Raw genomic sequence first — 53,591 nt, forward strand, 5'->3', positions numbered from 1 at the left:
ACTCTTCTGTCGGCTTCTGGCAGTCAGCAGATGATCACGGATCTTGGCGATTTTATCGGTTGTCTCTTGAACAAGTTCGGGTCCTGTGATTTGAGTTTCACCCACTTCGCTCCAACAAATCGGGGAGCGGCACTTACGACCGTAAAGTGCTTCAAATGGGGCCATACCGATACTGGAATGATAGCTGTTATTATAAGAGAACTCGATCAAAGGCAGGTGCGAATCCCAATTACCTCCAAAGTCAAGAACACAAGATCGGAGCATATCCTCAAGAGTTTGAATAGTTCGCTCAGACTGACCGTCAGTCTGAGGATGATATGCCGTACTCATGTCCAAGCGAGTTCCTAGCGCAGATTGGAGAGATTTCCAAAAGCGAGATATAAAACGGCCATCGCGATCGGATATGATGCTCAAAGGAGTACCATGGCGGCAGACAATTTCCTTGACATAAAGCTGCGCGAGTTGCTCAACACGGTAGTTTTCACGAATGGGCAGGAAGTGAGCAGACTTAGTCAATCGATCCACTATTACCCAAATGCTATCATGTTTGCTTGCTGTCAAAGGTAACTTGGTAATAAAGTCCATCGCTACACATTCCCATTTCCACGTAGGAATTTCTGGTTGTTCGAGCAAACCAGATGGGCGTTGGTGTTCAGCTTTTACTTTAGAACAAGTCAGACATCTAGCTACGAACACAGCAATATCCTTTTTCATACCGGGCCACCAATAAGTTATGCGCAAATCCTTGTACATCTTATCAGCGCCAGGATGAACGGAATATCGAGATTTGTGCGCTTCACTCAGGATATCAGCGCGAAGATTCTCATCAAAGGGAATCCAGATGCGATTGAGATAGCAGAGAATTCCACTCAGATTAGGGACAAAGAGTGCTTCCGCGCCACACGCTAACTCGGCGCGAAGGTTACCGTTACTGATGGATGCGCGCTGCGCGTCATGAATACGCGATTCAAGGTTGCTTTGAATCGGCGCGAAGTGAAGCTGGGTGCGCGGCAAGATACAGTTAAGCTGGCAGGGTTTTCGGCTGAGCGCATCGGCTACCACATTAGCCTTACCAGGATGATACCGGATCTCACAATCGTAATCGCTGATGAGTTCGTTCCATCGGCGTTGCCTCATGTTAAGTTCCTTCTGATCAAAGATATGCTGAAGGCTTTTATGGTCAGTGTAAAGGATACACTTAGTACCATAAAGGTAGTGTCTCCAGATCTTCAAGGCAAAAACAACTGCACCAAGCTCGAGGTCGTGAGTTGTATAATTCTTTTCATGAACCTTAAGTTGCCTTGATGCGTAAGCGATAACCTTGCCTCGTTGCATAAGAACACAACCGAGACCTTGGTTGGATGCATCGCAATACACGACAAAATCATCATTACCCTCAGGTAGCGCAAGAACAGGAGCTTCACACAACAAACGCTTGAGTGTTAGAAAGGCTTCTTCTTGCTTCGAGCCCCAAATATACGGTTTACCTTTGTGCGTCAGAGCTGTTAAAGGCAAAGCGATCTTCGAGAAGTTCGAAATGAAGCGCCGGTAATAACCAGCTAAGCCCAGAAAGGAACGGATCTCGGTAGGAGTAGATGGCGTGATCCAGTTCTTGATTGCTTCAATCTTGGATGGGTCGACATGAATACCCATCTTGTTTACAACATGACCAAGAAACTGTACTTCATCAGACCAAAATTCACACTTGGAAAGCTTAGCATAGAGTTGCTCGGTTCGAAGCTTTTGCAACACCAATCGGAGATGTTGCTCATGCTCGGCCTTGGTCTTAGAATACACCAGAACATCATCGATAAACACAATCACGAATTTATCCAAGAAAGGCCTACACACCCGATTCATTAGATCCATGAAAACGGCGGGTGCGTTGGTTAGACCGAAGGACATGACCAAGAATTCAAAATGGCCATAACGAGTTCGAAAAGCAGTCTTCGGAACATCTTCATCGCGGATGCGCAACTGGTGATAACCAGAGCGGAGATCGATCTTCGAGAAACAGGAGGCACCTTGGAGTTGATCAAAGAGGTCGTCAATACGCGGTAAGGGATACCGGTTTTTAATGGTGAGTTTGTTCAACTCGCGGTAATCTATACACATGCGAAACGATCCATCTTTCTTTTTAACGAACAACACCGGAGCACCCCAGGGCGAAGAGCTAGGGCGAATGAATCCTTTAGCAGTCAACTCTTGAAGTTGGCTGGCCAATTCTTGCATCTCAGCGGGCGCAAGACGATAAGGAGATTTAGCAACGGGGGAAGCACCAGGGACAAGATCAATACGAAACTCGACTTCACGAGCGGGAGGGATACCAGGAAGATCATCAGGAAAAACTTCAGGGAAATCACGCACAACAGGGATATCGCGAAGCTTCTCTTCTTCAGCAGGTTAAACCACATGAGCTAAGAATGCAATACACCTTTTCCGCATGAGTCTTTGGGCTTCGGCGCAAGACATAAGTTTAAGACCGCGGGAGGGTTTTTCGCCGTAGATACGAAGATCACCATTTTCTCGAGGTATGCGAATCATCTTCTTGGCGCAAATAACTTCGGCGTTATTATGCGAGAGCCAGTCCATACCAATGATAACATCAAAGCTTCCAAGAGGCATAGGGATGAGGTCGATTAGAAAATCGTTTTCGTTAAGGTTAAGCGTACAATCCTTGATCACAGAGTAAATTAAAATAATTTCACCATTAGCCAATTCAACTGAAAAATCTTCTTTTAAGTTATCGCGCGGTCGCGCAAGCTTCTGCTCAAACGCGCGAGAGATAAAACTTCGATCGGCGCCAGTATCAAAAAGTATAGAAGCATAAAATCCGTTAAGCAAAAATGTACCATTAACTACGTCATTATTCGCTTGCGCTTGGTGCGCGGTTATGTTAAAAGCTCGTCCACGCGTCACTTGGTTTGAAATCTGGTTCACCGGATTCGCTTGCGTAATCTGAACTTGTAGTCTCGGGCACGCGTTCCGGAAATGACTGGGATCACCGCAGTTATAGCACGACCTGGGTCGTGGGTTTTGGTAGGTTAGTTGTGGATTCTGTGGGTAGACTGGTGGTGTTTGCGCAATTGGGTTGGCGGGAAGGACTCTACAGTTCTCAGCAGTGTGACCAGCACGGCCACATCGGTTACAAAGTCGACACGGGGTTTGGGTTAGGTGGTGAAATCTACAGGTTGGGCAAAAGGGATGGTTTCCTGTGTAAGGTTTCTTAGTTGGTGGGGCAGGGAGTGCTGGGTTGGTTAAGGCATAGTTGTGGACTACAGGAGGAGTTGGGTAGGCTGACAGAGGGTTAGGCGCGTAAACTGGGGGTTGGTAAATGGGTTGCTGGACAATGGGCGTGTTGGTAAGCGCATAGGCCTTGCGCCTGCGCTTGAGGTTGTTACGGTTTGAGGGTTCTGGTTTGGTTTTTGTTGGTTCAGGGGCAGTTTTGGTAGGTTTGGTCTTCTCAGTTCCCCGCAGGAACAGGGTTCCTGCTCTGACATGGTTGTCGCTGAGCACAGCGGCCAACTCAATGGCGTCAGAGAGGGTAACTGGGTTTCTGGCCCATACAGAATCTTGAATTTCCATGGGGAGACCCCCAAGGAATTTCTCGATTGCTCGGCGTGAAGGGGTAACAAGGTGAGGGACCAGTAAGCTTAGCTCGTGGAAGCGCGTCGCGTACTCGCGCGCTTCGCCACTGTATTGCTTCAAGTTCCAGAATTCTTCCTCCAGGCGCTTAACTTCATTGGGAGGGCAGAATTCTCGCGTAAGAATTTCCTTGAATTCCTCCCATGTCATGCTAGAAGCAGCCTCTGCGCCACGCGCATGAGCTACTCCATTCCACCATGTAAGCGCTCTGGATTCCAGGACACTGGAAGCATATAGGGTTCGTCTGTCTGAGGGGCATTGGTGTGGAGGAAAGTGTTTTCTATCTTCTCGAGCCATTGGAGCATCACGGTGGCTCCTCCAAGACCTGTGAACTTTGGAGGGTTACCCGCGTTAAAGGACTTAATGTTATAACTCGAGGTGTTGGTATTGTTTTGGCTCAAAGCTTGGGCTATTGCGGCGGCCATTTCCTGGGAACGTTGCTGTCTACGCATGCGCGAGGCTTCTCTTCTCTGAAATCGGCGAGATAGCGGAGGCATTCTATAAAAATTTTAATTTTTAGTTAATATCTTGGTTTTAGCGCAAAGGTTTAATCTTATAAAGCTTGGTTTCACGGAGTTAGATGCTATCAAAAGTTAAAGTAAAATAAATGACCCTAATTGCAGACTTAATAAAGGTAACAAATTCGAATCAGAAATCGACAATTCATGTATCACCATGACTTTCCGAATTCCCAATTTAAAATATACGAGTAAACGAGTATTGGAGATTGACAATTCATGTATCACCATGACTTTCCAATCTTCAATATAAAATATACAAGAAAATGAGTATTGGAGGTTGACAATTCATGTATCACCATGACTTTTCAAGTCTCCAACCTCAGAACATAATCGTAAATGGAAATTGAAAATCAACTATTCATGTATCACCATGACTTTTCGGATTTTCAAATCCCACAAACGAATATGTAAGTAAAATCAATAAAAATCGAAATTCAACAAAAATCGAAATATCGCGAAATAAAACATAAAATCATATATTGCGCAAGCGCGAGCATATTCACAAATAACGAGTAATTAACAATAAGCGCGCAAACATGAGATTTCTCTCATGCGCGAGAAGGGACTCTTAGGTATTCTAGGCCGTTACGTCTAACCACCTATCCTAAAGTCAACGAGCTCTGATACCAACTGTAACATCCGGCCCCTCGCACCACCAATATTGTCCGCTCTGCCCACAAAGAGCTCACGGATTTTTTTTGGTTGCCCAAAACGCGTTGGTGATTGAAGAGGCAGGACATTACTTATGAACCAGTGATCTCTCTTGTCCACGGCCGATGTGGGATAGCCTAAGAGTGGGACGATGTTGTGTTTGCCAAGGGTGTTACAGACAACCCCCCTTTGGACTCATCGTCCTCGACGAGGTGTGTCCCAACATCCCGAACGGCACAAGAGTGGCTCTGATACCAATCTGTAACACCCCGACCAAAGGCGGATTATACATCGGGGCGCCACATATTGCTTCATTACTCGCGACACTATTGGTGTCAATATTTATTAATACACATTTTATCGCGCACGCGCAGCGGGGAAAATAAAGAACATAAATCAAACATAAATCAATATATTATAAATTATAACATTCAAACAACATTAACTTGTCTTGATACATTTTAATTCTAGGTCCAAAAGTGAAAACGTCCTACGTGTCCACAAGCTCCAAAACAGCTACTGCAAACCTGAACATGTGTTAAAATAAACGTCAAACACTTGCGTGTTGGTGAGAAATCAAGTTTAATACAATACATAGATAATCATAAATCTGCGCGCAACATGTGTATGTCTGGTTTTCAACAAGGGTGTAATCTGATTGGGACCAACTCTAAGATTCATAAGACTGCCAGTGCTCACAATTGAGCTCACAAACAAGACTAACTGTGCATGTGTAAACAAAAGAGAAAATCATAAACGAATGTTCTCCCGTGTTCATCTAATGGTACCATGAAAACTGCGGAATAGACCGACAAGACGGTTAATGATCCACACATACAAATAACAGCCAAGTCTACGTCCTCAACACATGGGATACTGCGCGACTAAAGTTCATAAACAAGTTTAAGACTCTAAGTTTGTATGAACACATGAACATCCCAAAACATTAAAAGCAAAAAGGGATTAGGTACGAGATTACTCACTTGATAAACGATGCGGTGTAAGATAAAGCAAGAACCAACTTTAAACAAGCACAAGTTAACCTATAAATAAGATTATTGTTTTAATGATTTGTTTCAAGTCTTGATTATAAGTTAGCATAATTAATAAGTATATATTACCGGAAAAGCAGGGCAGAACAGGGAGGAAGACGGAGGCAAGAGAGGGAGGCGGCAGAGAGCAAGGAAAACAGGAGAGAGTAAGTGTAGTGTGTGAAGTGTTAAGAAAATAGTACTATATATAGGTGTTGGTGCATGTTTTGTAACAGATGATCCTTTGTGTTTGTTAGAATTGAGAGCAACGGCCAAAGGGGAGACTGTTGGTGCATTTTGTGGCCGTCGCTATGCAATTCTGACCAGCGGATCGCCACAGGCGAAGTTAGCACAACTTCGCCTTAGGCGAAGTTAGAACAACTTCGCCAACGGCGAAGTTGTAACAACTTCTGCCTTAGGCGAAGTTATCACAACTTCGCCTAGGCGAAGTTATGCACAACTTCGCCTACTGAAGCCCAGGCCCGTGAATGTTATCTATATATACATGTGTCATGTTTAGTTTTTGGGATCAAGTAATCAAGTAATCCAGTAATTCGTATTGTGTTATAGTTCAGTTAGAGAGAGCAAGAAAGTGAGAGTCGTGTAAGACGACCCGAGGTAGAGCTCACCTCGGGTCAGTCGTGTTTCTGTTTATGTTACGGTATGTAACGTGATTATTTTATATATGAATCTGCAGATTTGATTATCCATTCTTGTATTTGTTTGTGTATTTGATCGTGTACGTGTTTGTGTTCTTCGTCTATACACCATATACGAGTCTAGGAGGATTCCGCACTCCTAGACCTCGTGCGGATCTCGTATCGATCAGCAACGGGACTAACAAGTGGTATCAGAGCCTTAGGCTCTTATGCTATGGTTCGAGATCTTCGTTTTGGTGTTTCTGGCACGTTTCTGTGCGTTTCTGGCCGAACAGCGCCGCAGGCGAAGTTAGTGTTCATCAGGCGAAGTTGCCGTCACTGTTCGTAGGGTTTCAGCGAAGATATAAGATCTGGCGAAGTTATGGACAGGCGAAGTTAGCAGCCAGGCGAAGTTATAGCCAGGCGAAGTTATAGCCAGGCGAAGTTACGAACAGGCGAAGTTGACTTTGGGCGAAGTTGACTTCTCGGCGAAGTTAAAAAAAAAAAAAAAAAAAAAAAAAAAAAAAAAAAAAAAAAAAAAAAAAAAAGAGTCTGGAACGCCCGCTTACACGAAAATTTGCCCAAGCCATTTTTATCAGTCGGGAAGTCTTCTGAAAAAGTTTGGCAAAAATAAATTTTTTCGGCAAAATTTCCGGGAAATTTTCGGTTAATTTTCGGGTCTGTGATGAAGATTTTTCTGGACATCCTATACAAGTTGATTACTTTCCAGAAAAAATTTGGTGACAGTGAAATTTTCACTGACTTTGGAGTTTTCGTCTATATGGCCAGGTGTACACGATTATTGTGAGACCAAAGATGTGGTTCCGTCAACGAGTGATCTTGTTATCTTTTGGTCTTACGTGTGAACAAATACGTGTCAACTCTGGATTTGGAGTTGATGTTCTGAATGGGATATTGTTTGGTACTGGATATTGACACAGATTCGGGTGTTTGTGGGCAATGAAATTGTTGTTGTTCGTGGTGACCAACCGAAGAAAGTCAAATTAAACTGAAGGTTTTCGTCATTACTGGATTGCGGTCAGAGCATATTATTTATGTTATTTTCAAGGCGTTCGAGAATTGGATCCTGAAACGTGATGCTTATTGATTAGAGTGAAGATTCTGGAACAAGTTGGATTTAACCGGGAATTAAAGCGTTTATGTTCCGGATCGTTATCCCTGGTGATTGAAGATGCTTCGGATTAATTAATGGTCGTGTGTTTGATTCTGTCAAGGTGGTTTTGTGATGATATTGATCACTTAATGTTGAGTAGTTGAAGATTAAACCTTATCGTATGCCGACGAGTTGGTGAAGTTGTGGAGGAAGCCCAACTTCATGTGTTGGTGAAGTCAGATGGACTCACGTGATTGATTGAGATGATCTATTGGCACGAGGATGCATGCATTTCAAAGACCTCAATCGTTATAGTCGGAGAAGCTTACACTGAAGGGGAGATCTGATATGGAAGACGCTGGGTGATTGGTAGATTTGTGAAGCTACAGGACGGATTCAGACACGGCTGGTTGACTGCAAACAGGGATCATCAGTTAAGGGGGAGACTGTTGGTGCATGTTTTGTAACAGATGATCCTTTGTGTTTGTTAGAATTGAGAGCAACGGCCAAAGGGGAGACTGTTGGTGCATTTTGTGGCCGTCGCTATGCAATTCTGACCAGCGGATCGCCACAGGCGAAGTTAGCACAACTTCGCCTTAGGCGAAGTTAGAACAACTTCGCCAACGGCGAAGTTGTAACAACTTCTGCCTTAGGCGAAGTTATCACAACTTCGCCTAGGCGAAGTTATGCACAACTTCGCCTACTGAAGCCCAGGCCCGTGAATGTTATCTATATATACATGTGTCATGTTTAGTTTTTGGGATCAAGTAATCAAGTAATCCAGTAATTCGTATTGTGTTATAGTTCAGTTAGAGAGAGCAAGAAAGTGAGAGTCGTGTAAGACGACCCGAGGTAGAGCTCACCTCGGGTCAGTCGTGTTTCTGTTTATGTTACGGTATGTAACGTGATTATTTTATATATGAATCTGCAGATTTGATTATCCATTCTTGTATTTGTTTGTGTATTTGATCGTGTACGTGTTTGTGTTCTTCGTCTATACACCATATACGAGTCTAGGAGGATTCCGCACTCCTAGACCTCGTGCGGATCTCGTATCGATCAGCAACGGGACTAACAATAGGCAAACCCTAGGGGACACAAACCCTAGAAAAAGGGGAAAAGATCTCAAAAGTAAAAAGTTCTGAAAAGCAAAGATATCAAAAGATATGGTAGCAGGGAAAAAGAGAAAAAGGCTGACAGGATTCAGAAAAAGGCATGGGAGAGGACAGATAAAGTACTGGTCAAGCATGGCAAAAGCAGATTCTCAAAAGATTATGTCAGTCACTTTTTCTGTCAACCAATGGGGTTGGTGCGCATGCTGCGCCGAAAGTAACTTTTCAGACATAAAGCAGATTAGGTCAACAGCTCAAAAGATAAGACAACACAAAAGCAAACGGCTAGATTTAAACAGAAAACTCGAAGGATTCAGCGCGAGAAGGCTAAGGCGCGAAGGCAGACACAGAAGGTCAAGAGAGCGCGAGCGCGAAGGCAGACAGAACCAACCTTAACGCGTCGCGGAAAGAACTACATTTCTAAGCGTGCCGCGGGAAGAATCACATTTCTTAGCGCGCCGCGGGAGGAACTAAAATTCCTAGCGCGCCGCGGGAAGAACTATAATTCTTCGCGCGTCGAGGGATGAACTACGATTCTTAGCGCGCTGCGAGAAGAACTACAAATCCTTAGCGCGTCGCGGGAAGAACTTCCGTTCTTAGCGCGCTGCGAGAAGAATTTCAATTCTTAACGCGCTGCGAGAAGAGTTCGTCTCGCGTATCGCTGAAACAGGTGGTCTTCACGCAGGATTCCTTGTAAGGGAGTCTGGCGCGTGGAGCTGCGCAGACAACCTTAGGCGGGAAGGAACAAAGGACAAGCAAAGAGTTAGAAGAGGGAAACAAGGCGTAAGGGCGGGACGGCGACAAGAGGGAAAAGAAGGCGGAAAGAGAGGAGAGGGACGGGACGGCGGAAAGAAAGAGAGAGAAAGAGGCGGGAAGGAAAAAGTATATTATTATTATTAAAAGTAAAATATAAGTATAAATAAATATTAAATCATAAAAGAAAGAGATCGGGTCAGAGAAACGGGTACCTGGGTCGGGTCGGATCGGGTCAGATGTCACACTAAGCGGCAAACGTAACATTTGAAGTCCCACACATCGGACCGGTTAATATTTGGAATAGCGAGTCACTGTTGAGTAGTACTACTGGGTTTGACAAACCCCACCCGACGTTAAGCTCAACTGGAGGTTGAGTGGGTGTAATTTTGGCTAACACTTACCATGGTCTGGATTGACCTGGTGACGGGCACTTGATAAACAGTCAGCTTCGGTCGCGAACCACTTAGCGATACTTGTTGTATAGATTAGCTACCTATCGATATATAATTTGACATAACACTATCTGGTAATGCAAAACACTTAAACGTTGTAACGTGGTTACACAACACTTAAACGTTGTAACGTGGTTACACAACACTTAAACGCCGTAACGGGGTTACGCAACACTGAAACGCCGTAACGAGGTTACGCAAAACGCTAAACGATTTATCTTATTTAACTTGTGAACTCACCAACCTTGTGTTGACACTTTTAGTATGTTATTCTCAGGTAGCCGAGGCGGGCGCGCGGTTTAGGAGCATGCATTAATTGAAACCATCTTTATTCTGCAAACTTAAATTTTAACAGTTACATTTGGTTTTAAGTCGTCCTGCGTGACGCAACTTTTGAATTAAGGTTTTTACGCTTCCGCACTTATTTGCATTTAAACGTTTTATGGTTTGATTATAACTGATGATTCCGATCCTGCCAGTTCACACCCTCTGACGGTAAAACTCCGTTAGTGGATTTTGAGGGTGTGACATTCCATCGCCTCCCTGCCACAACGCGCGGTTAAGCAACTATTTTTTTAATAGATTACTTATCATTTTTATTTAATTTAACTATTTTATATGAACGGGCAGGGATTTCTGCCTAAAACGAAGTTAACTGGAGAATTTAACTAATTAATTTAGCTTTTATATAAAAGCTTCATTTTTAACTATTTGGTTAGGGATGTTCTGTGTGATGTTCTTAAATGGGCAGGGATCTCTGCTAAAAAGGAAGCCCCTGTTAACTTTCTCATGTATCCTCTTGAAGGGAGGTCTACTTTACGACCACCTGATATTCTTGTGTTCGGGTGGGCAGGGGGGAAACACGTCTGTGTGGATCTTACAGGAGTGTCTTCTCTTGTTGGGCTCAGGGACTGTGGGTTTGTTGTGGGTCAGGCTGCGTTGAAGGCTGAATCGGGCAAAATTGTTAAACACGAGAAAGCTTGTTTAGATAATCAACATGTCTTTCTACCATTTGCTTTTGATACATTTGGTTTTCTGGCCCTAGAGGGTGTGAATTTTTGAGTAGGGTTCAGCGCGTCGTACACGGAACCTCTTCAACTTCTAGGTCCCAAAGCTTCGTTTTTAGCAGGATTGACTTTGCTATTTAAAAGGGGGTTGCGGCGCAGCTTGTTGCCCGTTTGATTGCACTTTATTGTAATCGTTTTATTGTAAATTATATATTAATAGAATATTATAAAAAAATATGACATATACTAACTTATAAATACATAACATATTTATTTATCAAAAAAATAAATAAATAAAAGTATTTTTTTTCGGTATACACGTCACTCGCCGGAGAACTAAACAGAAACTAGGACCGGCACCGGACATAATAATCCTTCTTTGGGTTCGCCATATAATTCTAGTTCTAGACCAAGGAAGGTTCAATTCCTTATGGTAAATTCAGCTCCAAAGCAAGTTCCAGTCAGCTCCTAATTAAGGTAAATCTTATATGAAACCATTTTGCATCTTCAACGCATGTAAATGTGTATTTCTTTTATGTATGTAGAATTCAGTTACATGCTTGTTTACTGATTGTGGCTTAATTCAAATAGAAAAGTTTATTTATTTATTTATTTTTGCAATTTTCAACAATGCACTCCACATGTTTGTTAAAATGTCTAAGTGAGATGTTTGTTGAAATAACTGAAACTATTTGATGCTGCTTAAATCACTGTCTAAGTTAGAACCAATATATAAATTGAAACTGTGTTACCAAAACAACTTAATTAATGCTTTCTTATACATATGCTTCTGCTCATTTTAGATATGCTACAGTTGGAAGATTTTCTGAAGCCCTAGACCTTCTTCTGTCTGGTTGCTTGCCTTCAATTAGAACAAGAGCAGGTAACTAACCATATACATAAGAAATCTTTGAAACAAATGAAGATTAATTTTAAGTATTGTATTGTTTTTTTAGTACAAGACATGGATTCATGAATATTAAATTAGCAATTTAGCATACTGTTTATTCATACGAATCATATGCTACTGGTTTTTTGTTGGTTAAAATCAATTCGCAATTGATCCGTTAATATTTTGAATTGGGTCGGTAACTTTTAAGAAAATCACTTGAAATTTCAGGGGCTTTCATGTTCGGTTTTCCTAGGTCCATACCCAAGGAACCAAAAATCCTCCGAAACAGCAACCAAATGCCACAAGACATAAAAGTTTTTGGGTCCATTCTTGGTTTTTTTTGGGCCGGGCTCAGTCCTACACTCCTACCCGAGATCCGCACAACCCTAGGCTTAGGTGCAACCAAATGTAGTTAAAAGAGTGATTGTGTGTATGTCAAAAAGGGTTTTGGTTAGGGGTTGCAATCTTGACCCAAACTAGTTCAAATGGGTCAATTTGGGTTGTTTTAAAAATCATATGGGTTGGTTTGGGTCATAGATTTTAACTAAATGGGTCAAAATGGGTCACTTGAAATTCCACCATCTTATTTTCGGGTTAAAATGGGTCGACAAGTTTAAAGAAATGGGTTGATGTGGGTTAGTGTCTTGAGGAAAAGTGGCATGTTCGGGTTGAAACAGGTTTTGGATTGGAACGAGTTCGGTTTTGGCTCGGATCAGGTTTCGAGCCAACACGAGTTTTCGCATTGGGCGGGTTGGGTTTCGTTTTCTTTTGTTTCGTTTTAATCGATTTTTTTTGTTTCGATCATTTTGGTTCAGTTTTGGTTTCGTTTTTGGTTCATTTCTTGAGTTTTTTATTTATTTTTATTTTTTATTTTAACGAGGATAACGGATGAAGCGTTTTAGTTTTTTTACCTTTTCCGTTTTTTATTTATATTTGAGCTATAATTTTTTTATTAATTTCTTTGAAGGGTTTTTGATCTTAATAAAAACCCCTCAAAATAAAAAATTAATAAAAAATCATAACTCAAAAAAGAAAGAAGTAAAAAAACTAAAACGTTTCATTCGTTGTCCTCGTTAAAAAAAAACGACCCGAAACCCGTTTTGACCCGTTCCGACCTTGACCCATTTCGACCCGGACAGGTTCTGACCCGAACCTGTTGGCCAGTTCTGACCCGAACCAAAACAACCCGCTTTTTAATTGACCCATTCCGACCCTAACCTGTTTCGACCCTAACCCATTCCGACCCATGACCTGTTTCGACCCAACCCAACCCATTTGCCACCCCTAGTTTCCGTTGAATATGTGATGTTTTTTCTATTTAACATCTTAGAAATCACATAACTTATAAGTTATATGCTGCTAGCTTCATACATGTCATCATAATAATTTCTATTCACATTTGTCATAAGACTTTTTTTCACATTTGTTTTAAGACAACTATTTTGTATCAGTTTACATAGTTGTGCAGATACCTACAAATGAAATCAATCTCCAATTGTAAGCCCAAGTGTATTCCTGCTATCACTGCTGTTACATTACAGTCGTTGCTGCATATTCATCATCAGGCACAACATAACCCCCTCCGATCGATCTCACCCAATACCCAACTTGATGATTTCACCGCAGCATGCTACCGCCGAGACCTCCCGGTTGCCATGAAAGCTTTGAGCTTCATGCAAAAACACCAAATTTGGGCCGATTCCGTGACATATTCCGAGCTCATCAAGTGCTGTTTGGCTCGTGGCGCTGTCCAAGAAGGAAAACTAGTCCATAAACACGTTTTTTCTTTTGGATACCAGCCAAAAACTTTTTTGATTAATACCCTTATTAATATGTACGTTAAGTTCAACTTATTGGATGAAGCACGTCAACTGTTCGATCAAATGCCTGAAAGAAATGTAGTCTCTTGGACCACCATGATATCTGCTTTCTCCAATGCGGGAATGAAAGATGAAGCCTTGAAATTCTTGATTTTTATGCTCAGAAATGGTGTTTATCCTAACATGTTCACTTATTCATCTGTTTTGCAAGCCTGCAGTGGCTTACCGACCCTCAAACAGATCCATTGCAGCATAACTAAAGCCGGTTTGGACGCTGACGTATTCGTGAGAAGCGCACTCATCGATAACTACTCCAAGTGGGGCGAACTACCTAATGCGTTAACCGTTTTTAACGAGATGGAGACACGGGATTTAATTGTTTGGAACTCAGTAATCGGTGCCTTTGCTCAAAACAGTGATGGAGATGAAGCTTTAAACCTTTTCAAACGCATGAAACAGTGTGGGTTTTTGGCGGATCAGGCGACATTAACTAGTGTTTTGAGAGCTTGCACGAGTCTAGCCCTGCTAGAGCTAGGAAGACAAGTACACGTGCACGTGTTGAAGTACAATCGTGATTTGATACTTAGCAATGCGCTTCTTGACATGTACTGCAAATGTGGTAGCATGGAAGATGCACGGTTTGAGTTCACTAGGATGGCTAACAAAGATGTGATCTCGTATAGCACCATGATAATTGGTCTAGCCCAAAACGGTTTCAGTCACGAAGCTATACAGATGTTTGAGGTAATGAAAACCTCGGGGACCAAACCTAACTACATAACAATACTCGGGGTGCTGTTTGCTTGTAGTCATGCGGGATTTGTTGATAAAGGGAAATCATACTTTCAATCAATGGAAAAAGTTTATGGCATTAAACCGGGTAGAGAACACTATGGTTGCATGGTTGACTTACTTGGACGAGCTGGGAAGCTTAACGAGGCAGTTGAGTTAATACACAACATGGAGCCTGAACCGGACGCGGTTACATGGAGGACTTTGCTTGGCGCATGTAGGATTCACCACAACATGGATCTAGCTGCATACGCTGCTAAACGGGTGCTAGATCTTGACCCAGATGATGCAGGAACTTATATCCTGTTATCAAATATTTATGTGAATAGTAACAGGTGGGAAGATGCTGAACGCGTGAGGAAGATGATGAAGGGTAATAATGTGAGGAAGGAACCAGGGTGTAGTTGGATTGAAGTGGATAAACAGATTCATGCGTTTGTGTTGAGGGATAATTCACATCCGAAAATAGATGAGATCACACGGAAGCTGGTTCAATATGTTCAGAGGTTAAGGGAAGTGGGTTATGTTCCGGATACGAGTTTTGTGTTGCATGATGTTGAAGGGGAGCAAATGGAAGATCCGTTGTTGTATCATAGTGAAAAGCTGGCAATTGTGTATGGCTTAATGGCTTTAACAAAGGGGAAAACTATAAGAATCAGGAAGAATCTTAGAATATGTGGAGATTGCCATTTGTTTGCTAAACTTTTGGCACAAATAGAGGGTCGGAATATTGTTATTAGAGATCCGATTCGTTATCATCACTTTCAAGGAGGATTTTGCTCATGTGGAGATTATTGGTAGCAGAAACTGAGACTTAATAGGCATTATGCCAAACAGTTTTTCTTTACTCAGTTCTTTGTTTTTCTGTTCAAAGGTTATGGGGTCTCATAATTCTCTCTTTGACAATCATATACATTATTGAATGTTTCTCAACCTTGAAACAGGCATCTAGGTACCAGGTGTTTAGATACGGGCAAATAAAAAACCACGTGAATCTAAAAATACACAAACAAGAATACAGGGGTTTGCTTATTCGGTCAAAGAATGGCCTACTCTACAGGCACTAGTAAGTCTGTAATATTCGTTCAACTTTTTAACTATTCGGGTTTACAAAAACATTGCTGGTGTATTCAAGGGTAGCAAGTCTACATGGCTTCTTGAGGTTTACAGTCACATTGAAGAATAGAACGATGAAGATCTTTGGTTTATCTATATTAATTTGGTTGTTTGCTCTTCTTTTACACTTTGTTAAAAGCTTTAATCATGTTCTTCAGACTCCTTGGCAAGACTGGATGATGGACATCACAAGTCTTTGGGTCTTGGCTTTTATCTGTTGGATAATATCATCATATATTTTAGTATATTATTACTTTGGACCTAAATCTTTGAATGACTAGCGGCACTAGCATTTCATAAGAGCATGAACTTATTGCATATACCGGGAAAGATCCTCCATAATTTTACTGAAAATCAGCCAATAAAAAAGCGGGCAATTTCTTAAAGTTGCATCAACCATTTACAGGCCATGTAAACATCCAACCGAATGCTCTATGGCTGAATTATGCATCTCTTAACAAATATGAATCTCAGTTGTACATATATATATATATATATATCATTGTATGTTGAGTCCTACTTCAGCCGGTAAACACGTTAATTGCAAATTTTGCACCAATGACAATGTATGCCAAAATATGTGGGTCCAATAAGTACCTGATTCAGAAGCTTCAGTTTGTCATCTGATGAAAAGGTAATCAATGGCCTGTATATATTAAATAACAGAACATGAATTCAACATATCTTTGGCTAAACCATAATAGCCGATGTTGGGTCATTTGGTTTAATCAGTTAACGGATATTTTTGACAGGCTTACCTGCTTACGAATGAATCGATTTGGTTTACGTTTTATCTCTAACAAGTCAATTACAACAAATAAAATCGCATACACAGCAGCAAAAAAGTGTACTTTTAATCTCCTATTGGTAAAGGCTTAAGCACTTGTGTGCAATCACATCAAGATTAAGAAAGCTGATCATCTCTGTTTTTTCCTTAAGAAACGCTAGCAGTCTCGATCAGTCAAACTAACTGCACAAAGCAACACCAAAATTGGCAACCAAATTGAATGATTTTTGAATATTTCTGTACAACGTTATTTACAAATGGAATGATAATCTTTAGGTCGTGGTTTTAAACATCTTGTTCCTTCAACATTATATACAGATGGGAAAATGTGACTCTTTAGGCCGTAGTTTCCCATTTCTTGTTGGTCTTCTTGAATTCTTCTAACAGATTCATGAGCTGAATGACTACAGAAACTGATTTTAATAAGCTCAAGCGTTGGTATGTCCCCAATCTCAAGGGGGATCTCTTCAAGATCGTCGCAGCTGTCAATTTCTAATTGTTTGAGACACGGGAAGCTTTGACTATAGACTTCCCACTGTTTGACAAATAAGCACCCAAGTCTCAAGAATTTTAGCTGTGGAAACTCCTGACCATCTGTGTTCCAACAGCTTCCCGAAAAGGCATTGTCATTTAGTTTTAGATACTGGAGATTAGGTAATGACTGGATGATTGACATATCACTCCATGATAGACAACACTCAGCTAGTGTAAGTGTCTTCAATGTTGCTGGGAGGGTAATAATCTGATTCTTTTCATGCACAGTAAAACTCCACAAACGGAGCCTTTCAAGGCAGGTCAAATCTTTGAAGTCATTTTGCTTATCGCTTTTAGTAACGCATGACAGTTTCTTAATGCATGGAAAATACTTTTGAATATTACATGCCTCATCTTTGAACCTTACACATGATAGAGTTTGCAAATTCATTGGTTTTTCAATGGAACCAATATCAAAGTTCGATTTCGAGCTCTTCAAATGCCTCAAGTTTACTAGATCTGATATGTTACTCGGTAACACAACATCGGTGCCACTTGATTCATAGATTAGGGTTTGAAGGTTCCATAATTTGCATATTGAAGATGGGAAATCTTCTGATTCTATCCAAATTGCAAGATACCTCAAGTGAACTAGCAATTCCATGCCACTGGGAAAGTCACCACGTAAACAATTTTCTAGATCTAACACCCTAAGTAGCACAAAGGAACGTAAATACTTTGCAGTGTAATTAGGCCACAAATTTCTGTACCTGAACCACAAAATCGATCGAAGGTTTCGGGTGAACGGACACCTTAGGTCTGGATATTTGATATTAAGGAACTTACGGATTGGCTTATAAGGTGGTGTGATAACATTTGAGGACATTACTGGCCTCTCTATTTGGAGGATGAATCCTTCTTCCTTTGCTTTTTTCAGGCATAGCTCCCTAATAAGATCATGCATTTTACAAGCTTTGACACCTCCATGTGACTTCTTGCTGTCTACAATTACAAGATTTCTGTCAGTTAGGTCCATCAGATAGCCCTCTGCAATATCTTCCAAGCTTATATTTGCATCTTGTTCAATAAACCCTTCAGCCACCCATAACCAAATCAACTTTCGTACTTTAAACTTGTAGTCTTCTGGGAAGCCACCAAGATAAAGAAAGCACTCTCTTAAGTGAAGAGGAAGATGATTGTAACTTAAACCTAATGTTTCCAAACATCCACTCTCCTCTCCAACAATGTACGAGTCAGTCCTCTCAGCGATTTCCTCCCACAGGTTCCTATTCCATGCTTTTTTTGCTAGAATACCTGCAATGACAACCATGACAAGTGGTAATCCTTTACAATTATTTGCAATTTGCATTCCAGGTTTAATTGACCATTCAGGGCATTCATTGTCATGGAACACCTTCTGACGCAACAACTCCCAACCTTCTTCTTTGTTCAAATATCCTATGTGATGAATGAATCCATCTGAATTTGCATGCTTAGCAACTTCAGCGAGGCGAGTGGTGAGCAGAACTCGACTTCCTGCGTTGTCATGGGGGAAAAGAATTTTGAGGTTATCCCACGCCTCTTTGTCCCATACATCATCAATGACAATTAAACATCTCCTACCCATCAGGCTTTTGTGCACCAATTCACGGAGTCGAGAGCCACTAGCCTCTTCAAGGGTTCCTTTAGCACGGATGGATTCTAGAATTTGAAGCAACACGGCCCGCTTATCATAAGTTTGAGACACGGTGACCCATACATGGACATGGAAATGATGCTTAACATAAGCATCATTGAATACCTTGGTGGCGAGGGTGGTCTTGCCGATTCCGCCCATACCCACAATAGAGAGAGCATCCAGATAATCAGCAACAAGTTTGTCTCTTATCTGCTCAACATCATGATCAAGCCCCACCACGATCTCGTCGTCCAATACTTTCTTCTGTGTGTTTGGGGGGACGGGATTGATTGGAGCAGGAGGAGCTGACTGAATTGGTGTCCTAATTTCAGATGAATCCATGTTAATAATGCTCATGAACTCCACCTCGAGAGACTTGAATGATCTCCTAACGCCATCAAGATAAAGTCCCCATGTGTAAGGAAATATTCATTATTAATGTGAACACATGGTAGAAACCGATAGAGGACAGACTTGAACGTTTAAAGTGTCCAAGGAGATGTCTGTTATTCCTGATGTGAACACCGGACAGAAACAAATCGATGACACACTCCGCCTCTTCTGCTACGTCTGCGAATCTTTTCTTCAGATCATTAACCTTTTCGAGGTGTTGGTGGATGACTTGAATCATGGAGGCAAGGTCGTCATAAAGAAGCTGGAACTGAGGCCTTTGAGATATAATTATTTCAGGGTTGTTGCCGTTGCAGTGAATGAGTTGGTTCAACTTCTGCATGAACGTATGGATACCTCCTGCATATGCCAGCTTGTTTGTAGATTAACAGAGCAAACGCCGGACGAAGAGACGCGGTTGACCTGAGTCAACGCTACCGAAGGAAGGAAGGAAGGAAGGAATGAAGGAACGGAGACTGACTATTATGTGTTTACTTTTCAATTCATAAAACTCTGCGATTTAGAAAATACTTATCACTATTTTACTTTAATTCTTTATTTTTCATTAATCTATTTCATTAGCTTATTTATCCTTTTATTAAATGAAAAAAAAGGCTTTTGAATTGATACTCCATTGATATTGACCCTCTCTTAAAGGTTTTGACTTGAAGTCTCGCGATTTTAAAGATGAAAAATCAATGTAAAAAGAAGTTAAACGGACTTACACGTAGATTCCATCTAGACACGTCGTTTCAGTTTTAAACAAACTCAAACTGGATTTAGATTTTTCTATTCAGCCCGTTAGTCAATTATTATTGTTTAATTTTGCCATTAGTTGAAGGACAAGATTAAAAAGATTGTCCTTTATGAATTTATCAAATTTTAGTAATTGTCCTTTATATTTAAATTTAACATAATTTCTACTTTAAGTTTTCTAAATGCTACACCATTTGTCCTTTCACCCTAACCCAGTTAGTTTTCTTCGTTAAATCATGACATGTGCAATGCACATGAGGGTAGATATGTCACTTTACCAATTTATATAAAAAAATAATTATAATTAAAACTAAACTAGTTTATTAAAATCTCTCTCTCTCTCTCTCTCTCTCTCTCTCTCTTGCAAATCATCTACCACCATCACCCTCTATCCCTCACACCACCACCTGCCAAACCACAGACATCTATGTCCCCTCTTTTACCAAATCAACCACCGCCGCTCGCCAATCATCGCCACCATATCCATCCCCCATTTGTAAAACCTGCACACAATCACTACTTGTGTCAAAGAAGCGTTAGGACTAGATCAGAAGCTTTATGGGAGAGATACATAGAGTGTTTGTACCTGCGCAAGGAATTTGGGATGTATCTGGATGTTAGTTGGATCGAGTTTACTAATTCGTTCGTTAAGATGCTGTCACACCCCGAAAATCTTAACTTAAGCAGCGGAAGATTTGACTAAGTCATTTCGGGCGGTGACAAATGCCGTTTCAGTCAATCACAATCAAGTATACATAATAAAGCATAAGTTGGACTTTATTTAACCAACAACGTTTTTACATGTGTTCAAATACACAACTTTTATTTAGATTACAAGTCCAACTAGATAAAAGTAAACATTTTTCCCATTCAAACATACGTCACCGTTTTCCCCGCATGCTCCACGAAGCTCCAAATTATCATTTACTTGAAAAGTATATTAAAATATTTGTTAACACGAATGTTGGTGAGTTCCCATTTAAAACCCATGATGTAATAGCTCTAGACTTTTACATCAATTATTTTTTCATTTTAATCAACAAGAACATCATTATTAACTTTATATCTTGCATTTTATTTCTTAAACAAATCATATTAGTTGTAAACGAGCTAAGAGTACAATACATGTATGACTATCAAATGAACAACACGAAACATACCAAACTCGAAATATTCTCACCTTCGTAACCATTATTATCTGGCTAAATGAGGGGCATCACCCCGATAGATCTATCAATATTTCTACACCCTAGACCAAGGTTAACGGTTTTCCCATTCAAGTGACTCATCCCATTTAATACATTTTGTAAAATAAAATACTTCAATTAATTATACTTTTCCTAAAAAACAGTTATATATAAAGCATTATAAAAAACGAGGGGATTATGAGAAACTCACTGTTTTAGTAGATGATAGGTTTTGTCCAAAAATCAACTCGTGCCCTATTTATACAGTACACAATTAATTAACATTTAGATTTTGAGTTGTTCGCTCAACTTAAAATATTTCACACAATTAATTACTTTTGTTTATGTGAGTATTTTATGTTCAAATGAACCGTTGGCGATTCTGTTAGAGTCCAATTTTATATATTCACTCAAGCACACAAGGTTCAAATCTTAGGGGGTGTTTGGTACAGAGAATTGGAGGGTGAGAAATGGAAATGGAAACAATTCTCTTGTTTGTTTACGAAAGAAAGACGTGAGAAATGGAAATAAACCATTTCCATTTCCCGATTTCTTTTCTCTAAAAAAGGCGGAGAAATGGATTTCTCTAGGGTTTCATTTCTCCATTTTCCTCCTTTTCATTTCTCCCATTTCTCCAGCCTCTTCAACGATCGCTCCACTGGAATCATCTTCTTTCTCCAGCCTCTTCTGACCTCCACTGGAATCCCAATCCAATCCAAGGCACCCCTTCTCTGGTACGCTCTCTTTCTCTACTCCTCTGATCTTGTGTGAGTCTGCATATTGAAGGTATCAATTCGTTTTTTTATGCTCATTACATGTTAACAAATCCAAGGCCCGAACCCGTGTGTTAACAGCCCAAACCGGTATCTAACAACTACCTAATGAAATAAAGCTTAAAAACCGGTTACATCATTGTAACCTAAACAAAATCATGAACTAACCAAGAAATATACAGTCTAAATGCTGATATAATCAAGAATATTAATGTGCTAAGTTCGTATTATAACAGCCCTCAAAACAGTGGCCACTCTCATGGCCAATCGGTTAATATTTTCCATGTGAAATAGTTTGAAAAACAACTCGTCTTGCAACCATTGAACCCTGGAACTTTATCACATATTTTCCAGCAACTAGGTATCCTTTTTTGTTTGTATAAAAGTATTTTGACGAAGCTATAAAAGTATTATAAAAACCACGCCTTAAAATACCCTGAAACGACAGTTAAGTGGCTCGTTTGATCAAGAACTGAACCCTATAGTCTAAGTACCGTTATGATATCATTTTAACAGCCCACATATATTATTTTAAACATATAATCTGACCCGAACTTGTTTGATGTGAAAACATACATTTTAAAACCGAACAAAAGGCCTAACGGGCCCAAACGAACCCAAACCACTATTAAGGTTCCGAGAACCCTATTATCAGTATGAAACTTTTATTAAGTCATTTGCAATATATTATAACTGGTCCAGGACCGTGTTGTGGTGAGGAACCAGTTTTAGTCAATAAATGTGGCAAAGGGCATTCTTGGAATAAAAATATGACAGGTATATAACTAAAACTACGAAACAGAAAATATTGATTTTAAAACAGAAAGCTGTAAGTTAAACGTGTTTATTTTGAACCCTGAACTTGGTATAAATCAGACCTGAAAGATACCTATAAACCGTGTGTTAAAAAGCATCCGAACCGGCACTTTGGTAACCCTTAAAACCGAAGACTGAAAATGCTGTTGCACTTCTTCAGGGGTGCAGGCATAATCCACCTGCAACCCAAAAAAAAAACCTTATTTAGATTAAAAAAACAAATAATATCACCATTTTGGGTTCAAATTTTCATGTTCTTCTCAACTATGACTCTAGTTCTTTTGAATACAATTAATATGACCCTAGTTTCCTCCTAATCTTATTTCAGAGACTTGCTGAGTTACAATTAAGAAAAATATTTTACATGTGCATTTTACATTAAAAGCATATGTGTATTATATGTTTTACCAGTAACTCTGCTTGTTTCTTATTGAAACTTTGAAGTGTAGAAAAGGGACTATACTTTATATTGTTTTGAGCATAGAACTTGATCTTAATTAACTAAAATCAGTAATGACTGACTGTGAGAACATGCAAAATATGTCTCTTTTCAATTATGTAAGCTAACTACACATATATTTCAAATGGACCAGCATGTAACAGGAGGCTAAGTTACAAAATTAGTTAAAAAGCTAAAAATTAGTTTTGAGAATTGAGACAGAAATATATGTAGTGATTGCAAACCCCTCACCACATTAACACAGTTCTAAGGCTATTTGCAGCTTCACCGTCAATCTTGCACAGCAAAACGGAGCACCAAAAGCTGAACCAGTTGGCTTCACGTGCAGCCCTTAAAACCCTAGAGAAACCAACCCGTTTAAGTGAAAACTAACTCAAAACTTACAAACGTGCAGCCCTTATAACAGAAAAATTAGACTATGGACCTCTTAAAACTTACAACGTGCAGCCCTTAAAACCGAAGCCAAACTTGTTGGCGTTGTGGTGACACGTTCGATAAGAAATAAGCCGTGCAACAAAAGTAACAACATGATATCTTTTTGCAGCCATAATATCATATTTTAATGACATATATAAGTTTGGTTCCTCTAACAGGAAGTGTAACAAGCAAGCGCAAAAGAGGTAGAATCACGGATGCAGATGAGATATATCGAGAGTCTTGCAAAGATATCAAGGAAGTTTTGCTTCGATTTGGGGAGATGGTGGGTGAACAACTTAGCAAAGAAGGTATGGAGGCTCGTGAAATCTATGAAAAGGTTAGTGATGAGTTGAAAGCTTTACCAGGTATCACTACGAAAAAACGGTTCAAAGCAGCTCATTTGATTGGTAAAGATGTGGATCTAGGACGTTCTTTTCTTGCGTTGACAATAGAAGAGAAAATTGAGATGGTCGAGTTGTATACCGACGGTTCAATGGGATAGTTGTGTATGGTTGAAGTATGTTTTGTATGTGAATTGGTTTTAACTATGGTTGATGTTTTTTGCTTAAAAACTATGTTTTGTATGTGAATTGGTTTGATCAATGCATATTTTGGTTGGAATTTATGCATCTTTTTATATGTTTTTTATTTTTTAATAAATATTTGTTATGAAAAAAATACTTGTGCTAATGATAAAGTTGATATAATTCTCTGTTTATTTCCTATGTACCAAACAAGAGAAATGATTCTCAGCTATATTTCTCTACTGAAATCTCTGTACTACCAAACAGAACAGTCAATTCTCATTCTCCAGACCAATTCCCTTTCTCTGCAATTCCATTTCTCTATTCCATTTCTCTGCAATTCCATTCTCTGTACCAAACACCCCCTTAATAGCTTATCCTAATTTGCAACTAGCACATTATATATGTATATCTACACAAATATTCATTTTAACAAGTAACACACTTTAAAAAATAATAATATATTATTTACTATTAATTAATAATACTAAGTTTTATAAATTTATACTTTAGTTGCTGGAATAAAATTATAAGTTTTATATTTATTAAAACTTTAGTGATAATTGTCGGTTTTGGTCGGTTTTACTTTTATCGGTTAATTGGTCAACTTTTAACTACGAAAAATATGTTTAAACTTTTAAAAGAACTTTCTCTATGAAATTATGTACATTTTATAAGTTATTTTATAAAAACACTTTATTTTCGTTTTAGTTATTATTTTATCCAAATGACAAATTTTAACGTTTTTATATTGGTTTTCGCGACACGAACCGTTTAGAATAAGTTTTACTATATTGTTATCCTTTTATACATTAACTTATGTTATGTATAAGTATTTTATGACTTTAGGGGCTGTTCTAAATCAGTCTCTAATAGTTGTGTCGGTTTGCGTTCAAAAGTCGTTTTTTCGACCGTTTAGGTTACCGACAAGCAAACCAAGCTATATCAAAAATACGAAACACTTTTATATGTCAAATTCAAGTATTTCAAATATATAATCTTTTCAAAATTTCCAGATTCAAACAAGTATAACCATTCATGCAAAATACCAAACTTCAAATTTAACATATTTCATGTATTCATTCAACACTTAGCAAATAACTTTTCTAGCATGTAATCTAAATCATTTATGAATAATTTCTTTATGATTAAGTGTCAATTTTCATGCATCTTTATCCAAACATGTTCAATATAATTACCGTTTTTTTAATATTGAAGAATTTTCTAAGTGTCTTGACAATAAAGTTTCCATTTTTAGTAATTGTCAAATTAACTTTACTAATAAAATTTATCAAGTATTACCATCATGTTTTATAACATGAACCTAACATATTTTTAACCAATTATTCTATGCATTTGAATGATCAAGCCTTCTTAGTAGTTATTAAATTCTAGCAAACAAAGTTTATATTTCTAGCATATCATCCTAATCTTATCATTTTCCAATATTTTCTAGCATAAACCTTAACCAAAGATATGTATAAATTTTTAACTATAACTCAAAGTAAGCACAAATGATTCTAACATGGACCTAGACATCAAAGATTCTCATTTAAATAACACACTTTTAGTATGAACCTAACATCAATATTAAGTTCAAATAACCATTTCAAGCATCATTAATCATATGCATATTATCAACATGAATCAAGAATCAATATGAAAAATCCTTATGACAAAGCCCACCTTTTCTTCTAAAATTCTAAAACCCATTTAATCAAGAATATTAACTAAATAAGGACTACAAACTAACATGCATCAAAATAAAACATCAAGAATTAACAACCACTAACAATCATTAATATAGGAGTTCTTACACATGTGTGTATGCATGCATGTGGGTGTACGACACACACACATTGCTCTTGTGTAAAATATCAAGTAACAACTAAAGAAAAATGGGTTTTCAAATAAATCTTACCTTAAGATTCTTGTGCTAGGATGAAAAGATGATGGTGTGTGCTTGTTTTATGATGTCCTATTCCTCCTACCTAGCTTCTAGCTTGATTCTACTTCTCCATACTTGATTAACTTCTTGGATCTTATTGTTATTTTAGGTGAGGAGTGAAAATGATTGGAATAGTGAAGTTGGTGGTGGTGTAAGGTTCATATAGAGGGAAAGAAAGTAGTAGAGCTTGTGAGTTGGATATGTATCATTGAGGAGTGGTGATTAGAGTGGTAGTTTGGCAAAAGATGGAGTCTCCAACACTCAACTCAATCTAGTAAATGATTACTACAAGATTGCATGCAAAAACCATGGCACAAAAGGGAATTGGGTACATGGTTTGGGTGGGAAGATATGAAGGGTTTTGTGTTAAAGCTGGTATTTTAAACAAAGTTCTAATTTTTCCGGTTTAACGTTTAGCAAATTTTAGGTAATCAAACGAACTTTGTTTCGAATAAGTTTTATCAGGTTCCATCCGATATTGAATTCCGAGTATTACGAGCTAAAGAAACTAATTTTTGAAAATGGTTGGTCCGCTTATTTTTCAAATTTTCGCGGTTCGAAAATTTTTAAATAAGTTTATAACCTGTTACTAATACTCATATAAGAATTATAATGTTTCGGGTTGTGCATGACACGTTTAGACTCCTATCAGTTTTTAAGTTGTCGCCTGTGATTGTTTCTGTGCAGTGTCCGCTACGCGACCAATTTAAACTTTTTGAACTTGATAAAATATAACTCATATAGTTTTGGAGTTTTCGGGCTAAAATGATGTCACTTTATTTATTATTATTTTATTTACATAAGCTCAGTTACATTATTCTTGGATTATACTAATTTTTAGTCGGGCGTCATAGATGCAACCTAAGTTTATCAAGGATTTCAAAATCAAGGTGAAGGATCTCGAAAAAGGGGCGGTTTCGACTCTAGATGTTGTTCCTGCTTAGCCTTAGCCACTGAAATCCAGATCTCTTGCGTTCTGCTCCCAACCGTGTGATTAGTGCGTGATCGTGACGTCATCAAGCACGGTGTAGAAGTTGCGAGCCCTAATTCATCAAGCAGATTTGAAGAATCATTTCCTTGATTTCAAGAAATAAGATGATGACGACGACCAGATCTGGTATCTGGGACTAGAACCAAGATGATGACACCATCGAGATCTTGGTTCGAATACAAGAAGATTATGTGATATTGGTTTGATTTGACTGGTCGATCAGTTACCGGATATGATGGTGGAGACGCCGGAAAAGAAAGAAGCTGGTGCTAGGCGTTAGACTACAACCATTGGCATTCTCAAGATTGCAGTCTTGAGATTTTGAGAATAAAAAAAAAGAAAAAAGGAGTAAAGGGGGCAACATCGATCGGGATGGCAAACCAGATTGCAAACCCAATTTGTTTGTCTCATTCACACATGTCACATTTCCATTGGTTGCTTTTTATTTTGATTTTTCCTTTTTAATTCATAACAATTATTTATATATATATATATATATTGGTTTTTGTTTTATAACTTATTATATTTGACTTTTAAAAAAAAAAAAATTTAAAAACACAGTCTTACTTAGTTTTTTTTGTGAGCATTCCGGTATAAATTTCGTTAAAAATGGAGTTTGTTTAAAAAAATCGTATTTTTTATATAAAATTTTAGTTTTAACCATTATTTAATTATCTTATTTGAACCACTAGTTTTCTATTGGTTAGTCAGATTTTTTGGATAAAATTTATAATCTAAAAAATCAAATATTATCTGTTCACAAAAATAAAATAAATATCTAAATTCGTATTTTAACCCTATAAATATTATAAGAACTTTCTACTGGTTAGTCAGATTTTTATCTATTTTATAAAATGTGTTTGATTAATATATATATAAAGTTTTTTATATTTAAAAAAATATAATTACTTAATTATATTTATATAGTTAATCAAAACTAATTATAAATTGAATTTATTTAATAAAAAATGGATGAGATTGGGTTGTTAATGGGAGTAAAATATTGGAGTGAGTTAAATTTTGTAAATTGAAGAGAGAGAAATTAATTTTATAATGTGAGATTGAGATTGCGAGATTGTTGATGGGGATAGTCTTAGGTGAATACTAGAGAGAGATAGAGAGATTGGAGAAAGAATCAAGAAAGCCGATTTAATTATACATAATTTTTTTGTTTTTCTTTCTTTTTTTAAGGATTAAAATAAGTTATATCTCTATCTATACTAATATAATAAATAAATGTTTTCTTTTGACACGTATCATTCTCTTATCTATTCTTATTATTTTCTTCCCGCCTCTCTTTCCTATTAATTACACATTAATTATACATATTTTTTAAACTTTTTCTATATATTTTTTGTTTAATGATTTCCATAATTGCTTTTCAAAACATATTTTATTTTAAAAGAATTTAGGTTTACTTATAAAACACTTTTATAAACTAAACATTTTTATTATTTAACTTGTGTAAGATAAAGTATATTATTCTTTTCTATATGTATATGCTTGCACATTTGTGATGATTTGCTTATTTTTTCTGTCTTTGTGTTTAGGTATACTAGATTCAATACACTCTTCTGTCTTTGTGTTTAATTCGATTGTTATTAAGTTTGTTTATATGTGTGTTGATGTAACATTCTTAAATAGTTAAATGGTTATTAAGGTTGTTGATGAAACCTGTGAACATTTGAAACTAATTTTTTTTTGGGTTTATTGATGTATCAGGGGCTTTTACAAATAGTCAAGCTGGGAAATTCAGGTTTGTTAATTAGGAGATCTTGTATGGCTTCTATTGGAGTTTTAATTTGTGAACTTTCGGCCATTCTATGAAAATTGTGTTAAAGTTCTCCAAGTAATTAGTACAAAATAAATGGAATATTAAGCAACTAACGTATATTTATTGTTTACACTTTATTTCAATATTTTAGAAAAGCATTGGTATGAAAGCGGTTCCTATTTTTGTGAATTACTCGTTCCACAGGGCTCAGTTAGGCGGTGCATCCTTTAAGCAACATGGAGTTGTGGGTCCATCTATTGGTTCCTTTCTTGCTGGAACAACCGAACCGTGGTATGAATTGTGTTGTTATATACTTTCATTCCATTTTGAGATCATGTTTTTTTTAAAATATATTTTGGGTCAAATGAAGGTATAATAATTCCAAGACTCATGTGCTTCAGTTCAACTAACCATCCTATGGATAAAAAGTTGGGTGGTGGTGATTTTGGTCAGGTTTATATTGGTAGGTGCTAAGTGGCGGAACTACAATAATATGGCCAATTGCAGTTGAGGTGTGCCAAAAAAAAAAACATCTTAAAAGTCTTTCATACTAACTGCCTTTTCATGCCACCAATAATTTGATCTTTTTTGGGATTTTTTTACAGGTAGCAATTTAACATTAAGCTTTGAGCACCATAACAAAGTTCTGCTGCATTTATCTTGAATTTTTTGGCCAACATTGTAAGCTTCTTCCATCTTATGGTTATAGTTATGTCAACTAAAAAAATAAACATGTCAAATATTATATATTAAATTACTAATATCTCGGTCATGGTTTATTAAAGATAACTGTCACTTCACTTGAGCGTTAAGTCACGGTGATATCGACTGCCAAACATGTTTCAAAGAATGGTTACCACTTACCAGTAGCAGGTGAACATACTTCTTCAGCTTTGTGATTACTTCATTATTAAATATTAATATTAAATTACTAAATTTTACTTTAATGTGCTTACAAGATGTTTGGTCGAATTGAAAATGCATTAATTTAAAAATGTTTCATTGGTTCAAGTGAAAGTGAATTTGGGTTAAAACGGTCGTTTAAAAATGTATCAATTTGGTTCGGGTCAAATAGAGTTGTCTTAAGAAAGTATTAATTTGATTCGGACAAAATAAGTTCACATTTAAGTATGTATGAATTTGGTTATGGTCAAAATGGCTTTTTTAAAAAGTATCAATTTTGTTAGGGTTAAAACTGGTTCTTTGCCAAAATGGAAGGCGGTAAAACTCGTAGTTTAAGGAAAACAATACAAAAGATTTTTTAGTTTCTAGGCAGTTGATGTTTAATTTGGGAAAAAAATTTATTCATTTCTCATTTGAACGTTGTTTCGTCTTGTAGGTGTATTTTTTGTTTCTGTTCCTTCTTAATTTAGGTTTACTTTGTCAAATGGTTTGATTTAAAGGTTACTTTTGTGGAGTGACTAACCTGCATGCATGTGAAGGTGTTTCATTTGTTATGACAATTTGCAGGGCTGTATTTGGGCCTGTGCAAGCTGTGCAGCTGCACAGGGCCCAATTCTAATAGGGGCCCATGTTATTTTCAAATAAAAGCCCACAGGTTCAAAAAACTAATAAACAAAGCTAAATGAATACTTTAATTGGGCCTGGCCCAGATGTAAATGCCTTTTAAGAGTGGGGTGTTATACTGACTGCTGACCCATTTACTTTATATTACGAAGTATTAAGGACCAAAGCATTGGGAATCATTGAGACCCGTTATTTAAGAGCTAGGTGATTTATATTGTCACAAACTAAAACATATATAACCACCTTTTCTTCGAATGTGGCATATCTTACGTTATTGAAACCATGAGATATATACTTTTTAAACTACTATATTATTCCTATTTTTAAATTAAGTTACATTTATTAAAAAGAACCAAAGCATAGGGAATCATTAATAGTTTAATTGTAACATCCTAAATTTTCATATTTAATAAAATAAAGTCGCGTTTAGTTATTGGGCCTAAATAAGTAATTAACACTAACAAGGAAAATATCATGGACTTGGATTAATTATGGTGGATTAAAGGGTAATGGGCCTTAGGTCCATGGGCTTTAAGGGATATAAATACCCCTTAAACCATCCTAAAACCCTAATCCTCATTCTATCTTTCCATATTTGCCTACACACTCCAAACACACACATAACCACCTTGCGGACGAGAGAGAAAGAGGGAAAACGAGATCGAGCGAACATTCGTTTTTGGTAGATCTTTGCTATACGAGCCATACACAAGATCTAAGGTCTTTAAGCAAGCTAACCGAGACCGAAAGGTAAGCTGTTTTACTTTAAAGTTTCTGTTTTTATAAACGTTTAGCCTTGAAACTTAGAACGGGATTAGATCGGGTGTAAATGGATCGTAAAGTTGTAAACTTGGTGATAAAACGAACCTAATGAACCCATAAACCGTGCGACTCGATTAAAAAGAAAACCCTAAGATCTAGTTTGGAACGTTCTAGCTTAAAGGTCCAACCTTTATGCGTTTTGGGCCGAATCTTTATTAAAAATGACCAAAGGAATGATCGCGGGTTGGTTAAAATCATAACCAAGAATTAAACGATAAAACTGAGATGATTATAGGGGTTTTCGGGATGAACCATAGCTGCAAATGAACAACTTCGCCTGCAAGCTTAAGTTCGCCTTGCAAGCAAGTTCGCCAGGCAAGTTCGCCCACTGACATGTTCGCTTAAACATGCAAGTTCGCTCACTGTTAAATTCGCTGGAAGTTAACTTCGCCTCTTGATAAGTTCGCTGAGCAAGTTCGCTGCTGTGTAACTTCGCCAGATACTAAGTTCGCCTGGCATATGTTCGCTTAACATATAACTTCGCTTAAGTTAACTTCGCTTACGTTAAAGTTCACTTAAGTTAAGTTCGTTTATACGTATGTTTGCTTACAGTTATGACCACTTGCGAATACAGGAGAGTTAAAATAATAACTTAAAATCCTAATGAAAAATACGTTAAGACAGTTAATGAAAATAAAATTTTTCCAAGCTGACCTGGCAGCTCGACCCCAGCCAGGGGCTTTGCCCTTTGGACCCTGCCAGGGGCTGCCGCCCTTAGACCCCGCTGCCAGGAACGCTGCCCCCCGGACCCCCGTTCGTTGTGGGTAATAACTAAAACTAGAAAGATGATATGAGTATTGATAGTTAATTGATACGTGTAAATATTATATAGTTAGCCGTGCACAGCTCAAGAAAAGGATTACGATTAACGGCGAACGAAACCGACTTCAGGTGAGTTTCTAGCCCCATTTCCTTGTTATGTTTTCGGGGCTGTGTGCATACTCGATGTGATAGTTAATACACTTACCTGAAATGGTAAGTGTAGCCATGTATGATTTATATGTTATTTATGTATGTATATCTTAATTGTGAATGAAACCTTGTCGGTACGTGAACGATCTTCGAATATTGCACGTGCCAACAAGGTAGGTATGTTTATAATAGATGAATGTGTACGATAGATATACGTACAATATATATATATATATATATATGAATGATTAAAGAAAGTATGTATGTTTTAGTATGTACGAAGATGAAGAAAGAGGGACCAGACCCTGATAATATCTGAGATAGAGAAGGAGGAACCAGACCCTTTATAATATCTGAGATAGAGAAGTAAAAATGGATCAGACCCTAATAATATATGAGATAGACAAGAAAGGGACCAGACCCTAAAATATCTGAGATAGACAAAGGAAAGAGGGACCAGACCCTAATAATATCTGAGATAGAATGGACAGTAACTATATAGTATGAGAGTAATAAAGTATGTATGTATGTATGAAATTATGTAATGAAAGTAAGTTAGCAAAGTAATCATTATGTATATTTGGATGCATGATTGAAGGTAAGTGTATGTATTGTATTGTGTTTGATTAACTAGAACCCACTCAGCGTAGCTGACTTTTAGTATGCACGCAGGTGAGTAGAATGAGGCAGCTTGCATGAGGGGAAGCACATGGCATGATCTTGGAGAAGCTGACATCTCGAGAAATGCTATGTTATGTTATTTCAAAAGACAAAGTTTTATGTTTAAATAATTCGAATGCTCGATAAGACAAGAATTATGGTTATGTCATGAAAATGGTTTGAATGTTTTAATGTTCCACGAATGTTTTAATTAACTCTGGTATTTAGAACTGCGTTTATGAGTAAATCCAACACCAAAGTAGGGCTACCGGTAACGGGGCCTTACATTAATACCCATTATTTGAAAGCTAGGTGATTTATATTGTCAAAAACTAAAGATATAAAACCACCTTTTCAAACTACGGCATTTTCTACAAAGCAAGTATTTTGATATAATGAATTATCTTTAATCTAGTAATTAGAGATTTACAAAATCGCATCTAACTATACTATTAAAGCAATAGGCTTTAAGTCCATTTCCCTCCCTTCCTATTGGTTGTTGATTATATTTTCCATATATATCAATGGCTTCTCTAATTCTCATCTTAATAAAATAAATCAATACTAAATTTAAATAAGATTCATTAATTCTCTTAAAGTATTCTCTTTCATCTTTCATTTAATTTTTAATTTTTAATTTTGAATATTTTATAATTATGTTTCAACTTAATAATTATAATTAATAATTAATTATGATTTTTTATTATGTATACTATAACTATAATTATGTTTTAAAACTTATTTTATATTATTATTTTTGATTGATTTCATTCACAAGCTTTGTTTCTTCCCAGCAGGTTTAATGTTTTTTTAATTAATATATAATATATAATTTAGATAATTAATTGATTTTCATCTTAATAAAATAAATCAATAATAAATTTAAATAAGATTTATCAATTCTCTTAAAATATTCTCTTTCATCTTTCATTTAATGTTTAGTTTTGAATTTTAAATCTTTTATAATTATGTTTCAACTTGATAATTATAATTAATAATTAATTACGATTTCTTTATTATGTATACTATAACTATAAGTATGTTTTAAAACTAATTTTATTTTATTATTTTTGATTGATTTCATTCACAAGCTTTGTTTCTTTCCAGCAGGTTTAATGTTTTTTAATTAATATATAATATATAATTTAGGTAATTAATTGATATTTCATCAATAGTATTCAATATAGAGAGATTATGGATTTAACTTTAGTATAATCCAATGGTTAACATTTGTATCAGTCAATCGGTTAATTAATTATTATTTTACATAAATTTTACATAAATATAAAATTAGAACCAATAAATTTGTAACATCCTGAAATTTCTAAAAATAAATAATTAATACATATTTATTTAAGATGGAAAAGTTTACTTAAGTTAGTAGAGAAATAAAATAATAATGATGGAAGGATAAGTAGGCTAATTAGATGGAATTAATTATGGACCAAAAAGGAAAGATGGGCATAAGGTCGGGCTTAAGGGAGTATAAATACCCCTTAAAACCCTAATTCTTTCCATTTTCATACATCTTCACACTATAACCTACACCATCAAAACACACACTTAACCCAATTCCCGTTTTTGAGAAAAACACCCACAAAGACACAAAGATTCCCAGAGATCTAGCCGTCGGATCGGTCTAAAATTTTAACCGAGTATTCCTGACATATATATGAAGTTTTTCACTGAAAAGATCTTCGATCAGAGGTCGTGAAGTCCGGTTTTTATCAGTAAAACCACAGCAGCTCAAAAGTGAAGATTCCGACGATTTTTCAGCTATTCCGGCGACTGTAGTGGCGGTTTCCGGCGAAGATGAGCTGACGGGTTTGTAGATCGGGACAAGACGGTTCCGTGGCCGCTTGAATCACTCAAATCGGAGTTCGTTTGATATGGTTTTGAGCATCTCGAGTGATTTCATACAAAAACCTCAAAGGTACGTTTTTGTTAAAAAGACTTACTTTTCATGAACGGATTTATATGAAAATTGGTAGGATGATAGATCGGGTCTAGACAAATCGTAAAGTTGCAAACTTGAAGATTATAATGGACTTAACGAACTCATGGTTATGAACGACTCGTTTAAAATAGACCCTAGATCTAGTTCTAAACGTTTTAAGCTTAAAGATCCAAACTTTATGCGTTTTCGGGCCGAGTCTTATCCGAAAATGACCATGGGAATGTTCACGGGAATTATTAACATCTTATCAAATGATTTCACGTTAAAAACTGAGATGTTTATGGGTTCAAAACCAAACCCGAAACTGCTACTGTACAACTTCGCCTGCAAGCAAGTTCGCCTACTGATCAACTTCGCCGTATAAGTTCGCTACTGTAGATAAGTTTGCTTAAAATATAGGTTCGCTTAAATGATAAGTTCGCTTAATGTTAAGTTCGTTTAATGTTAAGTTCGCTTAACACTGAGTTCGCTTTATACTAAGTTCGCTTAACAGTAAGTTCGCTTAACACTAAGTTAAAGTAATCTGATGCGATAGGACGAGTTTTGATACGTATAACTTATATACAGTTAGCCGAGCTCAGTTAAAGAAGGGGATAACGATTAACGGTGAACGCAACAGGATCCAGGTGAGTTTCTAGCCCCATTTTCTTGTTATATTTTCGGGGCTGTTTGCATACTCAATGTGAATGTTAATACACTTACCTTAAATGGTAAGTGTATGCCTTAACGACGAATGTGATAGTTATGAATGTATGCTTGACAATACGTGAACGACCTTAGGGTATTGCACGTATTGTTAAGAAACGTATAATGTAGTATGCATGATATTGATAGTTATGAACGTATGCTTGACAATACGTGAACGACCTTCGGGTATTGCACGTATTGTTAAGGAAAGTATAATGCAGTCTGTATGATATGTGTATGTGAATAAGGAAGTATGTACGACTATGATATGTATGATATTAAATGTTTGGACGTGATAATGGAGATGATAATGAAAGGTAAGGAAAGGTTAAAGGGTTGCATACCCTAATAATATATGCGAAGGTTAAAGGGTTGCATACCCTAATAATATATGCGAAGGTTAAAGGGTTGCAGACCCTTCAAAACTCTGCGAAGGTTAAAGGGTTGCATACTCTTCTAAACTCTGTGAAGGTTAAAAGGGTTGCAGACTCTTCTAAACTCTGCGAAGGTTAAAGGGTTGCATACCCTAATAATATATGCGAAGGTTAAAGGGTTGCATATCCTAATAATATATGCGAAGGTTCAGTGTTGCATACCCTAATAATATATGCGAAGGTTAAAGGGTTGCATACCCTAATAATATATGCGAAGCCTATAGGGCGTAATGTTCTTTAAAACATAATGTATGAATAGGAAAGGAAGAAAGTATAAAGGTAAGTATGTTATAACCGAAAGTACGAAAGTAAGAAGTATGTACGAAAGTATGGAATCATGAATGTGTTGTATGTTGTATGATTAACTAGAACTCACTCAGCGTAGCTGACTTTTAGTATGCACGCAGGTGAGTAGGATGAAGCAGCTCGCTTGAGGGGAACACATGGCATGGAATTGAAGATACTGGCATCTCAAGGAAGTGTTATGTTATTTTAAAGACAATGTTTTATGTTTAAACTACTTTGAATGTTTATTATGATGAGATTTGAAAGATATGTAATATATTCTGGTTGAAGTTTTAATATTCCGCGAATGTTTTAATTAACTATGATGATTAGAACTGTGTTTATGAGTAAATCCAACGTCCAAAGTAGGGCACCGGTGACGGGGCCTTACAAAATTGTACATTAATATAAAATTGAAACCAATTATATAAATATCAATTACAATATTTAAATCATTAATGGCTCAATTGATTAAGAATTTGACTAACCATCTGTAATATTTACTATAAATACAAATGCTGACCTATTAAATGATTCTAAATTTAGCAATTATTAATTTAAATATGTCGTTCTTATTTTAAACTAATTGATTATATTGGATTAGATAATTAGTGTTCAATTGTATTAAAATTGTGTTAATGTTAATAAATAAAAACAAAATTAGTAACTTATTTTTTCACACCTTATATTAGTTACATAATTAATTAAATGTTGATTAATTATATTATGTTGAGTGTTTATATAACTTTCAATCATATAATTCAGTAGTTCATTATATCAGTTTTTATTATAATTTTATATATTATAGACATTGTTAATTTATAAATTACATATACGGTGTTATAATTGATGAAGTTATAAAACATTTATAATAATCTAATTTTGGAACATTACATATACGGTTTATTCCGTATGTTTAAATTTAAATACGGTCAACATTTAAATAAAATAATATTACATTTATAATAATCTAATTTTGGAACATTACATTTTAGTAAATTCAAAATTTGAAAATACATTAATCCTAATTCCCTATCTTTCGTTGTTACTTAAAGTTTTTTGAAATTTTTTGAATTTCCCTAATTTTTGGTTTATAATCAATTCCCTGTGTACCTTACTTCTATAATCAAGTCTCACATAATTCAATCCCTATAAATACCTAACTTTCATAGGATAATTCTTACACCATCAAACCATCTTTATCTTTGTGTCTAAGGTTTTTATTTGTGTTGTGTGTATATCGTCCATTTTTGTATTCATTTTTTGGCTTTAAAGTGATACTGTTCCTAAATAATTTTTTTTTCACCACTAGCAAGATGGAGCCAACAAACATCACCATGTTGAACCAATTGGATGTTCTTAATAGTGAGTGTATCCTAAAGGTGCGTATTTTGAAACTTTGGCGGCTGAAGGACAATTCAAAGCCCGGATAGGTTTTAGGTTTTACATCAAACTCCAAGATTCAATGAACATGTTGAAGTTTTCTAACTGCTTTATCTTCCATACAATGAATGGTTTATTAGGTTGTGATTAAAATTTCTCTAATTGCATCTATCCACCATTAGTAATTCTTACTAAACTAAAATATATGTTTTTATTTTTAATTTAGCCGGAATAATATATTATGTAACATTAATTTAATTTTATTCATTTCAGCTTATAGCGGCCCAACTTATAAAATAGCGAATTGCCTGGAAGGAGTATTTGCTGGAACAATGGTTTTGTTTTTGTGCAACATGGATATTAAGTTACGATTATTTATGTATTTATGTAGGTTACACAATTTATGTAAATTAAATCATTTTTATATGATCAATCTTTATTTTAACTGTTAGCATGTGTGAATCTTCTCTTGAAACTTCTATCAATTGTTTACGTGTGTGTTAATTTTATTTTTTTCTTTTTGCATAACTTGTTTACAGTTTATTACCGACTTCTATTTATTTTTGTTTTTATATAATACCCTTAATTTATTCTTAATATTCATAACAAATTTAAACCCATTTTAAATACGAAATTTGACCAATCTTGCAACAAACTTTTAAAGGTTTCCATACTCTTCAATCTTATAAAGATTTCCATTTTTGTTATTTCACTATTATTTAATTATCCCTAAATATCAAAACTAATGTCTAAAATAAACCTCTCATTTTAATGTTTTAAAAGTAAAAAAAAAAACATTTCCATAATTTTTGAAAGTTTTCTAATTAACCAATTTAATTTTAAATTTTGCAATTATGTCTAAATTATTTAGTAATATTAGTAGAATACAACTTTATTATTTTGATTTAGCATATCTAACTAAAAAGCCATTGAATGTAACTAAAAAAAAAGTTAAATTAAAAATTCCTTTATAATAAAATGTACATCTATTTATTTTTTCTTTTTTTTTATAATAAACTTACTTTATTCTTATTATTTATAACAAATTTAAACACATTTTAAATTTAGAATTTGACCACTCTTAAAACAAACCTTTAAAGGTTTCAATATCTTCAATCTCATAAAAGTTTCAATATCTTCAATCTTATAAAAGTTTTCATTTTTTATATTTGACCATTTTTTTAATCATCCATAAACGTCAAAATTAATGTCCAAAATAAACCCCCCATTTTAATGTTTCAAAAATCAAAAACGTTTCCATAATTTGTGAAAGTTTTCTGAATAACCGATTTGATTTTAAATTTTGTAATTATATGTAAATTATTTAGTAAAGATTTTCTCAAACTGTATAGCTAACAGATTTGTGTCTTGAGCCAATATGTGGAGTTTGTAACTTGGCTACTATCGCTTTATTATTTATATTTTGTTTTTACGTCTTATAAAATTTTATTATATTGTAGTTATTTTTTGAATGACCAACAAGTTATATTGCAACTTTTAAACATTCTGACAGTTATTCAAATTATTACCATAATTATGTAGTTCTTTATAGGTATATATAGGTATAATTAATAAGATTATGTCAAACATTTAATAATTGAATTGACTAACAATAATGATTTCCTAAATTATATATCAATATCAATATTTGAGTCATTGTCTTTTAATACGTTAATAATCCTTAATTATATATCAATATCAATATTTGAGTCATTGTTTTTTAATACGTTAATAAACGCCTTATGTAATATTATTGTCATGGGATTTTAATACTTTCTAGAAAAACTAAACTAAAATAAATTAAATTATTAAGTCATTTTAAAATTTCTCAAAATTTGACACACATATATATTTTTTACTTCTAATTTTATTTTTTTACTTTTTGGTTGATATTTTCTTTTCATGGTCACGTGGTCAACAAGTAGATTTATAAATATTCAATTGACTTTCTTTATATTATTTTCTGCAATTGTATATAAATGTGATAGGCTAAAACAATAAGAGTTTAAGGATCATAACAATGCTTGCATTCTTATTTGATCATTCTTAAAGAAAGTTTAGTGAGTAGTTTAGTAAATGAAATAGTTTCATAATATTATAATTATTAGGCATGACTTTCTACGCATTTCATTTTTGGATACATTTCAAAAACATAACATTTATATAAAATTATTTGTTCATATAAATACAAAATTTACAATATTTCAATATAGTAACATATATTTATAATTGATGTTTTTTTATATAATTTTTTCCAGTGTAATACACATGTCACTAACCTATAACATATTAAAGCATATATTTTTGAACGTTTTTCTTAATGTTACAAAGTTTTTGGGCATGTAACATATGAATTAAATAGATTTTTAATGTTTTTCTTAATGTATTTTTTGTTTCATGTTTTAAGTTATAAAGATGTTTGAACTTGTAATTTTACTCTTATAAATACCTAATATTTCATATAGAATTATATTTTGTTTAGAATTTTTTTACAATTCATTATAGTATATAATATATATATATATATATGACATATTATATATTTTACACATGTGTGATAAACGATTATTTGATTTACTAACTCGTGTTGAACATTTCTCCTTTTATTTTAAGATAATTTATTTTTTTACAACCAAAACTTAGTTTTTGTAAATTTATATTTTAAATCCGTGACAACATTTTTTTTTCTAAACATCATTTTTATACACACAAAATGTAATACAATAATATCGTTACGAATGTTTTATTTTTAAAATAAATCACACTAAATTTTGGTTTGTCACTTTAAATTAATAGTGCATAAATATATTAAAAACTTATTAAAAAGGTCATAAATAAATATTATTATATGAAATAACTGAATTTACGTATTATATCATAATTGTCACGACTCAAGGTGGATCTTTAAAACATCATTTACTATTTTTAATATTTTTTATGAACAATCTAAATTATGAGTAATTTAATTAAATTATTTTTAACACATAACCATTTTCTTACGCAACGACTCAGAATCAAGTTCAGTAATGTTAGATAAAAAAAATAATGAATTACTTGAAGACAATGTTGGATTCTCAAAATCTTATAGTTCAAGGATACCAAATGATAAGTAATTGTTTTAAAAACGATATCGGTATGGATTTAAAGTTGTGCATTATTGGAACAAGACAAAAAGATGCAAGGACTTACAATATGCCAAAAACTTCTAAAGTTGTAGCGTTAATCGTTGGTGATATTGGTGACACAAAAGATAAGCGGATATAGTTGTAACAACTCAAAGCAGATCTCTAGCAAGAGTTGGAATATATGTGAGAGACCCGTTTTTACTTATGGTCAACTATATGTTTTGTTATTAAGAGTGAAGAGTAGAGATTGTATTAAAATGCATATTTTGGGTAAGCAAGATAAAGTTACAAACAAGACAACAAACATGGTTTATAAGAAAATATTTGTAATTTTTAAAGTTTTAAATTATGTTTTCAAACAATTTACTATGAATCTTCTTTTTTAGTAAGATTATGTTTTTAAATACTTTGTATAAATAGTAATATGAATTGTAATTATATCAAATAATTCTCCCAATAAACATATGAAATAAACTTTTATCATCTTAAATATGTCTTTAGTTGACGAATTCTATAGTTCCACCCGTGTCATACACGGGTTAATAACCTAGTTAACTAAATAAAGAAGATATTTATTTTTGTTAAGATCTCTTAAATTTTATAAATGTTAATTTATTACTAAAATGATTCATTTAAGTAAATAAGGAACTCATATTTAACTATGCACTTCATAAAGATAAAAAAAAATTATAAAATTATTAACTATACGTTTTTATTAAAATAATTGGTAGCATTATTCTATTAAACATGGTTTTGGAAGATGATAAACAATAATCCTTATATACATATTTAAAATGAAATAATTTTATAAAATAGTGTCTTAAATTCAAAACCTTTAATGTCAGACAGAGTCCCACGATTCGTGTAACTATTTGAAATAATATATACATATGAGTTTATAAGGGGCCCATTTTTTTACTCGCACGGGGTCTGTGAAGACCAACGCTTTTTTCAGGGACGGCCCTGACAATTTGTTATGGACAACTTTAAGTTTTTTTGTTTGTCTTTTCAGTGTTAATTTTGTCATCTTTTTGGTAAACAAGATGGCATATGTATTCTTACATCAGTGTATTTTCTTAATGTGCAGTAAATTGTGGTAACTCTTTGGAATGTTTGGAATGTGTATGGAAGACTCACTTTCGGTATTGCAGTTCAAAAGGTATACACCAAGGGATTTTAGGAAGCAGGAACGATGGATTATTGGAGCATTTTGTTATACGAATTTTAGTATGATTAACTTTTTACCATTTTACCCTTGTGAAAGGCTAGACCTCAGTACCTCACATTGATATATAAAATTTTATGTATTAATATACAAAGAGATTTTTACAAGTTTGTAAATGCAAAAATTAATCTTTATGTATGTTCTTATAAAGAACGTCTCAATTTTTAGATTCGCTTTAGGCCTTCAAAATGATAATAATTATTTTTTTTTTTGTTCATATTCATTTTTATTATTGAGCATATGTTTTAGGGGAGCAAAGCCTAAGGAATTGTCATTTTCTGCAGTTTTGGCATTACTTTAGGAGTGCTATCAATTGTTAGTATGCTATCAATTGTTAGTTGTTCACTCCACTCACCTGTTGGGTTTTTCGGGTCAAAACATTGTTGGGTTGAAATGGGCAGGGTCATGTTTGGATTGGTCAACAAAAGAATGTATTTGTTCATTTCACTTGCCTGTTAGCTAAAATGATATAGGTTCTTTCCTTAACTGATTTTCAATTTCGTTGAAAATTTATAAATTAAAAAGGGTTTGCATTGTAAATTAATTTGGTTAATGAGTTTTTAACTTTTACGAAATCTTTTTTATTTTTGAAAACCAACCAGTTTAAAAGGTGTGTCTTCTCTAAACCATTGGCCATTTCACCACAACTCAAGGTCCACATATATCCATTCTTTAGACAAACTCTTTAGTGGTTTAATATTTTGGCCCACTTTTTAGAAATAGTGTATGAACCAATAAAAAAGCTTTTGCAAAAGTTTTTTCCATTTGTTTTTTCCCATATGAGCTAAGTTTGAATGGCAGAGACAAACTTGCAGATAAGCTAAAGAGAGCTGGCACACAATAGTTCTTAATTCCTACCTATGCTTGTGATCAGACTCCGACATCTGATTGGTTGACTACTAAGTTGCTTTCTAAAATTAACTATCAGAGGTATGCCTTATGCCTTATTTTCATATTACAATTAGTAAATATTGGATTTTTATTTGTTTATGCTAGATGATAATTGTATATGTAATATTTTGTAGAGATCTTCATCACAACTTTTATATAGAGCAACTTCTCCAGAGTGAGGGAATTATGTAGAGCTGCAAGGATTGTAAGCCATTTGACATCTTTATTTTAGCTTTTGACCATCTTTGTTCAATGAAATTTACTTAATTTTTCTTTAGTTTTTGAATAAAAATGTATTTGAAAAATAATGTAATTGTAGATGCCAATCAGCCTTGGGCACACTACGCTGAGCCTGATAACCGGGCCGACATAGAACCTAATTCAAAATTTGTAGACTACAAACTTTTTTAGCCAAGCAGTCGGTTCTTCAAATGTTTTTATTTTTTTTAACACCGTTTCTTTATATCATACTTTTGTTGTTAATATATAATTTTTAAAATATTTTGAACAGATGGGTGGTCGTGCTTCCACATTGGTCAAATATGAGGTCCCATGGTCATAAGCAGACGTGTGAAGAATTAAACTCATGTCGTTTACAGTGAGATTTTCAACTTTGTAAATTTTAAATTCAAAAATTTTTTATGTACTTATCGTTTACCTTAAATTATATTATGTTTTCAACTGTGTTGTTGGTTTGATACAGATACACATGGGTAATTTTCATATAGATAAAAGTTGGGTAATGCTAGACTGGTGGTTTTCGTCTGCTCATATTCGCAGGGGCTAAGTGGCATAACAACAAGAACATGGCTAAATGCAGTTTAGGTATGTCAAAAAAAAGAATCTTAAATTCATACTAAATGCCTATTCATGCTATAAAAAAATTGATCCTTTTTGGGATTTTTTATAGGTGGCAATTTTACATTAAGGTTTAAGCGCCAAAACAAAGACCTGTTACGCTTATCTTGAACATTGTGAGCTTCTTCCACCTTATGATTACAATAAAGATACTGGATATATAGCAATGCAAAGAATTGAAAATGGATGTTTATCTTCATGTTGTTGTTGCTTTTACAAACCTTCTAAATTTATTTAGTTATGTTTAAGTGAGAAAGGAGTTGGTATTTGATGTGTAATATACTTTCATATATATATATATATATATAAAATATTTTGTTTGTTTCTATGATAATAGAGGTGGAAAAAATTGGGTGATTTTCAGGGTGCTCGAATCAATTATAAGATTTAAATGTTAGTTTTATTTGGATTTAAAAGATCTTTTGTGAATTATAATCGCATTCATGTTCGTGTTTGGTCATTTACTTTAACCGAACACGGACATATAATCTGATATAGTTTTGTTTCCATGTTTGTTCATTAAAATGACAAGTTTATTCATGTTCGTTCTTTTAAAACCTGAACTAACAATTATCGAAGTAAGCGAAGATAAACAAAGTTAAAGGAGCATAATAGAACAAACATAAACAAGCGCTAATGAGCATTCCTTTCAAACCATAGAATTATAATCGATCTTAAGAAACAAACAAATATACTCTTACAAACAAAAAATTCATTGTAGGAATAACGAACTAATATGTATGTATTAAATCTAAATAAACCTTGGTAAAAAAACTTAAATGAAAGTTAATGATGTACATAAAAATATACATCTTTTTAGCATTAAAAAATCTCTAAAAACTGCAATTTCGATTAAATAACATAGCACAAAAGGCTACTTATCATAATAAAATGTAATTTCAGGTGAAACCAAGCCCCAAACGAAGAAACACATGAAAAGACGAAGAAGAATAGAAGAAAACACAAGAAAAACAAAGATACACGCCCCCACGATTCAAGAAACACGCCCCCATGCTTCTGAACACCAGAAAAGACAAAAATCTACAAGAAAAGACAAAAATTGGGAACAAAAGCACAGGACCGTGCTTCTCTACCACGGGGCCGTGGACGTCTACCAGAAAAGACAAAATGAATTTAGCACATGTTACTAAAATGCACGGGGCCGTGCCTCAGAAAGCACGGGGCCGTGGTGAGTCATCATGTATGATCTAACAACATGCAAATGGGACACGTAGACATGAGGCCGTGCTTAATAAAGCACGGGGCCGTGCTTATAGCTCCAGACAGCCTATAAATAGAGGCTCTTGTGTCATTTGAGAAGTGTGCCTTGAAAAGAATTCTATCCGGTTTTCTCTTATAAAAACACACACTAACACTCACATAGAAGATTTAGTGAAGAGTTTGAAGGCTTGGAGGTCATCACCGTCAACCATCATCATCATCATCATCATCCATCATCATCATCATTAAGAAGGAAGATTCATCTATATTTGGTTAGATTGTTCCAAGTTTAATCATGTATTTGTTATCATCATTCATCTTAATGTTTATCATCATGCTCTTTATGAGCTAAACTTCTTTTACCATCTAAAATCAATGAAGAAGCTTTGTTTTACTTGATGATTATTTAAAACATGTGGTGTAGTCTAGTAAAGTACATGGTTATCTTACAATTATCTTTTGATGATAAATGTTTCACCATTTTAAATCACTAATTCAAAGTTGGTGGTTGTCAATTCTATTGGCAATCGTTCATGATCGATTCATGTTCTTGAAAGATAGAAATACTTTGATACATTATCGAAACATGGATCCTTATATTGTACTTAGAAATGATGAGATATAAGTTATGATGTATTTCTCTAAGTCTTGGTAATCCAAAAATGGCTTTGCTTAGGATATCATGCTAGTTAAAGAAATAATATATTAATGAAATGTGTATGTTTAACCTACTTAAATCAACCAAGGGGAGGTTGTGTGAATTAACTACAACCACCCGAAGTTTCTAGAATTGGTATTTGAGAAATCGGAGTCAATCCTAATCTTTTTACTTTACGAAACTACTTGCCAACTTAAATTGACATTTTGGAGGTGGCATGATATTAGGAAAGGGTCGACTTTAAAATGCATATGTTACCTCCCCAGTGCCAAAGATGCTCACTTAAGGTTTAAGGAGCTATCTATCATATATTACTATGGCAAGTTTACCACATGTTCGAATATTAATCATTAATGCTAAAATGGAGTGGATTCTTGATCTTAGATGGTAACCTTCGCATAATTGAACAAATCGTTTAGAATCTCTCGTCTTGGTCACCTATATATTATATATATATATATATAAGTATTTATATTTTATAAAAAGTTTAAAAATTAACCCCAAAATGATTAAAACCTTCGATTAAAGTAAAACAACGATTTATCATTAGAAACATTTGTGTCCACGGATCGATACTTGGTTCTTACCAATACTATTCTACATATACAATAGGTACACTTGCCTATTTTGTGTGTGTTTAGTCTTTGTAGAAATCACTTTTATAAATTTAAAACACGATCTTGTGCAAAAGCAAATCATTCCATCTATTTTATATTTCACCACACGCACAGCACCACATCAAGTTTTTGGCGCCGTTGCCGGGGACACGGTACGTTTCTAAGAACGATCCAAGTTTTAATTTAATCATTGTCTATAATTGTACAAATTTTTAACTTCTATTTTATTTTATCTTTATTTTTTACTAAACACTAAAGAAATATAATTTTACGGCTAGCCTACTTTTTACTTTTTACCTTACTTTACTCTAGCTTAATTAATTTAGACCGTAGTTTAGTTTAAAATAGCTTAGCCTAACTCGTAGTTTAACTTAGACTAACCTTTAGTTTTACATTTGCTAACTTTTACTTTAGTTTTCATTTTGATTTAATCCCATGTATGTCCTCTACTTCTGAGCCCGAGCTTGTTTCTCTAATTTCTGAACCGGAACGACTCTTTCGTCGACGAGCACGTAAACGGACATCAGAAACCGCCGAAGAAATCAAAGACGAATAAATAGACGCCACCACATCAGGAGAAAATCAAACCGAAGAAATGATGGCGGCCCAGAACAATGAGCCGAACATGAGCCAGTATGCCAAGCCAACTCTCGAAGGCTATGGCAATGGAGTGGCTCCACCCGATATCACCGAACATTTCGAAATCAAATCAAGCACCATTCACATGGTGTAAAATTCAGTTCAATTTCACAGTCTCCTCGATGAAGACCCTCTTTCTCATATATCTCGATTCCTACGAATCTGCGGAACCTTTAAAATTCAAAACTGTTCAAAAGATCAAATCAAACTCAAACTCTTTCCTTTCTCTCAAAGGGGTCAAGCTTTTGAATGGATAGAATCTCTTTCCTCTGGTTCTATAACTACCTGGGACTAGATGGTTGAACAGTTTCTCCTCAAATGTTTTCCGCTTGATAAAACTGCCAAATATCGAGCCAGCATTACCGGATTCCGGACCGATGATGATGAGTCGTTACACGCAGCATGGGAGAGATACAAAAGTCTTCTAAGAAGATGCCCACATCATGGACTGAGCGTATGGTTACAAGTACAAACTTTCTTTGACGCACAATCCAGTCAAAACAAACAGGCCATCGACCAAATCGCTGGTGGTGACCTGGGATCCAAATCACCTAACGAAGCATTTGAAGTCCTGGAGAAGGCTGCAAAGAAGAGTTTCTCTTACAACCCACCAAGATCTACACCTACCCATAAATGAATACACCAATTCGATTTCAATACTCTTGTCACAGCACAGCTTGAAGCCCTTTCTAAAAAAATCGAACAACTTCAAGCCGAGACTCATCTGTGACACTTGTGGAGAAAATCATAAGACGATTGACTGTAAACAAGTCATCATGGCCATGGAAGAAGTCAATTTCATCGCTCGACAGAACAACGCTTTCAGCAACAACTACAATCCAGGATGGAGAAACCACCCGAATTTCAGCTGGAAAGACGGAGGTAACACTCAACCCCTAAAAAAGACCGATGAATCAATCCTTCCAACCTAAACCCAATTTCAAGATCAAAGTTCTAGTAGCCATCAAAACCCAAGCTACTCGAAAACGGAAGAAATGCTAATCCAACTCATGTCAAAAACAAATGAAGCAGAAAAGAAGGCCGACTCAAGAGCTGTTGATATCAGCGGAGTATTATTAAAACATGAAGTCGATCTCAAAAGTCAACAAGCATCACTACAGAATCTAGAAACTCAAATCGGACAAATTGCCCAAAAATTATCTGAAAGACCATCTGGCACTCTTCCAAGCAACACAATCACCAACCCGAATGCAACAACTAACGGTGTTACACTCAGAAGCGGTACGACCACTGTTGCCTCACCAACTTCAGAACCAATTACGGAAAAGGAGCCTCCTGATGAAACGCAAGAAAGACTGACCCCGACGGGCACCGTACAACCCAAGGAGCCAGTCCGAACTTATGTTCCACTTATTCCATACCCTGGAAGACTGAAGCAGGAACGATTGGAAGCTCAGTACGGGAAGTTTTTAGAACTCTTCAAACAACTCCATATCAACATCCCTTTTGTCGAAGCCATCGCTCAAATGCCAAAATATGCCAAGTTTCTTAAAGAAGTGCTGACAAACAAAAGTAAGCTGGAGGAACTCTCACATGTCACCCTAAGTGAAGAATGTTCAGCAGTCCTCCAAAGCAAGCTGCCAACAAAAATGACCGATCCAGGGAGCTTTACTATCCCTTGTCTTATAGGAAATTTGTCTGTTAGCAATGCCCTGTCTGACCTAGGAGCTAGTATTAATTTAATGCCTTATGCGTTTTTTGCAAAACTAGGGATAGGAGAACCAAAGCCCACCCGCATGAGCACTCAATTAGCTGACCAATCTGTTAAATATCCTCGGGGCATTTTTGAAAACATGCTTGTCAAGATTGACAAATTTGTTTTCCCGGTAGATTTTGTGATTCTAGACATGGAGGAAGACAAAAGTGTACCTCTGATTTTAGGAAGACCCTTTTAGCCATCGCAAAGGCTATTATTGATGTTTGTACCGTCAAGCTCACTCTCAGGGTCAATGACGAGGCGATCACTTTTGACATAGGAAAATCTATGCAATATCCACAACAACACGATGACACTTTATATTGTGTTGACATCATAGATTCCATCGTAAGTTGCTATATGCGAGATTCCTCCATTAATATACCGCTAGAAACACAAGTCTTAGACAAAACACTCAACATACCCATAATAGAAAACGAAAATATCAATGGTGATTATCAGGAAGCATCAGAAGTAATATATGAGATCACTAAATGCAATGAAAAATCAAAACCATCAATCTAAGAACCACCAGCCTTAGAGTTAAAAGAACTACCAAAACATCTCGAATACGCCTTTCTAGAAAAAGACTCTAAACTCCCAGTAATTATTTCATCTCACCTTTCTAAAGAAGAGAAAGACGAACTTCTTAAAGTTCTCAAGAACCATAAGAAGGCCATCGCATGGAAGATTATGGATATCAAGGGCATCAGTCCCTCCTTTTGTACTCACAAAATTCTCATGGAGGAAAATACAAACCCATGGTCCAACATCAAAGACGTCTCAATTCCAACATGCAAGATGTGGTGAAGAAGGAAGTAATCAAACTTCTTGATGCCGGATTAATATACCCGATCTCGGGTTCACCTTGGGTAAGTCCCGTTCAAGTAGTACCCAAGAAGGGAGGAATGACGGTCATAATGAACAAGAAGGACGAGTTGATACCAATGAGAACCATCACAGGCTGGCGAGTTTGCATTGACTACTGGAAGCTTAATGACACCACAAGAAAAGATCATTTTCCACTTCCTTTCATCGATCAAATGCTTGAGCGACTATCTGGAAAAATGTTCTACTGTTTTCTTGACAGATTTTCCGGATATTTCCAAATTCCCATTGCTCCTGAAGACCAGGAGAAAACCACCTTTACATGTCCGTATGGAACCTTCGCCTACCGAAGAATGCCATTTGGACTATGTAATGCTCCAGCCACCTTCCAACGTTGCATGTTGGCCATCTTTCATGAAATGATCGAACACTCTATGGAAGTCTTCATGGACGACTTCTCAGTCTTTGGAGACTCCTTCGATCATTGTCTGAAAAACCTAGACAAAATGTTGGCTAGGTGTGAAGAAGTAAACTTAGTACTCAACTGGGAAAAATGCCACTTTATGGTAAAGGAAGGCATTGTTCTCGGTCACAAGATTTCTCAAGAAGGACTAGACGTTGATAGAGCCAAAATAGAAACCATATCCAAACTTCCAACGCGAACTTCAGTCAAAGCCATTAGAAGTTTTCTAGGTCACGCAAGTTTCTACCGCCGCTTCATAAAAGACTTCTCAAAAATTGCTAGACCTATGACCAAACTTCTGGAGAAAGAGGCACCATTCGTTTTCTCTGAAGAATGTGTTGAATCATTCAACATATTTAAAGACAAACTTGTCAACGCACCAATCATGACTACACCAGATTGGACCCTTCCATCCGAAATCATGTGCGATGCAAGTGACTTTGCAATTGGAGTCATACTCAGACAACGCAAAGAAAAACACTTTCACCCTATCTACTATGCTAGTAAAACTCTTAACGATGCACAAGAAAATTACACCACAATAGAAAAAGTGTTATGCAGTAGTCTTTGCCTTTGAATAATTTAGATCATACCTCGTTCTTTCCAAGACCATAGTCTACACCGACCATGCCGCAATACGTTACCTCTTCAATAAGTAAGATGCCAAACCCAGACTTATCCGATGGATCCTACTACTCCAAGAATTCGACATAGAAGTCAAAGACAAAAAGGGAGCAGAGAATGTTGCCGCAGACCACCTCTCACGTGAAAAATTCAACATGCCCACTGAAATAAGTGAAGCAATTCCCGTTCCTCAACAACCGAGAAACGATGTCCGCCACGTTTCCAAAACCGAGCTTCTCTTGAAACTTCAAGAACTCGTTAAAGAACTCACCGAAATGATTCTCCTTGCTTAGATGCGCCTCGTTCAACTCACCGAATCAGTGGAAAATATGAAAATGGAACTCCGAGACATCAACGAACAACTCCAGTTTCAAGTTCTCGGTTTCATGTATTTTCCACCACCAGGACCATTCGGAGAAGGAGAGCCTTTCGGGGACATTTAGGAAACATAATTTTCTGTTCTTATGTGTAAACAAGTGCATTACGCACAATGTGTTAGGATTTCGGGCTTAACCCGAATATTTTCTTATCTTTAGGAAAAACGGGCTTATCCCGTATTTGTTTTAGGACCTTTTAATTTTAATGAAAAGTAATTTTTAGGATGACTAAACTTCTAAATTATCATACTAAACATCATTCTACAAATTCCAGCTCTCGCATTTTGCTGAAAACTACAAGAAAATTATCTGTGACAAAAAGCACGGAACGTGCTTCCCTAAGCACGAGGCCGTGATCAACCTAGAATCTTCAGCATGATACGCGCTGATTCCGTACAATTCTCTGACTCAGAAACATTTATTCCCCTATCAGCACGGGGCCGTGTTCAACTTTCCAGTCTCTATATAATGCATGCATAAACTCACTATTCCATTCACACCAAACACAACATTACTGAAATGGAAAACAAGAAGGTTGAATGAAGGCCAGTGAGGAAGGGCAAGCACCATGAATCTTCCTCAAATCTTGAGGAGGAGGTCATGAGGCTACAATGCATCATGAGAGACCAAGTTGAAAGCAACATTCAAACCGAAGCTCGCGCAGTCGAGATAATCAACAAAGTCGAACTACTGAGGTTCGAAAACTTCCATGTTGTGGATGGCCACCACAAAGATGTGACTTCCAAGCTCAACTTTCTCAACTGAGAAATCGTTAAGCTCGAAAAAAAGCTCTTCGAGCTCTTGGAAGCCAAACTAGCACCTCCCCACATCCAAGACTTGTTCGGGAATGGTGGTCGTTGAAGTCCCGACTTTGTTTCACGTTGAAGTTGCTCCCACTAGTATTATGTGTTAGGATCTAGGACAGTTGTTGCACTTTTCATTTCTATTATGTTTAATTATGTCTTTATGTTTTATAATGAAATTTAGGACTTTTTACTATCTTAAACTAACCAGCAACAAAAATCAGTTAAAAAAATGAACCAGCTCGACAAATAAACAAAAAAAAATCAAAAGAAATACTGTCTGCATCATGCAGCACGGTACCGTGCTTCCAAAAGCACAGCACCGTGATTTTAACCCCATAACAGTTATGATTTTTAAATCATTAAAATAACTTTTCCCAAACGTCAACCCTAACATCCACTTCGTTTCTGGATGATAAACCGCCGACCATTCCATATTACACTAGTTTCTTCATCAAAACTTCAATTTCGTGAAAAAGGTATGTTAAATTAGCAATTGTATTGTTCAAGTTCATCATTCTAGGTTTAGTTAAACCTTAAAATCTCTCGAATTGACCAAATCGGGTCTAAACCCAAAATTAAAATGGGTTATTCTATTAGTATAGGATGAATGGATTGTTGAAAGTTTGATTGTTAATGTTTAATTGAAAGGAACAATTCAATCTTGAGATGAATATCCAACAAACCAATAAACCCAATTGTTATAAACGGTTAGAAACGAGGGTTCGAATCTGAATAGGGTAGAAATTAGTATTAAAAACACGAGCCCTACCCAAAACAAAACGAATCGTGGTCAACCAAAAGTCAAAATTCAAACGGACCTGAACAGCAGCAACAGCACGGTACCGTGCTTCTGAAAGCACGCCGCCGTGCTTTTCTCTTTGTTCCAGTAAATTGAAAATTTTTGTCAAATTTTGACTAATTTGGTTATGAATTGCAGATGGCCGAGTATGAAGACGATGTTCATGCATTCTTAGTCTTTACCGGACGAAGGACAAGGGACAGACAGGCTAATGCAAGACTAACCTACCTAAACAGACGATTCCCAGAACCAAATTTCTACTCTTTCTAGGACACATTGCGCCAAGTTAACCAATGAGACCGATACAACACATTTGTGAAAGGGCCGTGGAAAAGGGTCTTTGAACAAACGGGAGAGGCAGTGACAGAATTGACAAAAGAGTTTTTGGCCTCTTTCAACATAAAGAAGAAGAAATTTGACATGTGGGATGAAAATGCAATCGAGTTTAGATGTGGGGGTGAATGGCATACAACTTCTGTCACCCAAATGGGAATTGATCTGGGAATATACACAACCGAGGAAATTGACTTAGACAAGTGTTTTACTGCTAAAATAAACTTTGCAGATGAAGATGCTGATGATGAAGCTGAAGCAGGAAAACGCGATTAGAGGCTTGGGAACAACTGAGTTATGGTACTGAAGAATACAATGCAAGCGTCTCAAAGAGCACAGCACTACGTAACCCGCTCATGAGATACATTCACCGTTTGCTCAGTCACACTCCCACGGCTCGAGGCAAAAGTGAGGGGGGTGGTTAACCTGAGGGATCTTTGGGCACTGTACTGCATGAAGAATGACACACATTGCAACATCACGATGTTATTCTGCAAACTTTTCACGACAAATGCAGCTGCCAAAGAAAATACCCCAATTTTAGGTGGCCCGTGGATCTATAACCTTTATAGGGCTTACAATGCAGACACAGAAGGAACCCGAAGCCTAGATCCGATAGCCCTCAGCCTTGTCTATTGTGAAAGCATGTAGATGAGTCAGCAAATCAGGCAGAACCCAGATGTGTGGAGATTTTGTGACAAATATAACCAGGTTTGGGACCCGAAGACCCTGCATAAATGATGCTTCAGGATGTGCACGAGAGGAGAGGATCACCGCACAGACAGTACCGCCGCCGCACCTACCGTCAGCGAGGAGGCCCATCTTCAGCACGGGCCGGACCCAGCTCGTCACACGACAACCGATACTCTTTCGAGGGTATATATGGACTCATTGATCAATTATCAGCTAACACTACCGCCTCATTTAACAGGATTACAGAGCAGATGGCTGCCTCAGATGCACAACGAGCAACCGAATATGCAGAGACGAGGTGAGAGATTGATCGTTTGGGCTATCGCATGGACAGACAGTGGGACCATTTGACCCGGACACGGGTAACTGATGACTGGCAGCACTGGTAGGTCGATTATGGGTATGAGCATGCATGGGTTGGTAGAATTTTCATGACACTTTTACTATTATGTCTTTTAGAGTACTTAGCATCCCATAGGTTGGTGAGACCGGAAGGATATCCGAACCTCGAACCAATGGTGTTTAAAC

At 36.0% G+C, this 53,591-nt stretch overlaps 1 protein-coding gene, 2 long non-coding RNA genes and 1 pseudogene across 4 annotated transcripts; 3 read left to right on the forward strand and 1 right to left on the reverse strand.

The window, feature by feature from the left end:
• Nucleotides 1–13,297: 13,297 nt before the first annotated feature.
• Nucleotides 13,298–15,399, forward strand: LOC143535765 (pentatricopeptide repeat-containing protein At2g03880, mitochondrial pseudogene; annotated as a pseudogene).
• A 1,182-nt stretch (nucleotides 15,400–16,581) lies between these two features.
• LOC143535777 (putative late blight resistance protein homolog R1A-10) lies at nucleotides 16,582–18,831 on the reverse strand. Its single transcript, XM_077029936.1, has one exon. The coding sequence runs from the start codon at nucleotides 18,826–18,828 to the stop codon at nucleotides 16,582–16,584; it is 2,247 nt and encodes a 748-aa protein (XP_076886051.1). The 5' UTR covers nucleotides 18,829–18,831.
• Nucleotides 18,832–28,254: 9,423 nt separating this feature from the next.
• Nucleotides 28,255–41,954, forward strand: LOC143535781 (uncharacterized). 2 transcript variants are annotated; one of them, XR_013135767.1, is made up of 4 exons: nucleotides 28,255–28,813; nucleotides 28,893–29,203; nucleotides 29,308–29,395; nucleotides 41,402–41,954. It is a non-coding gene; the product is annotated as an uncharacterized LOC143535781 (long non-coding RNA). The 2 variants fall into 2 exon arrangements; XR_013135766.1 differs by having other exon boundaries at nucleotides 28,255–29,203.
• Nucleotides 41,955–42,563: 609 nt separating this feature from the next.
• LOC143535766 (uncharacterized) lies at nucleotides 42,564–43,578 on the forward strand. The gene is made up of 3 exons (XR_013135760.1): nucleotides 42,564–42,635; nucleotides 43,211–43,255; nucleotides 43,341–43,578. It is a non-coding gene; the product is annotated as an uncharacterized LOC143535766 (long non-coding RNA).
• The last annotated feature ends 10,013 nt before the right edge of the window (nucleotides 43,579–53,591 follow it).

Source organism: Bidens hawaiensis, unplaced genomic scaffold, assembly GCF_021521415.1.
Source record: "Bidens hawaiensis isolate Kalapana, Puna unplaced genomic scaffold, B.hawaiensis_p1.1 tig00010601_1, whole genome shotgun sequence".
Classification (NCBI taxonomy): domain Eukaryota; kingdom Viridiplantae; phylum Streptophyta; class Magnoliopsida; order Asterales; family Asteraceae; genus Bidens; species Bidens hawaiensis.

Bases quoted from the DNA above. Each gene is read 5' to 3' on its own strand.
- LOC143535777 (XM_077029936.1), bottom strand. From the start codon at position 18,828: ATGGATTCATCTGAAATTAGGACACCAATTCAGTCAGCTCCTCCTGCT.